Genomic DNA, 65,965 nt, shown 5'->3' with positions numbered 1-65,965 from the left:
CCACCTCACTCATTATCCCCCTGGCTTTCAATGGTGCAGAGACTACAGGCAGACTATCGAGATTCAAAGGCACCTCAAGATCCTCTAAATCTACGCAAAGGAAAAGGGTATCATTCTCTCATGCTACAACTGTTCCTAAGGTCACCTTCCCCAAAAAGGTCCTACCCAATTAAGCTGCCAGTGTAAAGGAAGGCTTTTATACAGCTATGCTTGCCCTCAGCATTATACCATGCTTAAACTATACTTTTCAGCTTTGTACTTCGTCACATACATTTTATTTTCACAACAAGATACATATGGATAAGCACACAGGTTCCAGAATCAGACCTGAGTTCCAATTCTGGTTGGAGATATTAAGCAATCATGAAGTCTCAGAGTCCTTATCTATAAACAAAGTTACTTGTAGCATAAATCCCAGAGGGCTGTTTTGAGTACTAAATGTGATAATACTGTGGGTTCAACACAGTGCAAAGCACACAGAAAGTACTCAATAAACATAGCCATTCTTTTACCAAAGAATATGCTCCTTTCTTCCATGAACCTCAATAATTAGAGCTGAGCCCTCCCTGAGTGTGGTTAACGTTCCCTCTTTAACTCACTCATTTGTTTATGGGGGTCCCTAAGAGCTATCTTTCTTCATACTACACCTATCCCTCAACAGGGCTCCTGACTACTCCCCGAACACACCAGGTATCTCTCATCTTTGTTCACTTTCCAGCCACCCAGAAATCCATACTCATCCACCTGACCCCACCTCCACCCCTATATATCTCCGCATGTCTAAATCAGACCCACCTTTCACCTTTTTCAAGAAGCCTTTCCTGATTTACTTTCACCACCCTCCCTTCCTCTCACCAACAACATACACACACAGCTAAATGTGACTTTTCTTCCTGGTATGTTCTGTTACCCTCCCTTACTTTCTTCATTCTTATTAGAACCATTCTCATCCACCTTGCTATCTAACAGAGGACCTCTTAGTACTAAATAAACATGTAAAATTGACATTGCACAAAACAAAAGCAGTGGAGAGATTTGTGGTTCTTAACATAATAATGTTTTCTGAACAGTTCTTATCCCTTGATGTTCACAAACTGGCTCGGACCAGCAAGATCCTCATGCTAGCTTCAGGGGTTTGGCCAACCTGAGACAACAGTCCTGGTAATTCTGGGACACAGGGGAAACTGCACAGCTGACCTGATCGTCAGAGGGTTTTTTTGTTTCCCTGCCTCCCAGGGGTTCTGGAAAGAAAGCAATTTCAGAGATGAAGCATCTAAAGCTTTTTGGATACAACGTACTATGCACATGAAGTACTTCTATGCAATTAAAAAGCTTGGGAGAAACCCCATCTCTGGGTCTTGGGTTCTTCTTATAGAAAGCTCTGAATTACCTTGAGCTCTACCATCCTAGCTCTATAAATAGTGAATCTGTACTCCTATAATTACTAAAACACAAAATCTCCAAATACACCCAGTAGCATGTCACAATGATGTTAGTAAGTACTTCCTCACACAAACCTAAATTCTTCCCATTGCAAAGCAAATCTGGTAGCTGTTAATATTTGCATTGCATTTCTTTGTTTACGAAACATGTTCACATATATGATATCATTTAATCCTCACACTCACCCCCAAGACGTAGAAATTAGCATTATTCCTATTTACAGATGAAGCAAGTGTAGCTTAGGGACATTCACTGACTTATCCAAGATCACACAGCTAATAAGGCCAGAGTTATAACTTGGGGCAATTATTTCCCTACAGCACATTGGATTTTTATATTTTGACTGACTACAAATTCTCTGACTCTTAACCTCTCCTAGATAATTCAGAAATCCCCCTAGTCCACAAGTGAATTTGCTCAGCCAATATTCCTTTCTCCCTACCGTCTGCCATCAAGACCCCACATAGGGAATCCCCTGGCAGTCCAGTGGTTAGGGCTCCACGCTTCCACTGCAGGGGGCACGGGTTTGATCCCCGGTCAGGGAACTAAGATCCCCCATGCTGCACAGTGCGGCCAAAAAAAAAAAAAAAAACCCCACAACAAATAAATAAATAAAACAAAAACATACGAACGAAACACCCACATAAAGAATGGTGTTCAGATATTAGATAAAGAGCACCCCCCGGAGTCAACTGGCAGTTCTAACTCAGACTCACCACTAGGTGGAGGTAATCTCAACAGTCCAAGAAGTTCATGGGCTAGCTCACTGGGAAAGAGAGAACAGTGGGGCCGGATTTCAAACTAGCTCAATACTGCGCTCTAGAGCCCGCGACCACCACTGCTGAGCCCGCATGCCACAACTACTGAACCCGTGCTCTGCAACAAGAGAAGCCACTGCAATGAGAAGCCCGTGCACAGCAACGAAGAGTAGCCCCTGCTCGCCACAACTTGAGAAAGCCCGTGCATAGCAACGAAGACCCAACGCAGCCAAAAATAAATTATAAAATATAGAAATTTATTTTTTAAAAAAAGTAGCTCAATAAACTGTTTAAAAGAAGAAAGAGATAGCTCGATACAGGCACAAGTTTCCCCACTTTTGTGAGGGTATGCCCCAATACCCAATGGCCCATTATCAGGGAGTTAAGAATTTCCAGTTCAGAGCTTATGGCTCAAAAGCACTGAACATTTGCAAAACCACACAGGTCCTCTGCTCCAGTTCCTGCCTCTGAGAAGACTGGTCACATGACTGCATCAACTACAGCTAAACGACAAACCAAGACACAGAAACTAAGACCCCATCCAATCAAATATTAATGCATCAGTATGAGGCTAATACAACGAAGCAACTCTCTGTTTAGTCAGACTTCAAAAAAAAAAAAATCAATCCACCTGGAACTATACTCACTGACGAGAAAGAGGAGGAAATAAAGCCACGTGACACTGGCTCACACCCTGCCCAAAGGTCTGAAAAATAACCAGGGTGTGTGTGGCGTTGGGGATCTGCAGCAGAGAAACAAAGTGACCTTGTTTTTAACTTAGCAAGAGATTTCATCTCCTAGAAGTCCAATTTAGTCTGTTGGAATAACTTCAATTTCATACTCATTTCTAGCACTAACTTACACTTTGGAATTTGGACCTGTGTACTCTCTGCAGATGAATTAGAATATTCCTGGGACGAGTGAAGAGGATATCCATCTCCAGTGAAATCTGTATAGTACACTTGTCTTGAAGTTATCAGGGAAATACAGCCTTCCTCTACATTCTAGCTTTGACTTAGAAAACCTTAGCTGAACTCAACAACTCAAATACCTGCCCCCTTCTCAAATTGCTGCCTAAGTAATTTAATTACTTAGGTGACTGCCCAAACTATCTCAGTGCCAGTCCAGTAAAACCATATGACTATGAATTTTGTAAACCCTCTTTCTGATTAAGGGTAAGAACTGAATGCTGGTTTGGAAAACCTCCTCCTCAAAGGAAAAATGCTGTAAAGATTTGTAGCCCAAAATTACTCTAAAATTCATGTCAGACATAAATGAAACCTTAAGAGATCATGTAGTGCCACAGTTTTCAAACCTGGGGGTATATTAAAATATCTGATGAGCTTTAAAGAAGTGATGCTCTGGGCTTCCCTGGTGGTGCAGTGGTTGGGAGTCCGCCTGCCGATGCAGGGGACGCGGGTTCGTGCCCCGGTCTGGGAAGATCCCACATGCCGCGGAGCGGCTGGGCCCGTAGGCCATGGCCGCTGAGCCTGTGCACCGCAATGGGAGAGGCCACAACAGTGAGAGGCCCGGGTAACACATACACACACACAAAAAAAAAGAAGTGATGCTCCTACAAAAAAAAATTTGAAAAAAATTGTGATGCCCAGACCCTATCTCCATTATTTTCCTTTTTTTTTTTTTTTTGGCGGTACGCTGGCCTCTCACTGTTGTGGCCTCTCCCGTTGCGGAGCACAGGCTCCGGACTCGCAGGCTCAGCGGCCACGGCTCACGGGCCCAGCCGCTCCACAGCATGTGGGATCTTCCTGGACCGGGGCACGAACCCGCGTCCCCTGCATCGGCAGGCGGACTCTCAACCACTGCGCCACCAGGGAAGCCCTATTTTCCTTTTTTAAAATGAGCTCAAACCTATTTTTGAATTTACTAAATATGAGGGAATGAATATATGAGTGGCAGACTTTGGGCTTGGCTATGTGGAATCCTCTGGGCAATGGAACGTGAGAAATTTCAAATGTGCTTGACCTTGTACCCCCTTTGGCTCACCACATGAAGTCCTCTCAGGAAGGCACTGCTCTCTGGAGCCAGGCTCCAGAATGAGAAACATGAAGCCAACCTGAGCCTAATCTGAAGCCTGGAGGCAAAGCCCAACTGACCCCTCAGCAAGAAAAATAAATGCTTGTTGGAGTAAGCCGCTTGAGTGTTAGGGTGGTTTGTAATGCAACATTACTGTAGCAATAGCTAATAAAATGTTTTTTAAAAAGAGGAGGGGCTCTTCAGAAAAAACTCAAAGTAATACATAAAGTATTGTAACAGCCCTGGAAAGAAAATATTAAGATGAGGTCTTCTGTTGAGCTATGTAGTTAAATCACCATGCTCTGAAGTTCGGGGAACCTGGGTAAGTCTTACAGAAAACAATGAGAGCTAAATTAGGAATGTGATTTAAAGATACTCCCCTCACATATTATTCAGATACACTAACCATGAAGAGCTCAGCCCTTTCTGAAAGATAATGGAGTTGCTACTTCTTGGTGAAATACCGTCCCTTCCCCAGACTGTTATATACCAAATTTGTAGTGTATGTTAGCTGTACCCAGCGGAGGCTAAGTTCCAAACCTCAAGAAGCAGGGTCCTCGTATACCAGTTTCTTAGCACTCAGCACCCCAATAACCACTAACAACATCAAAATGGGAGAAGGAAAAAAAGAAAATAGTCCAAACCTAATAATGAAGAAAAAGTATTATTTTATCCATTCTATGAAGGTATTATGAAGATACCAATAAGACACCAATGATTTAACAACAGTTTTTCGGAACCAAAAAAAAAAAAGCACCACATTAAATGTATACACAAATTTTAAGAGGTATTCTGATCATACTATGAAAATGAGCCCCCCAAGAAAGGAAAAATACACCTCAGAATAAAGGAATATTGCAATCATTTCTTAGATTCCACAATCAATCCTTTCTTCCCCTTAGAATATATTCCCTCTACTGGCATAAAATCCAACTGAAAGGGAATTCCCTGGCAGTCCAGCGGTTAGAACCCGGCTCTTTCACTGTTAGGGGCCTGGGTTTGATCCCTGGTCGGGGAACTAAGATCCCACAATCCACATGGCACAGCCAAAAAGAAAAAAAAAAAAAAAAATCCAGCTCAAAGGATGCCTATTTCTAAGACCTTCAGTAAAACATGGGTATTTTAGAAAAACAGTGATGTACTGGCGTTGTATTAGCCTAGATACTGTAAATTTTGCCATAAGCTAAATCTGCTAAGGCCTGTTTCAAAATAGCGCTTTTCCAATCCCTAGATCACACTCCCTGGGCAGTATCACTCACTAAGCCAAAGATAACAGACAAGTCTGTTAAGTCAAATAGAAAACAATATTTAAACAGAAAACAATGTTAGCTTCATCCATTTGCCACCCATGTTCATCTGATATGTGTAAATCAAATTGAAAATATTTAATTAGAAAACAATGTTAGCTTCAATCAATCCTCTTGTCACCACTGCTCTTCTGACGTGTGGATAATTCATCAACACAACCATGTAACCTGCTTTATTTCATTTATTCATTCTTGAAAACATGTACCCATCCAATGACTATTTTTAGAGTCATTTCTTATGTGTCAAACACTGCTCTAGGCCAGGGCTACAGCAATAATCAGGATGGACCTATATGCCACTGTACTAAGAACTAGGGATACACATACACAGTTTCTGCTCCCCTCAGTCTCATAACATGATCCAGGTGTCTCTCCCTGGTATGGTCAACAAGGAATAAGATACATTCGTTAAAACAGCAAAGCTTAGATTTGCCTCTTCCTAACCCATTCCCGATCAGCCCAGCTTAGTTCTAGCACAGTATGGAATCAAGTCAAACATGACTCCATATAGAAAACTATCAAAATGAGGCTATACATTGTATCAACCTTATTAACTGGATTAACAGTCCTTAGTTTCTAAGACTCTCATACAGATCAGTATAATGCCCTTAAGGGAAATGAATCATTCTTGTCACCTACAGAAAATGTGTCCCATATTCAGATTCAAAGCACAGAATCTGGAATCTTTTAGAAGCAGTTTGAGGTTAACAACCTAGGAGCAGTAGTTCTCAAACTTGGCTGCATAATGTAAATACCTGGAAAGCTTTTAAATAACCCACTGCTCAAGCTCCACTCTACTAAAGCAGCAAAGTTTGAAAACCACTGATACAGAAAACTTGGAGAAAAATGGCTGCTTTCCAACTGATGGATGGATTTGGAAGTATGCTGCCATTTCCTTCCAAAAACATGAGCAGTGAGCTTCCAGAACATTTCTTCACTAAGAACTGTTATGAACCCACTTGGTATTAAAGAGGAGTCTGTAGGCTACCTGCCAAACTTAGGGGAGAAGGCACAAACCTGAATGTGAGGGGAAAAAAAATCTCAAACTGAATTCCACAAAACAAAGTACATTAAACCTTTGTGCTCTAAATCTTTATCTTGAAATCTGTTAGAAATTGATATCAATAAGAGTCAAGTTCCCATTCCTAAATATCTAAAAATTAAGAGGCGGAGGGAAAATAACAACCCCCAGGCTGACTTGTAATGGGTTTTTTTGTTTGTTTGTTTAATACATCTGAAAAGAATGCATATACAAAGAATTCAGACATGAGAAAGCATTGGTTCAACACTAATGAAATCTACAAGAAGTAGGATTTGGGGAAGGTGGGGAAGATTACCTAACATTTTTAAGACTTGGAAACTGCAACCAAAATAAGCTGATAAAATCCCTATTAACACTTATGAAGAGTCTTCATAAGACTCTCCCCAGGATTTTTATTAAACTAGAGAGCCTCACCTGGCTGCTCTAGCGTTCCTCATATGCAAAACAGAAATAAGAGGATTTCCCTGACTGGTCCCCATGTTGTTAAATGTTCTCCCCACCCCCACCCTACCCCACCCCACCCCCAGCTTCTTAATGAAGCAGGTCTCCATCCTCATAACTTGAAAGAGGATGTGAATCATCCCATAGACATCTGTCTTCTAGCACCACCCCTCGGATTTCCTCTATATACCAGGTCTTCAGCTGTGTTCTAGGAACACTGTATCATACACTATTAAGCTGCACATCTATGCTAAGCATATTAAGACAATGACTGACAGGGAAAAAAAATGTTTTTTAATTACGTACTCAATCCATTTGGTGTATTTCAAAAGGTGCAATACTTTTCTTCATTTATCAGTGAAAGAAGTTAGAAATTAACTTCAAAAAAAATCAGCAAATGGCAAACAAATTTCCTTGAGAGTCACAGTCACATATATAGTGCATCCTAGAAAAGAGGAGGGGCAAGACAGGTTCCACCCACTTTCATGAGTTTCATCAAATACTGGACCTACTCAAGGGTGGAGAGAAAAGGCAACTTTCAAAAAGGAGTATATTATTAAATGAGGCGTTTACTATACTCCTTCCTAAGAGCACCAGGTGGGGAACACGTTTTCTAAACTAGATCTAGGAAGTGGAATGTGGAATCAATCTATCCTCCTCCCCTTAAGGGCTGTCCAATGGTTAATGAATTTAAAAAACATGACTAAATAAAAACAAATCCCACACACACTCCCCCGCCCCCCAAAAAAAAGAAAAGAAAAAAGAAAACTAGATATCCCAGATTACTCGCCAGAGTGGAACCCGGAAACAGCTTCAACAACCAAATTAGTCTGTTACAGAGTCATCACAAGCATGCCTTGCTTTTAAACAAAAAAAAATAATAATAATTTTTTTGAAACAACAAAACAAAAACTAGTACTGATCACTTTTCTGACAATACACAATTACTCAAAATTAACTAGTACTGAGAGGGGGAAGGGGGCCATACCTATGGGCCTTGTCTCACACGAGTGCATGTGGGTAGGTGCAGGGCATTTGTCATTATTGCAAAAACGAATTTTAATTTTTAATCTTTAGTTTGATTTAAACATTGCTTTTAGTATGATGCCGACACCAGCTGTGCAGAAAGGGCTCTGGAGAGACGTTCATAGCAGCACACACCTGCGGCTCTTCTTCGGTTCTGGAGGCTCCAGGGCAGCCAATATTGCTTCATCAAATACATTCTTTAGGCCTTTCTGAAAAGGGGTAGAAAGAAAAAAAATGGGCAGTCTGATATTCAGTATAATACAGTTGAGGATCAAATTTAAAACATTCAAACCCCCAGGAGTTGGCAAATAACGAAACATTAAAAACAACCCTGAATCTCAACACAATCATCTCACTTCACCAAGTTTTGTCCAGGCAGGGCACTGGAAGGATCCAGCAATTCAGGAGGAGAGGAGCAGATATTCATGAGTGAGACAGTGGTCCTCTGAGAAAGCTTTCTGCAGACCAATGTATGTCACAAGAAGCGAACAAGCACATGTCATTTGCTCATTCAATATGAGTTTTGTAGTATGCTGCTGGAACATTTTACATAAAAACAAGTAAGCAGCTCTGCATTCGAATGAAACAGCTGGATATGGAACAGGACTGAGAGGCTGGGCACCGGGCAGTGGCATCCTTATCATATGGAAGGCGCAGGCAAAGATGGAGAGAGCGATTACAGTAGCTGCATCAAAAATAGTCACTCTAACCTCCCTTTATCCCACCAATTAGAGCCAAGGGGATTCAAGGAAGCAAAAATGTGGGTACCTGATACATATGTAAAACTAAAGCCAGTCAGTGCAACAGGAATAAAGTTTCATCAGGCATTTATACAAACAATTGTATATTTTTAATTTCAAAATTTGAAGGTAACCATAATTGTATGTTTCCCTCACAACAATAAAATCAGAAGCAGGAAAATATAAAGATGGCAGCTTTACATCTCAACATTAACAAACCTTAAGTCAACTGTTAAAATGGATGCTACTCTTAAAAGATAATGTAACAAATGATCTCATAAAGCAGTAGCAGGTACATCAATTATCTTTCCCACCCAGACTGACAAATACTCCACTACAGCACAGACAGCCAAAGCAATAGCAACACAAAGTTTCACTACACAAAGGAAAACCAGAAAAGAATCCTCCCTTCCCCATTACACTGTACTAGCAGGTCACCCTTTTTCCATAAATTTTGTCATGCAATTACAATTAACAATTGATCGTAAGAGTAAAATGATGTTTGTGTTATTTTCTCCATCTAGAACTAAGATCTAGAAGTGTTAAACTCTTCTTATTTTCTCCAAGAGGACATTCTTAATGCCAGACCAAGTTCCCTTTTGCAATAGTAATCCAAACCAAACAGCTCTGAGCATCAGGCAACTCAAGCAGCAGAAAGTTAAACAAGTCCAACTTGACTACTGATCACAAAAAATATTCTATAAGATATTGCATTCTTGATCAAAAACTAATACAGAGGTTGCTCTAAGGTGGTGAGTAAAAAGACGCAGAGGCTTTCAAACAGGATAGTTTTATTCCTTTGTTTTTAAACGATCTTTCTACAGTAGTGGGACAGGAAGCAGCAGCAAAGAGGGGAAGGAGAAAACAGTTTAGAATATACAGCACTTCCTTTTGGGTTGAGTTTCCGGAGGCTCGAGGGCAGCTAGGATAGCCTCATCAAACACATTCTTCAGACCTCTCTACAAGACAGAGGGGAGGAGAGAGAATAGCAGCCAGGTTAGAGGATTAGAAAGACCAGCAGATACAACAGCAGTCTGGATTAACTGGGCTGAATTCACAGAAGCAATGTGCCTTAAGAAAAATAACTGCCAGAAAGCTAGATCTTAAGCCCATTAGCAAGACAGTAAATAATAGAACAAATTTCTTACCTCAAAAAAGGTTAACTGAGCAAGAAAGCAATTTTTGTGAAAATGCCATATGTTGACTTCTATAACAATCACACTTTGAAATCTAAATTACAACATTTTAATGAAAATAATGCCAGAGGAGAGGAATGGATATGTAAGCACAAGATACATGCAGTGAATAATTAGGCCTTGCAGAATTCCCTAGTACTTCTAATGACAAGAATGGCACACACATTTTGGAACTACACCTACTACAACTTCAGGCTTCTGTGAATTCATCCCCTGAATAACTGAAGGACACAAATAGCAGGCTAACAGGCATGCTACATGTTTCTAGATCCAATGACATATCTGGATGGGATTAATCAGGATTTCAGAGTAAACCAGTTTCCCAGAACAAAAGGTTCAGACACTTAGAAAAAGTGTTAATTGTTCAGCAGTACCAACTGGGAGAAGTTTAAACAACAGACTCTAGAAACAGCATACACCTCAGTTATTCAGTAATGTTATTAGAGCAAGTAACCACCACCCAATAGGAAAACAAAGAACAGGGTCCTAGAATGAATTTTAGCAAGCAGTCCAATGCTTTTAGATGTCCGCATGGTTATCAGAGCATAAAGCATGGAGTGAAAAACAAAGAATATTCTCAGATCTACAGGGATTAAGATGCAGAAATACACTTACACCTCAGCCAGAACTCCAGCGTGACAGTGCGACTCAGTAGTACTGGTACCAGGTCTACAGACTCACCTAAACTCACCTAAATCTGCAGCCACAGGTATACCTCCCAAAGAAGTTCCACATGTTCTTTAGGTCAGTTGGATCCCAAGTAAAACCATTCCCCAAAGCCCCAGAGCACGGCTCCGAAAAGGAGCGCCAGGCCCAGATTACCCCAGCCGCCCCCACCTTGCCCTCCCCCCACCACAGAAGCCTCGAGAACTGGCACTCACACATTCCACTAGGGACAAAATAAATGAGAAATAACAGTAAGCACTTGGAAAGAGGCAAAGAGGTTAAAAAGTTTCCTTCCTTCTGTGTCTTTTACAAAGTAGAAATGATGAAAGTTAAAGTTCCTCTGAAATTCTTTCTACACATCTAGGAGCAAACTCTGGTTGTCAAACATAAAAGGAAGGAGGGAAGATAGAAAGAAAAATAAATTTTATAAGGGAAAAAAGAGGAGGACGACAATCAGAAACCAGGGCATCCCTTAATAAGAAGCAAATACTTTCTTGCTTATTGACAAAGATCAATTAATCCCCTACAAGACAAAACTAACCCCTGCTTTAATCACACTATCTGATTATATTAAAAGCTCAGTTTTAAAGGAACCAACAAACAGAATCTGGAATCCTAAAAAATTATAGCTCCCAAACAGTACCCAGGGACCCCATTTTCTATCTTCTCTTTTGATTTCTCCAAACTTCAAAATCTGGTAAGAAAAATGTAGTTGCTAAGACCTTTTCAAATTTCTGTTCTCTGGAAAGTGACTTACTATATAAACCTGTTCAATACTGTAAAAAACTTTACATGGAAGCATCCAATTCTCTAAAATAAGCTTCACTAGTGACTTAAAATTGGATCCACATGGCCTACTTGCCTCCATTTCCCCCCAAAGCAACCTGTATTTAGAGAATGGGGATATGTAACAGTTATCTGACTCAAATGTTCCACACACATCCTTCTTCAATACACACACACACACACACACACTTTTCTGGGGATGGTATCAAAACACAAAAGCATCAGGCATTTAAAAAAAATCTCAGTTAGTGCTACATGTGAGAAGATGTAAAATCTTCTCAACTTTTACATATCTGCAATAGCAATACAACAGGACTAAACTGCCAAGGAAAACTGGGTTTGGGAGAAGAAATTAGCCCTTGAAGTCATCCTGTGAAATATCCAGCTAAGAAAAAAAATTTTATCTTTGCACATCCAACCCAGGGCTAAACTGGAGATTATTAAATTATGTCTACATGCTACATACTATATACTTAGTACATGTTTTTTTTCAAACTTCATAAAAAAGAAAAATTACCTGAAAAAGTAGCATGAGAAATATGTGAATTTCATGTAATTATAAGAAATCTCCACCCTTCAGTCTTGCCTTATTTTATTTAGGCGTGTTTGCTCATTGTTCAAATGTCAAAGTAGAATAAAAGAGTTCTGTGCTAATTATTTACATAATATTTTCCTTTGGTCCCCAGAACAGTACTCAGAGGGGAGAACTGGTTGGTGATACCATGAAGGTAGAGAAAATGAAATCACACAGGTCACTTATAACTCTCACTCTAAATACCCTAACACTGCTCCCTGTCCTCAGAATCTGAAGTTTCCCATCAAACTATGAGAAGAGTTCCAATTAAATCGTTCAGAAAGAAAAGAGGACTGCATAAAGAAGGAATGCCTCCAAAAACATAAGAATAGTGACACTATATAAAGGCATGCTTGAGAAATGGCCTAGGTAGCTTTCTCTGACATGAAAGTCTCAATGATTACAACCAATTCCCTATCCCAGTTGAATTACCCCAGAAACAGTATACCATCAATTGTCAGTACTGATAAAAAATCAGATTTATTTAGATGAGATTTTAAGTTTGGGGGGGGAGGGAGGGGAATCATTCACAGATTCTTGTAAGTGTGTGCTAATCTGGACCTTTCCGTTAATTTTTGTTTTTAACACAATCCCTGACCACTACAAATGATTCAGTAAAACGTGGGAACTCACCAACACAAGAGCTTTATTTAGAAACTAATAATTTTCTCCATAAAAACAGAGACCTCTAACAAAAGAATATATACTGTGAAGCTGGTCACAGTCTTCCTGGGCAGCTTTCTTGAGCACTGCAGACCGCTGTCAGAAATAAGCCCTGAATCCTACTGCTGCTCGAAACCACTCCACTGTAAATAAACGTGGGGTTCCACAGTCCTCACCTGTGTAAGTGCAGAACACTCCACATACTTGACAGCCTTCAGGTCACGGGCCAGTTTTTCAGCAGTCTCTGGGGTGATAGGCTTCTGTTTATTCTTGGCAAGTTTCTCAATAGTAGAGGGGTCATCTCTGAGATCAATCTGGGTCCCAACAAGCAAGAAAGGAGTCTTTGGACAGTGGTGAGTTATCTCAGGCACCCACTAGAGAAAAGATATTTTAAAAAATACACCTGCATTAATCCACAAGCCTCCAAAGCTATTTACAATCAACAGAAGTTCTATGACAACCTTTTTTTCAGGACAAGAATATCTGACTAACTCACCTTTTCTTTCACATTTTCGAATGAGGATGGAGAGACCACTGAAAAACAGACTAGAAATACATCTGTTTGTGGATAACTCAGCGGTCGTAATCTGTCATAATCCTCTTGCCCTAAGGGGAAAAAAAACTGGAGAAATCAGCAACTGAATCTTGGTGCCCTCATAGCATTAAAATCACAAATCAGTCAACAGACTAAGCATGCAGCTAACAGCACACTTACCATTAATAAGAAGGCAACTTATTTAACAAAATATATGGTTTTGTAATAGAATATTTGAGCAATATTCTCACTCAGCTAATTCTAGTTAAAAGGTACAAACTATCAGTTATAAAATAAATAAGTCACAGGGATGTAATGTACAGCACAGGGAATACAGTCAATAATATTATAATAACTTTGTATGATGTGTAATATATAAAAATATCAAATAACTGTTATACAGCTGAAACTAATATAATATTGTAAGTCAACTACACATCAGTAAAGAAAAGCAAAACCAAAAACCAAAAAAAAATTTCAGGTCCTTAGAACAGCAATGAATTTGTTATGTATTAATTATTTGCTTTGTTACTGATTTGTAGTTTTCAATCTTTGTGTCTACTAGCAACCAAACAATAATGTAACAAAAATAAACTGTTGCTATAGAAATAGTTAAAAATCAAATCTACTCCTATCTGATTAAGAAACAATCACAGTGAAACTATCTAAGGGAAGAAAAATCTCAATGAAACCCAGCTGACAAAATCCACTGCCCATGACTACCAAAGCAGATTCACATGTTTAGTTAATGTGTACATGTAAGACCACTACCTGAAACTGAAAACACACAGAAAAAAATTCAACAAGAATCAATGGATGCTAAATCAATATGGAGGAAACTCTGGTGAAAAGGAGAATATTTGTATGGTCTTAAAGATTATTAATAAACCACAAGGGGAAGAACATAACTACATTGTGAAGAAACAACATCACCTTGACTGAGTGATCTAGATTGCCATCACCAATGAGTGGCAGATGAGTATCATATGCCTCTACATTTATATCCTGAGAAAGACATCACTAAGGTAGTATTCCAACCAAAATAGCATAACTTGTATCTAATCATGAGGAAACAGACCAAACCCAAAATGAAGAACATTTTTGTAAGGGGAAGAGGGAGAGAGGATTCCTGGGCCTGTATTCAATAAAAACATCATGAAAGACCAAAAAAAGGGGGGGGGGGGCAGGAGAGCTGAAGAACTGATCCAAATTATAAGAAACTAAAGAGACATGACAATTAAATGCAATACATGGTCCTATGCTAAAAGCAGAAAAAACTGGACGTGGATCAACTGATAAAACTGGAATATAGATGTTAGATTAGAGTATGGTATCAATGCTAAATTACCTTAAGTTGATTACCATTATACAAAAATGTCTCTGCTCTTAGGAAATACATACTTATTCAAGGCTAAATGGCAACTTACTCTCAAATAGTTCAGGGGGAAAAAATTATGTATGAATATGTTGAAAGAGAAAAATACAGCAAATAGGGTAAAACATTAACAACTGGTAAATTTGGTTAAAGGATGTATGTGGGCTCCTGATACTATTTTTGCAACCGTTCTGTAGGTTTGAAATTATTGCCAGATAAAAAGTGTTTTAAAATATCCATACACATTTCCAGAACTGTGAAGGGAAGGGAAGAGTCACAGAGGAAGGATTTAACAGTCCAATTTCAAAAGTGAGCTACAACAATCCTATGTATTAAAAGAATAGCCCTAAAAAACAAACAAACAAACAAACAGAAACAAAACAAAAAGGGAATTCCCTGGTGGTCCAGTGGTTGGGACTCTGCACTTTCACTGCAGAGGGCACAGGTTCAATCCCTGGTAAGGGAACTAGGATCCCATATGTCACACAGCCCAAAAACAAAAAAAAAAAAACCAAAAAACAAACAAATAAAAGAATAGGTAAGTAATTAATGACACTGAACCGTATGCTAAAAATGGTTAAAATGGTAAATTTTATGTTATATTATTTTACCACAATAAAAAAAAAACTTTAAGGGGAAAAAAGGAAAGTTAAATATTTTGTATGCCAGTGATTTTTTTTGTTTTGTTTTGTTTTTGCCAGCATTGAGAGAGAATACAAGAATTTAGGGTAGCTATCAAAACATGATAATTAACGATGTCATTCTTATTGCCACTTAAATAATACAACATAAGTAGACAATAAAGGTACTGTCAGGATAATACTCTATGGAAAGTAAATAAAGGTTGAAGGAGAAGTCCAAACAGCAGATATTACAAAACAATAAAACCACCATCAGTACCTCTAGCATTTACTGAATACTTACTATAGCAATATGCTAGGGTTAGAATCAAAGGAATTCAAAGGTATGCACTAAGATGTGTAATTCTCACTTCTTAAATTATTAATATAATGTACAACTGTAGACATAGAAGGGATTTGGAAAAGAAAGAATGGGGAAAACAAAATCAGCCAAACTCTTAACAATTGTCTCAAACTGAGCTCTAACGCTAGCTGGAGCTTTGAGGCATCACAACCAAAGCTCCAATAAAACAACAAAACAAAAAGTAAATGTAGAAAATAAGACAACAAAACAGTTAACCAAGCTGTGTAAAAAGTACAGACATTCACATACCTTTTCTTAGCCCTAGACCCTATTCAAATGGAATATATTTCACAAAAATTAAGTCTGGCATACTAGAAAAGGCTTCATTTTTAGTCATTCAGCCCCTGCAACAAAAACAGATCCAAGTCTGTATTCCTGAGCACCACTAGGGGCATCTAAATAAATGCCCAATGTTTTACATGCAACCAACCTTCTATTCAGATGGACTGGTGACAGAAAACAAATACAGTCATTCTTTTTTTTTTTTTTTGCAGTACGCGGGCCTTTCACTGCTGTGGCCTCTCCCATTTCAGAGCACAGGCTCCGGACGCGCAGGCTCAGCGGCCATGGCTCAAGGGCCCAGCCGCTCCGCGGCATGTTGGATCTTCCCGGACCGGGGCACGAACCCGTGGTCCCCTGCATCGGCAGGCGGACTCTCAACCACTGCGCCACCAGGGAAGCCCCAGCCATTCTTTCTTAACACTAGATCCAAAGCTGTACTGGTCTGTCCATTTACTTGCAATGAACAAGCCCTCAAAGCTATAAATCTTTTCCTTTCCCAAGGAGAAAAAAATTAAAATTGTTCGATAAACAAAAAGTAGGCTACCTTACATCTACATTTGCTACAATTGCTACATTTAAGGAAACAGAATGAGTACGGTCCCTTAGATGAGCAAGATTCTTCAATATCCAAGCATAATTTATCCAGCTAAAATCTATCCTCTAAGTATGAGGCAGCACTATCATTTAACATACTTTAAGGTACACAACATGATCAAGAAATTTTCACTCTACTGCGTAAGACAGGTTTTGACTACAAGTCTTAAATTATATCTACTCTAACGGTACACCAGCTCATCACTTAACTTCTAATACTTGACAAAAAGCAAGGATACATCTCATGAGTTGCTGGTTTTTTTCCTTCCTCCATATTCAGAATTTGAATTCAAGAGGAACTAAGTCAGTTTGAACTGAGGGCTCTGGTCCATATGAAAAATCTGAAGTGATCTCATGGTATGAAAAATAAGAATACTGCTAAAAAACAACACTTTCAGAGAATTCCAGTAGGACATTGTAAACCCAAGAAGACAAATTAAAGATTTCACAAAATTTACCGCTACAAATTAAAACCTAAACATTTTTTCTACAAGCAAGTACTCAAAATTTAATGGCCCTTAGTGATCCCTGCTTCCTCTGCGCTATGGAGCTTACTCCTAAATAATTCCGTACCTTTTATATCATAAAAGAAAAAAAATCCAAAAATAAATGAGGACACTCTGGAACCTGAGATTCCTACCATGTTATGTATAACATCTGTAAAAATCTATACTATTGCATGTTAATGCAGAATTTACTGAAGATTCAAATCTTAGTCGTAACGCCTTTGGAAGGTTCTACAGTAGCACTAAACTAGAGACCAAAGCAGCTATAAATATCTCTATGGAGAGCGTTGTCATTCCTGATAATGTAATTGATCAGTAACTGCAGAAGGTTGCCAGATACTAGAAAACACCTCAATGAAAGGAGTTTATTTTTAAAAAACACAACAAACAAAAAACAGAATCAGCTAAACCAGGTCAAAGTGCACCACTATGACTTGTTCTGAATATTCTTCTGCTAAGGAAGAGAATAATATTAGCTGTACACCAAACACATTCCAGTCCCTGTGCTGGGTTTTTTTAATAGTAAAGTGTGTGAATCATAAATACACAGCTCCTGAGTTTTTACATATGTATACACTTTATTAAACTATCACTGAATCTTCACAACACCTCTAAAAGGAAAATATTTTAAACATTTTACATATCAAGGTAATTAAGCCCCACACAGTTAAGCAACTTGTCAACTATCTAGCTAACTGCTCTTTCTAGCATCAAAGTCCAACCTTTCTCTTGTTTATTACCATGGTAAGCCCGGAATGATTGACTGTGATTACAATGATTAAAATTTAAAAATGAAGCTAGCTTTTGAAAATTGAACCTAAGAAAACAATTAAGACTATATATAAATAAATGAGAATGGGGAAAAACAAATTTAATGTAAACATAAATGAACCCAACTGTATTACAAATAATATAGCCACACTTTGGGGGGGGTGGGGATAACAAATCCAAGTAATTTTTGAACAAGGAACTGTGTATGCTATTAGACCAAAGAAAAAAATTACTGCAAACAAATCTTGAACTCTTCTTACATATTTGTTTTTCACAGTGGTATGGTATAGCAATTCTGAAACTATTTTGTGTGTATTGCAGGACTGAAAACAGGTACATCTTTTGGGGAACCTAGCTTCTAACTATAGAAGAAATGGAGATGAAAATATGGAATTGATGAAGGTAAAGAAGACTGCCTGAGTTGGACTAAATTGGAGGTATCAACAAAAACTCATTATCCAGAATAAACGTGTTAATATTTTCTTCCCTAGTTGAATGAATGATATTCAGGACAAGTCACTGTGGTGCAGAACAAGTCGCTAGCATGTTACAGCTGTTTGCTGTCTTATCTCTGTCCAGACCTCTGTAGAAATGAGCATATCTAGCACCTAGATTCCCATTTTGCAACAACTGTAGGAAAAATTGATTCAGGCAAGAATTGTCAATGGTTATTAAATCTAGAGGGGGTGCTATTTAATGACAACAGAATATTTACACCATTTTAATGTATCTCCTCACAATTAATTATTAATTATAAAAGGAAAAATTCTAAACATATAGTAGGAAAACTGGACAACACCTTAATCAAGTGATCAGAATTACTTTTACCAAAAGGTGATACCCTGAGATGGACGTAACATTACTGATCTGGTATTCTAACCAAATATGCAATATCCTGAATCTACTCATGAGGAAATGGACAACCTCAAACTGAGAAACATTCTGTAAAATAAGTGGCCTGTTTGCTTAAAAAAATGCCAATACCATAAAAGGCTGAGGTTCCATACTAAAGGATACTAACCAAAGAGAGCGACAACTACATGCAATGTGCGATCCTAGGTCAGAACCTATACAAGAAAAATTGCTCTAAGGGACAATATTAGGACAATTGACAAAATTAGAGAGTTGACTACAGGTTAAAGTTTAAAATGTTATATATAATGTCAAATTTCCTAAATTTGGTAAGTGCACTATAAGAGAATATCCTTGCTCTTAAGAAATATACAGTGAAGCATTAAGGAACAAAAGGCCATGATGTATGCAACCTAACTCTCAAATGGCGTAGAAATAAAAGCAATATGCATATAGAGCTGGAGAATGTCACAAAGGTTAAGAATTGGTGAATCTGGTAAGGAGTTCTTTGTATTAGCAACTTTTCTGTAAGCCTGAAGTTAAATCAAGACAAAAAGTGACAAAAAAGAATGTGTGTCCAAATACTAAAATGTTTCTGTAGTAAAGATCATAACATGAAAGAAAACTGCAAACAGACCCCTATATTAACAAAAGAAGTTAAACAAATTGTGGTGTGAACTGCCACACAACGGACTACTGTGGAACCATGAAGACTATGACACACAAGTACAACACTGAGAGGTATCACCATGCTTTTCTTTTAAGAGATAAAGTCAGGTACAGAGAGAAGAATATCCTTTTTTTTCCTATGTATAAATACAATGAATGTATAGGAAGAGCTCTGTTTAGGACATACACTAAGATGTGATTGTCTCTGGATATAGATGCTTTTTCATTTTCTCCTTTAGCTTATCTATATTTTGATTTTCCTGTAATAAGCAAAACCTGTAATCTCTATAATAAAGAATAATATTTTTAATTTTGACATAGAAAGGAATTGGTGGTGGAATTGGAATTATTCAATATGAAAAAGAGCCTATGATAAACATATTGTGAAAAAATTTAAGTACAGAACTATATACACAATAGTAAAACATATGAAAAAAATAAATAAATAACTGTGGAAACTCATTAAACAAGAATTTGGGGGACTTCCCTGGTGGTCCAGAGGCTAAGACTCTGTGCTCCCAATGCAGGGGGCCCAGGTTTGATCCCTGGTCAGGGAACTAGATCCCACGTGCTGCAACTAAGAGTTCGCATGCCTCAACTAAAAAGACCCCGCGAGTCACAACTAAGACCCAGCGCAGCCAAATAAATTTAAAAATATTAAAAAAAAACAAAACAGAATTTGGTGTTGTGACCACAGGGGCAGAAATAAAGCTATGAAACAGAGGGAGAGTCCTATCTCTGGTCTTAAGTGATATTATTTTAATATATCTACAAGAGTTTCAGCCAAAGACAGGAATAGTATAAAAAGAATTCAAAACGATTCAATATCTTGTAATAACCTATAATGGAAAAGAATCTGAAAAAGAAAAACATATATATATATATATAAAAAACTGAATCACTTTGCAGTACACCTGATATTAACACAACATTGTAAATTAATTATACTTCAATTTTAAAAAGGTTTTAAAAAAGAATAAATTAAAGAATTCAAAATAAAATAACACAATCAACAGGTTAAAAGTAACCAAACAGTTAAAGGAAGTCAGAGGCTATCTCAGTGGGGATGAAAGCTTTAGCAGAAAGAAAATTGAGTTAATGGCATGACTTGAACCAGGACTCTGAGATTAAGGCCTTTGGAGAAAGACACAGAGTCTCCTTGTAGGTATGTCAAAGATAGGAGACTCAATCTGGATGCCTACAGTCCCAGGTCTCCAGTGCCTGTCAAAAAAGATCTCTGGCTTATAGCGACCTTAACCAGTTGAGGTGAAAACTCCCCAATTTGCCTGGTAGAGTAAAATAATTTCCTTAGTGAATGGCCTTTAACCCCTAGAAAGATTCAGAATCTAATATAGAGATGAAATAAATCAACATTATTATTGTTAATTTTCAGTTACATTTAGGAATAACCTATTCTTATTTAACACTCAGTGTCTATAGTATTTAAAACAATCACCATGGGACTTTGCTGGTGGCACAATGGTTAAGAATCCGCCTGTCAATGCAAGGGACATGGGTTTGAGCCCTGGTCCAGGAAGATTCCACATGTCGCGGAGCAACTAAGGCCATGTGCCACAACTACTGAGCCTGTGCTCTAGAGCCCATGAGCCACAACTACTGAGCCTGCGTGCCACAACTACTGAAGCCTGCTTGCCTAGAGCCCATGCTCCACAATAAGAGAAGCCACTGCAATGAGAAGCCCGCGCACCGCAACGAAGAGTAGCCCCCACTCGCCGCAACTAGAGAGAGCCTGCACGCAGCAACGAAGACCCAACGCAGCCAAAAATAAATAAATAAATTTATTTATTTTTTAAAAAACTATCACCATGTTAAAGAACACAATAGATTAGTTTTCTGATTCCAATTTAAACTGTGTAATTGAGTAACTGATCTTGAGGTTTTTTGTTGAAAATGTTAACAATTTTATGAAAGTTGTAAATAATACTGTTTAAGATAAATTAAAACAAATACAGAAAATCATAAATTATCAGGTTTATTAAAGTTACATATGTAAAAACTTGGAAATGTTTCACTTGTCAGGTCAAGCAAACTGAATTGCTCAAAACAGAAAAGTAAATACATTAAATTTATAAATGCAATCTAAAGTGCTAGAAGAAATTTAACAGTTGTAAATGAGGCTGACTGGGATTAAAGTCTGACCAATCCAAATTAAATAAACCAATATTAATTAAAGGACCCTAGGCCACCTTGAGAACAATCTGTCAAAACCGACTGTTTTAATAAAAGATTTAATAAGTGTGCAACTAAACTTAAAGGCTTACCCACTCCCAAACTAACACTGTACAAAGACCTGCATACAAATGTTCATAGCACCATTATCCATCATAGCTTAAAATTAGAACCCAAACAACCAGCAACTCGTAAATGGATAAAACAAACTGTGCTATATTCATTGACTGGAATACAACTCAACAATAAAAAGAAACAAACTACTGATACACATAACATAGACGAATCTCAAACAAATTTGCTAAGTGAAAGAAGTAAAACACAAAAGGCTACAGACTGTATGGTTCCACTGATATGAAATTCTAGAAAAGCAAAATCATAGTGACAGAAAGCAGATATGTGGTTGCCTAGGGCCAGGTCAAGGGAAGGGACTGACTATAAAGGGCAAAAGGAAACTCTTTAGGATGATGTATATTGATTATGGTGGAGGTTACACAACTATATGGTCAGCAAAAATAAACCGAACACTTAAAATGAGTGAATTCTATTGTATTATACTTCAGTAAAGCTAAAAAATTAAACACTGATTAAACCATAAAGGTTTATAAAAATAAGCTTTGAAATTTGAAAATAAAATTTTAAATTAATTTTCAACCCCATGTAGCCATAAATTGTCTTCTCTCTGTATATAGATTGCCTCCAAGGGCACACAGAAACACAAAAAATCCCTCACCTACCACGAAATGTAGGTCATTATCTCATTTTGTCTATCTTCCAAGTTTCCTCTAATATACCATTACCCCTAATTTTTAATTCATAAAAACTTTAAAGGCCTAAAACACCATTAGAAAGCCACTGATCTCTGGGGCTTCCCTGGTGGCACAGTGGTTAAGAATCCGCCTGCCAATGCAGGGGACATGTGTTCGAGCCCTGGCCCGGGAAGATCCCACATGCCGCGAAGCAACTAAGCCCGTGCGCCGCAACTACTGAGCCTGCATGCCTAGAGCCCATGCTCCACAACAAGAGAAGCCACTGCAATGAGAAGCCTGTGCACTGCAACGAAGAGTAGCCTTTGCTCGCCGCAACTAGAGAAAGCCCGCGCGCAGCAATGAAGATCCAACGCAGCCCAAAATAAAAATAAATAACTTTATCAAAAAAAATAAAGAAAGCCACTGGTCTCTAAACTTAACTGTTTACTATTGTCTCTCCATTTCACCCTCCCAATTGAATCTAGACAGTTCCTTAAAGTGGGCAGTATGATACACTCCATAAGAGCAATATGTCAGCTGACAGACAGTGAGAGGGTAACTCATAAAAAGTGAAAAAGTTAGGATTCCTACATACCAAAAGGATACCTTTCTGAATTTTTCCTTTGCCTAACTGAGCTGATGACAACAGAAACAACAGAGAAAAGTCAGAAATGAAGATGTGCAGCTACTGTTAAAACAAGGAAAAAACACTGAGAAATTGGGAATACTTAAGGAAGAAAGAAATCTGTTCCTTAAATCTGAAAAGTTGACCACAAATGTCAATACTGTGAGCTAGATTATTGGTTTGCCCTCAAAATATTTTCAAATATAGTATACAATAACAAGTTATAGTGTAATATAAGAAGCTATCTGTACATATAATATGCAGACACATATATTAAGTAAGTCTTCAAATATCAGAGTGATAGTACAGCCTGTCTAAGGTACTCTGCTCTCATCCTATTTTATCTCCTTCCACACCATCCATCCAGGGTACCCCAAATGCCTATTTGCTATTCCAGGTCTGGGACTGCTTCTTGGTCAAGCATCGACCATCATAATATTCAATCCTGCTATTAACAAAAGGCAAATGGTTTGCTAATATTCTAGTTTCCCAAATGTCCAAAAAAAGACAACCACCAAGTGTTATAGTTACAGACCAAAACATTGTAAAAGACATCAAGTTTTCACCTGCAGTATCAAAAAGTCCAAGAGTATAAGGCTCTCCACCAATCATAACTGTGACTGCATAGTTGTCAAAAACCTAAAACATAAAAATATGACATTGTTAGTGTGCAAGGGGATGGTCAAAACAGGACAGGACAACTCTTAAGCTAAGACAATGTTTCTTTCCCAAGACTCAACCATCTCTTAGTCCATCTTTCTTATATGACCAACCTTGCCAACTAAGCCCTTCCATGACCTAATAGTTCTAGAAAAAAGTGGCAGGAGATGTATTCTGGGATGTCTGCTCTACCCCAGCAGCTTGGATAAAAATCCACAGAAGGCTTAGAGGTGTCACAGGAGCAGAGTCCCCTGACTATACAAGATGATCCTATTCAAGTCTGAAACTTCTGAGACAGTAGTTTAAAGTTTACCTCAATTTTCAACCTGATTTCTAAGAAATTATTTCTTCATAGACCATTTCCTTTTAATCTAGTATTAAAATCTCCTAGATCCATGATAATCTTTTTCCTTTCAGGGTTGAAGACAGGAGCAGCCTTGTTGCAAACATTCCCATTAGAGAGAAATGTAGGTTCCCTCAAGGTACTCAAGGAAAGTGTCTAAGAAACGGCTGGCAGATTATTTGTTGGGACTTCATGAATAAAACTCATGTTATTGGGTACAAATCACATGACCTAAGATATCTTCTTTGAATTGGGTATACTTAAGGATAGTATATAGGTAGGGGGGTGTGTGTGTTTATGTACACTTAAGGATAGTGAATAGGGTATACTATTTGTAAACAGACTGTAAAACCCATTAACAAACTTAGTATATACGAATATTGGTTGTACTAAGTTATTTGTGAAAATGGGAGCTAACAGTGCTAAATGAAAAAAGACCCAACACTAATTCATGGACTCCTGAATTAATTTACAATTGAAAAGCAAGGCTTTGCAACCAGGAGAAGGATGTTACATTTTAAGATCAGCTCTGTTTAACACTAATTTTCTGGTTCATGTTTTAGTGGGTTGTTGGGAGTTTGTTTAAATGCAAGCAAGAGTGGATTGGAAGCAAGGGCTTTGGGGGAGGTGGTAGTTAAGGGAAAGTCAGTTCCTGACAACAAGAACAAGGAAGTGTAAAGAATGTGGTTAAGCTCTCAAACCATTCAGGTTATTTTCTTAAGTCATACCTAACCCTCTTCCAGAGATCCACATACAAACACATACATAAAACACCCATAAGCCCTCCTTAAATAGAAAGCCTAGACTCAGAAACCATGTTTATAAGAAAACAACTTTAAATGGAGACTGAAACACAAATAATCTGACAGTTGCCCTCACTCAAGACCTACAAAATCGATGTATCTCTAAAAGTCCCCTAAAAGTCCCTTTCAACCTCAGAACTTCTTTCACTTATGAATGTCCCCAAATGGGCCAACTCAAAAATACGATTTCGTATTTAAAAATATGATTTCTCCCCCTCAAAGAAACCTAATTTTTCTTCCAAAAGCCTGGGCCTACCTCAATCACTTTATATGCCCTGGGACATTATAGACTTTCAATTACAATTTAACATAATTACCAAGCCTTTAACCTGTCACCCTCTTAAAAATGCCCTCATCTTTGAAGATTAACCTAAAGTAATGATACATTTTCTTCCTTTTTACTTCCAAACAATACTAGTTCCATATTAATCATACATAGGTGCTTCATAACCCACCCCTAAAAGAGCTCACTTCACAGAGGTGGTTATTGCCAGGCCAGGCCAACCCTAGCTCCTCTCTCACCACAGAATAGACATCTATGTTTAATATAATTACACCACTGGATTGGTCAACCAACCTGGGACAAACACTGGATCCCCAAACACATTCACAATGAGTGTTACTCTGAATAACTGTCTCTCTCACTTCAGTATCTTTGTTATTCCCATTTTCCCTCTACTCTTCCAAGGAGCTGATAAAAAGCATTTGTGGGAGAGAATCCCCAAAGGCTTCTTCTATTGATGTACTCATAAGAAAAACAGGTCTTCTGTGCCTCTAAAAACCAGTCTGGAGCTCCATTACTGCTAGGACAACAGCTCCATAAGCTTTCCTTCTATTCCCTAAGGAGAATAAGTGGAGACACATACTACTTTCCCTGAAGTTACAAGACCCCCAAAATCATCCCAGAAGATCTCCAAGCACTGATTAATCATTGGCCAAGATATCAAAAAAAATCACCTCTTTCCAAAATGTAGGGCATACTTCTCCAGACTGAGACCACCACTCTTTAGAATCTTGTCTATTGGAGTTTTGCCTCCCAGCACTTCTTGCAAACCCTTTTATCACCCCTTCTGACTTTCCACTGATTTTTCAGCTGTTTAATTTTAAAGTGTATATAATTTACCCATGATAAGTCAAGATCTTTAAAAACAGGAAACAAAGGCAGACAACAGAAAAATTTCAGTACATAAAGTTTTCAAAAGGATATCAAATTATAATATATTTCACTAATAGATGGAAGCTTTATACTTACAGTCGGTACATACTCAGAAGGAAATTTGTTTGTTGTGTAGGATATCAGGAGACATGTTTTACCAACGGCACCATCGCCCACAACAACGCACTTAATTGTCTGCATTGCTGAAACAGTTTTGTATCCACTTTAAATATTTCAAATTTGATGATGACCTACAAAAGGATTAAAGATATTTCTGTTAATTATTTGTACTTATACATGTGTTTTTTTCCTTCAATTAGCAACAGGCTCTCTCATTCAGAGCAATAACAGAACCAGCAACCCAACTACTAGGGCTAAAAGAACCTAAAAAGAGAAATAGTGACTTGCAAATAAGAGTCAATTTTCTAAGTTTCTGATCCTTGGCTGTTTTCTTTTTTCTTTTTTTAATTTATTTATTTATTTATTTATTTTTGGCTGTGTTGGGTCTTCGTTTCTGTGTGAGGGCTTTCTCCATTTGGGGCAAGTGAGGGCCACTCTTCATCGCGGTGTGTGGGCCTCTCACTATCACGTTGCGGAGCACAGGCTCCAGACTCACAGGTTCAGTAGTTGTGGCTCACGGGCCTAGATGCTCCACGGCATGTGGGATCTTCCCAGACCAGGGCTTGAACCCGTGTCCCCTGCATTGGCAGGCAGATTCTCAACCACTGCGCCACCAGGGAAGCCCGGTTGTTTTCGACATAAGTGTTTTTTAAAAAATCAAAAGTAGCATAAAGAGCAGCATGTCTTTTTATAATGAAAGAGAAGAGGCTATTTGAAAATGAATCCCACGTAGTGTGTCAGGTTAATTTGTGCAACTTTTCCTTCAGTTGTACATGCCCACACATGTGTGTGTACAGGTATATGTGTACTAGACTGCAATACAAAGACCACTGCTTCAATGAATGGTCCATTTACCCAACCTTAGAGCTATAGTTACTCAGGCTATAACCAATAAGCAGCAGAGCACCACCACCTCCCGTCTGTAATAGATGAGCAACATGAGGGACGGGACAAAGATCAGGGTGATCCCTGGTCTCAGTAGCTCTTTTAGCGCCAAGTTGCCTAGTTACTAATTCAATATTCATGGCATGAAGAGGTCAAAACCTAGATTTTTATAATGAAAAAGTCAGATCACTCTAAAGCATTCTAACTTACAAACAGATACAATTACTTTAGCTTCTCTTACTGTAGTCCTCCATTCTAAGAAGCTATTGATTACAAATGTGCCAAGGATTTACTACATTTCAATTCTGAATGCTTGTTTTTACACTTAAACATTTCTAAAATCAGAACGTATCTTTACCGAAGGTTCCTTACCCTTGTTACCAGCCATTTTCCCCCACATTTTGACATCTACGAAATTGGGATATATGACATCTTAGAGTCAATGAAAAATTATAACAGTTTTTCTGGAAGAATAAAGAAGAAACACCACACCCTCTATACCTATATTTTAAGATAAAATCCTTTTTCAGTTATAATTCTGAGGGATTACAATTTCTTGTTAGCTAAAGCTGCCACCTTATTAAACATAAAAATGTCACAGAACCATCTAACTATGGATTGGATGCCAGACCTATATGATCGTACAGTAACCTTCACAACTCTTAATCATGACTTATAAGTCTGTTAACATCTCTGTATCAGGGCTTCCTTGGTGGAACAGTGGTTAAGAATCTGCCTGTCAATGCAGGGGACACAGGTTCAAGCCCTGGTCCGGGAAGATCCTACATGCAGCGGAGCAACTAAGGCCATGCGCCACAACTACGAAGCCTGCACTCTAGAGCCCACGAGCCACAACTACTGAGCCCATGTGCCACAACTACTGAAGCCCTGCACACCTAGAGCCTGTGCTCCGCAACAAGAGAAGCCACCACAATGAGAAGCCTGCGCACCGCAACGAAGAGTAGCCCCCGCTCGCCACAACTGAGAAAGCCCACGTGCAGCAACAAAGACCCAATGCAGCCAAAAATTAATTAATTTCCAAAAAAAAAGAAAAAAAAATCTCTGTATATACAAGTGAGTAACCTACAGGAAATATACATTCTCCTGTTCCTCATCAAAACCATCTTGACTACATTTTCCCTGTAATGCACTAGAGGAGTACTCATACTAGGTTAAGGATCTTAATCCCTAAACTAAATCAAATTACCTATCAAAATAATCACACTAAACCAAGCACTAAATTAGTTCTAGAGAATTATTCTAGAAGAATGTCTTTTACTTAATAATAAAAGAAGAGAAAACAGGAATAGCTGTCTTCTCATGGTTCCTCAGTCCACCTCTGAAAAACAGGATAATATTCTACTAAGAAACAAGGTCTTCTGTAAAATTTCTTTCCAATTCAGAGTAAAGAAAAGAAAGGTAAGCAGAGAGAGTTCTGATCATCCTACAGAATATTTTCCAGGTGCCTAAAAATCAGTTTCAAGTTCAGTTCCTGTATCTTCTATTTCTCATGACCATTATTATGGGGCAATTTTTTTTTACAGAGTTTAATCATAAGCACTGGACAGAAAGTAAGGTTTGATCACTGTGGCAGACACTGCTAGCGGTCTTCCAATTCTTCCTCTCTTCTTTAGTAACAGAATTTTACTGAAGCATATGGCTCTTAGTAAAAACTACATTTCCTAAATTCTTTTGCAGCTAGATGTGACCAAGTTCTGGCAAATGGGAATGGAAGCGATGGATGCAATTTTCAAGACTAGCCTTAAAAACAAGGGGAATAGTTTCTGCTATCCCGGCCTTTAGGCTGGAATGCAGACATGATAATGGAAGCTGAAGCAGTCACACTGAACCAGAAGACAGAAATTACATGCTAAGGATGAGTAACACAATAGGAAGGGCCAGCCCTGTATTGCCTTCCAAGACTTTTACATGAGAAAGAAACTTCTCTTTCATTAAGCCCCTATTATTTTGGACTTCTCTGTTACAGCAGCAGAACTGAATCCTAATTACTATATTTCACGGATGCTAAGAAGACAACAATTTTTAAAATACATCCTAAATTTAGAGGTGTTAAATGTTATAGACTTGAGGCTTGAATTCAGCCTCTACATCAGCAATTCCAAAACTATCACTTCGGACAACCAGAGTCAGAATTACCTGAAATGAGTCTGTTAACAATTCAGATTCCTGGGCCCTCACCCCAAATCTAATAGATCAGAGCGCAACACTTCCTATGAAATTCTAATGCACAGTGAAGTTTGAGAACCACTGCCCTATATGATAACAAGACAAAAAATACCAGTAACAAAAGAATCTAAACTAAGATAAACACTACTGACATTTAGATCACCCAGAAGTGAGTTTCTTAAAAGTAGAATCCAAATTATCACTGTGAATTATCTGTATCAACCAGGCACTTTACATATTTAGTAATGAAAAACTCATGTTGTATACTGAGAGATCACGAACCAAGATACTTCAGAGGTGCTTTAAAACTGGTTCAGGGCTTCCCTGGTGGCACAGTGGTTGAGAGTCCGCCTGCCGATGCAGGGGACACGGGTTCGTGCCCCGGTCCGGGAAGATCCCACATTCCGCGGAGCTGCTAGGCCCGTGAGCCATGGCCGCTGAGCCTGCGCGTCCAGAGCCTGTGCTCCGCAACGGGAGAGGCCACAACAGTGAGAGGTCCGCGCACCGCAAAAAAAAAAAAAACTGGTTCAACCCAAGTGTTCTCAAATAATAGTGCCAGTGGCAATACTTATATAGCACTTACTATATGCCACATACTGTTCTAAACATATTACACATATTCATACATTTTGTCCTCTCAACTCTGAGATATGTACTATACTGTCCCCATTTCACAGGTAAGAAAAGTAGGGCTCAGCGAAGTTAAGCAAATAGACCAAGATTACTGAGCCCGTAAATGGCAGAACTGGAATTTAAACCCAAACAGTCTGTCAAGGCTCTGCTCCAAAATTCTATACTATACTACTTTCTCCTAAGAAGTGACATTAATCAAAACAAATATGATCACTACAAATGGAGAGGCAAGTATATACCTATGACAGTTGCCAGACTGGGAAGAGGAAGGCAGAGGAAGAAGCAAGAAACAGGGGTTAAGTTCACTTCCTATTTCTTCACCCTGCAGACAACCACTCAATCTTATTGGGGAGAAGGGAAGCGAGAAGAGAGAATTTTTAAGATAGAGTTCACTCTTCCCCTTTCTATCTATATACCCACAAATCTTCCATTTCTTATGCTTCCTCACCCGACAGTTCAGCAATCTATCAGAAACTGGTTGTGGATCCCCAGTTAAGTAAGAGCACTGGTTCAGGAGTCAGACTGGCTCTACCACTCTAGCTATGTGACCTTAGGCAAGCTGTATAACTGCTCAGTTCTCCCTTATCTCAAAAATGAAAATAGTAATACTTTTCTCATAGGGTAAGTTGATTGAATAAGATAATATATGTAAGGAATTCAAAACAGTGCCTGGCCTCTGGTAAATGCTTAGTAAATGTTTGCACCTACTCTTAAATGAGTAAAGGTACTTTTATAGTACTCATTGTCTTTACCACAAATGTAGTCAAATTTAGAGCTATCACTACAAAGGTGGTCATTTCAGAGTCAAGTTCCAATTTAATTAGGATTATTCTGCAAAGCATCTGACATGTATTATTAATAATTTCATGTACTGAAAGGTCACCAGATGACCCACAGATGGGGAGGGAGTAGGGGGGCCAGGGGAGAGACTTTGTTCTTGCAATATATACAATGCCAGCTTCAACAACATGGAGGAAACTAAGCCAGACATATTTGTAATTCCTTATGTTAACTTCCTATTTAAACAACGTCAAATCACTATAACAGCAAAGAGGCTATGTAGTACCAATGTACCATTCTGCTATCCAGAGTGGCTAGAAAAGTTATTCTGCACCAATAACTAAGCACTATTTATTTTAATAATGAAGTTCATTTGTACCAGAACTTGGAATTGGTTGGTGTTGAGCAACTTAAGGCATAAAAAATGATTCTGCCAATCATAAGGAAGATAAACTGTGAAATAAGGTGGATCTTCCACACTCCTTCCCAATACCTATCACTCCTCCTGACAGCCACACCAAAACCATTATCTCCTACATTCTTAAATGCTTTGGAGGTCCAAATTACCCTTTGAGAATCTCAAAACCAAAGCCCCTTTAGTTTTCTGGGGTTCTTGAGCTCTGGATTTAAAGAGGCTATGGAACTCTTAGTATCATTATTATTATTGGCTGGATGCCAACTAAACTCCACCAAACAATGCAATCCCTGAGGAAAAGGATTTGTATGTGGGGAAGGGAAAACGCTCCCAGCTACAGATGCCCTATCTTCCCATGCCCCACAGTTCATTCTAGGCACAAGGCACAAAGAGCATATGAAAAGATTTGGGGGTTAGGTATTTGCTAATAAGCTTGTTTTGCAAAAAATGTACATTCTCAATCAGACTATTATATCCCTTATAAAAAGATGTCAAATATTAACAGTAAACAGTGTGAATAAAAGCCGCATCCAATTTTTGGTATTCACTGTGGTGAAAATAAGTGTTTGGTCTTTGTCCAGGATTCCACAGAGCTCCTAAAACCCTTGCAATTCCCCTAAATGGTAGCAGTACCTTTTGTCATTCATAATGAGCCCCTTCCTAATAATGACTTAGGATGGGGCCTCTGGATAGCCTTGGGATGGGACTGCTCACCAGAAAGACCAAGTGATGAGAGCGTTAGAACTTTCAGCCCTACCTGCCAACCTCAGGAAGAGAGGACGGGGAGGGGAGCACTGGAGATTGAGCTCTGTGAAAACTGGCGAACAAGATTTAGAGAGCTTCCAAGTTAGTCAACACGTCGTGCTGGAGAGTGCCTGCCTGGGGAGGACACGTACTCCATACCCCAAATTTGCCATCAGCCATGCAGAAGGGTGGATAGCCTGGGTACCCCATCTGCAGCTGGTGCCTGCAGTGGAGGCAGTTTTGTGGGGCTGAGCCCTTAAGCTGTGGGGTCTACACTAACTCTGAGAGTTAGTGTTACAATGGAATTGACAGAAGTGATGTCGGAAAAAGACACTACATTCACACTAACACAAAATACACTCAAAGTAATGCTCTTTTCATTTGAAACACATTTCCCCCTGAAGTAATCCATTTTCATACTTAGGATACAGGAAAGAGATATGGAGAATCAAGAGAGTAACAACCCTGAATAACAAGCCTTCCTTACCTATCCAATGAAACAGCTGGTCTGGTTAAAGGATTAAACAGAATAAATAAAATCGACATCACCTGTCTCTCCTATCAAATCCAGTCACTTTAGAGAATATGGTTTATATAACCTTTTGCTGTCATTACACCTCCACCATAGTTACCTTTCTCCCCCAAAACAAGCAATATACTGTAAGAAGAATGTTTTTAAACCTTGAAATAAACATTTAGCTTCAAAAAAATTTATGAGAACCAAAATTTAAGAGTTCACCCAATATTACTTTAAAAAAACAAAATAAAGAATAAGATTTTTTTTCCGAATTGGAATATCCCTTAATGAACTAACTAAATCCCATCATTTTGCAGATATTCTGGTCTAAATGCAAAGGACTTGCCCCTATGCCAGACAGTTAACACTCATGTATCCTGACATTCTTTCCCAACTCTTCAGAATTCAGGCAAATACAGAATAAGCCACATAAAGACAGTTCTTTTTGAACTTCATAATTTGTTTTCAGAGTCCTCAGTAAATAGGAAATAATCTTAGAAAACTTTGGCACTCATTCCGCCTGCCAGTGCACGGGACAAGGGTTTGCTCCCTGGTCTGGGAAGATCCCACATGCCGCGGAGCAACAAAGCCCGTGCACCACAACTACTGAACCTGTGCTCTAGAGTCCTCGAGCCACAACTACTGAAGCCCGCAAACCTAGAGCCCGTGCTCCCCAACAAGAGAAGCCACCGCAATGAGAAGCCCGCACACCGCAACAAAGAGTAGCCCCCGCTCACCACAACTGGAGAAAGCCCGCACGCAGCAATGAAGACCAAACGCAGCCATAAATAAATAAATAAGTTTATTTAAAAAAAAAAAGTCAAAGCAATTCAACTACTGCTCAAACGTATTTGCCCTAATAAAAATCCAAAAGAAGCTTAATATAATCAAGTAGTTTGCCTCCGTTTCGAATAATAAATGTATGCATTCCAATTGGAAAAATAAGTTAAAATTGGAATTCTATAAAATAACTTTCAATTATTAAAAAGTAGACAACCCTGTGTTGGAAGAGACCCCATAGGTCTCTTGTGGTCCTACCCATCTTGCTAGGTATGCTAAGAATGCAAGGCTCTGACCACTCTACCCAGGCCATGTCATAGGGTTGTGTTTGCAGCAAACAACCTTGAAGGATACAGTAATGTCTCCCTCTGGGACAAAGAGCAGGGTTGCCTTCTGCATGCTATTAAATAGTAGGTTCCCCAAGCTCGGTGTTCCTCAGCTATGACACAAACCCACTGCATCTCCCACATGGAAGTCTTAGGGATAAGGGGAAGCAGCACGCAACACACTGATCTCCTGCTGCTGGCTGTGGCTTAATTAAATTCTTTGTCTCTGACCCTAGAGTCTCATGTCTTCTGCCAGCAGCCATAAAACAATATCAGGCTAACATATTAGCTTGTAAGGAGAGTAAAATAAAATCCCCAAACCTGTTTACTTAATTGACTGAGCTTTGTGAGACATAATGATTTTGTTGTGGATTTAAGTTGTATAAGTAAATAATAGAGCAGTTAGATGGTTTCTTAGAATTATTAGAGTAGAGGCTAGGTAAGAACACCAGGTCTCAAATATTTCATTCATTACCCAGAAGTTTTCTTTATAGAAAATCCTCCTGAAATAATTAACATTTTTTTGCGCCTTGTCCTCCTCACTCAAGCCAGCACATGTTCCCTAGGAGCTGATTGGCTGTTTCAATTGTTTATGTTCCATCTTCTAGGTGTCTATTCTAACAGGAAGAAATTAGTGAAGGCCAGAATCCTATCATCAAGAAAGGTGGTAGGGACTTCCCTGGTGGCACAGTGGATCCTCCTGCCAGTGAAGGAGACATGGGTTTGATCCCTGGTCCGGGAAGATCCCACATGCCGAGGAGCAACTAAGCGTGTGTGCCACAGCTACTGAGCCCATGTGCCACAACTACTGAGGCCATGTGCCACAACTACTGAAGCCTGAGCACCTAGAGCCCGTGCTCCGCAACAAGAGAAGCCACCACAGTGAGAAGCTCGCACACTACAACAAAGAGTAGCCCCTGCTCACCACAACTAGAGAAAGCCTGCGCACAGCAACAAAGACCCAACGCAGCCAAAAAAATTAATTTTTTAAAAAAGGTGGTAAAATAAAAATAAGAAATTAAGTATTCACTCGTTTTGCTTTAAATAAGGCTAATAAAATTTTTAACTTTTCAAAAACCAAACCTTATTTTGTTCTTTCCTATCCTTAAATAGCTGTAAGCTTATTTACCCCAAAAATTCCACTTACCTCTAGAATTAAGTCATTATAGAAAGTTAAAGGACAAAGTCTCCATAGTACATGTCCAAGAGCCCTGTTGTTGATTTTTTGTTGATTTTTTAACGTGAGACTGGCAAATATATGCAAAATTGGTAGATATTTCACCAAAATATAGTCAAAGAAATCAGGGAAGTAAACTTGGGCAGAATGTAAGTGATAACACTACTGCAGCCTTTGCTTTTTGGGAAAGATACTGGGTTTTTCTCCCCTCCCCTAAATGTACTTTCCAGATGTTTCATAAAACAAAAGTATCTTTGGGCAAAAACATCTCCAATTCTTCATGTATCTCTCTCCCACAAAATGGTTGCAAAATTCCTAATATCTCCAGCTGCCAATTAAATGCATTAACATATGCAAAGTGATGAAAGGCAAACATTAGGCACTCATTGAAGCAATTATTCAATTCTTCCATTTTCTGTCACTTGTGAAAGAAACTGATAAATACTGTGAAACCACAACCTACATGAAAGAGTAGAGAAGCGGGTGTCAAATTAAGGTTCTATGGGTCCTGGAGAGCACAAAAATGAAGCGACTGTCAGGGAAAAGAGTGCTGACAGTAGCACTTAAAAAATGAAAGATTATGATTCTATGTGGTAAAAGATGTTTTCAGCAGGGCTAGAAGTTTGCTGAGTCAGCTTCATTTCTGAAAATGACTTCATTCCGAAATGTCTGATCCAATAAGAACGTGAGTCCTTATTTTTACTACCATGCTGAGTTTTCCTTCTTCAAATTGGCAAAAACTAAGGGATGCTAGCCAAAGTAATCATTTTATATTGTCTTTGTGACCAAAAAAAATTGGTAGTCCAATTAGTAAATATCTACATAAGCTATATAACTTTTGAATGTAATATTTCAAAACAATTTGGAAGAACTGAAGAGTATACAATAATGTATAAGAGTACTAAGTATCTGATTAGAAGAGAATAGATATTACAATAAGATTTTCCCTCAAAATATTCAAGACTTGTAGATTTATTCATTCAGTCAACAAACCTTTATTAGGCACCTAATAAGTGGCAAGCATTGTCCTATACATAGCCATATCCCCCTCTGCCTGGAACAAAGCTCATGTCCTTTTGGGGCAACAATCCAAAGTGGCATATACAGACAATAACCAAATAAGCATCACCCCCCCCATATTCTTCCTTAATAGTATTACTAATACTGACACCCTTATAGGCAATTTTCCCATTCTGGTCTCTTAATTAAGGGCAACATAATTCTGTTCTCTTACGAAAGGGCAAGGAGATTTTAAAACACACTCAAACCTCCCCTCAGTTTCCCGCAAAAGATCGGATAACAAAAGATAGAGCATTTCACACATCCCAAATCTCAAGCCTCAATCTGCCACAGCTCTGAGGTCTTGACAACCTGGGGAATAGGACTGAAATTGCACAGCTAAGTATGCGTCTTACTTGGCCCACCTAATCAACTGCCAACTGTCTGACACTATTTAAATTATCCAATATGGTTTGGTGCTTATCTCAATGTCTATGCCTTTATCCACATCATATCATCTCTCCAAACCTTGGATGTCTAGCCTTACAACTCATCCTATTTCTATCCTAACTTACCACCCCCAAATCCCACCTTAACTGAAACACCTTCCCTAACTATTCCAGCTATCAAAAACTGCCCAAATGGGGACTTCCCTGGTGGTCCAGGGGATAAGACTACACATTCCCAATGCAGGGGGCCCACGTTCGATCCCTGGTCAGGGAAATAGATCCCACATGCCGCAACTAAAAGCTCCCACGTGCCACAGCTAAGACCCAGTGCAGCCAAATAAATAATATTAAAAAAAAAAACTGCCCAACTTCTCTGAACTTCCATAGCAAGGCCCTTCTTAGATCTTAAATCTCATATTTCATACTCCTATGCCTAACACTCACCATGCTCTAGCCACACAAGTCTCATTATATTCCTCAAACATGCCGAGCCCTGTCCTGCCTGCAGGTCTTTATACATGCCAAATATGCCTTCCCCTGCTCCTAACGCTGTTGACTTCTCATCCTTCAGATCTCAGCTCAAACCATCATCTGCTCAGAAAATTCTTAAAGCACTCTTGTGGTCCTAAGTCTATCAAGGATGAAATCACGTGCCAGTCTGTATCAGAAATCCCACATACAAGCATACGTTTGCAGGAAAAAAAAAAGTTACTATATTACCTAGACAACACACACACAGTAAAATGAGTGACAAACTGAGAACCTTTCTTTGAACAGGTTACCAGGTGAGATGCCAACTACAAAACTAACATGATCATTTAGAGTTTGTTATATCTAATGAGGCAGAGGTACCTACATTCAGATCATCATACAATCTAGTTTACAAACTACAAGCCATTTTTAAACCAGATTACCAAGATTCTGAATCAAAGCAGTCTACCAATTTTGATGTAAAATCTGTTAACGGGGTGAACTTCTACAGAAGCATTCAACTGTGTGCTTGAAGAAATAACTTGACAAAGAATAAGAGATGCTATAACATTTGCACTAAATTCTATGTCAATGCAGTACAGCTGGCATGACTGCAGGCTGCATAGCAGTGAGTAACAATATAGTTCTATTCACTAAAAGAGATCAAGAGAAACAAAAACAACAAAGATAAGAGTTGCGAAGACTGAAAACCAACCAATATGTGTTGGCAACAAATCTGCCTTTTAAAGCACACTTTGCAACCAAAGACAACACCATCAAAGCACAAACTTCTACCTTGATTATCAATTGTTTCTATGGAAATTATATACATACGCCGTATTTCGAGAAGCTAAGTTCCTATAATGATATTCCAGATGTATCATGGAATACGTTTGTTTAATGTCTATTTTTAAAGACTTCATATAAAATTAAGCAAAACAGTACCTGTCACTGATCAAGAGTGACTACAGTAATTCCCTCTATCCATAATGCTCTTCCCTGGATGACTCATTCAGTCACATCCCCTACAGATCTTTGCTCAAATGTCATTCTGCAGTTGAGAACTCCTCTGACTACCTTATTTTAAATTGCAACCCAAGTTCTACAAACCCAGAAGCACTGCACTGTACCCTGCCTCTCCTTCTTCATTTTTAGTCAAACACTTATCTCCAACGCACACATTAGTATGTCGATTTCATGGGGACAGAGATCTGTTTTGGTCTACTGTATTCACTGCTATATCCCCAATACCTAGAACAGTGACTTTGCACACAAAGGGTTGCTGAATTCACAAATTAATAAAATAGTATGGGTTAGAGATGCAGCAAGTCAAAAACACTTGTTCTTTGGACTCAGAATATACCCGTTAGTGGGTCCTCTAATCTCCTAAACCCTCATCTATTACTATCTGGATCAAACAAAACAAAACAAAACAAAATTTAATACCCTCTGAGAGAGAAGGATTCTATTCCTAAAGCTTAAGTCACTTCCACAGTCTGAATTAGCTAAAGTAGTTAACAGCAAGTGTTTAATAGCCACCCAGCATCATTTTTGGGAATAAACACCCTGTATCATCTCTAGCAACTCTATTCTCTATTCTGTTCTAGTAATGCACAATTCTACAGACTTTTTTTTTTTTTTGGCCTCATGGCATGCAGGATCTTACTTCCCTGACCAGGGATTGAACCCTCACCCCTTGCAGTGGAAGCACAGAGTCTTAATCACTTGGCCACAAGGGAAGTCCCTCTACCAATTTTTAAACTAGCAAAAAAACGATACTTTCCTAGAAGCAGCAGGATCCCCACAAAGCATGTGTATCACATTGTGTTTGCAACTATATCAGAGTGACACAGTTAATGTAACCAATCTTACATTGTCATTTTATAATTAAAACATGCTTCTAATTTTGGAACAATTCACTCAGATTTAAATCAATTAAAATAGTGTATAATAGCACAGGCAGATCAGCCCGGTGCTTTGTGACTGCCTGGAGGGGTGGGATAGGGAGGGTGGGAGGGAGGGAGACGCAAGAGGGAAGAGATATGGGAATATATGTATAACTGATTCACTTTGTTATAAAGCAGAAACTAACACACCATTGTAAAGCAATTATACCCCAATAAAGATGTTTAAAAAAAAATAGTGTATAATGAACTTAAGGAATCACATAATTGCCAAAAAGTTATCTCCAGAATCTGCATCTTCAAAAAATCTTTGCCATTGATTAGTTCTATTTTAAAAGCTGCTTCTATGTCTTAGGTTTCTTTTTTTAGAGTGTGTGTTTTAATATTTGTAAAGAATCATCTCATCTTCATATTTAAAAAAAGAGAGGCAGAGTGCGAGACAGATTTTTTTATAAGAGCAGAAATTATACCAATTTCTCCAACTGAAAGTAGCAGAGGTAAAGAACGTGCCAACAGAAAACAAACTTTCGTATTTTCAACATATGTGTCACATCCAAGACATGAATTAATCTTGCTCCTGAAGAAAAATTACTAAATTACCAAAAAACAATAATTTTTTAAAAAGAACTAAGACAGCCCAACCTAAGTCCTTAACCCCAATCATGATACACAAAATGATGTCTTTTCCCCATACCCCCACCTCTCTCAGATAACTATCCAATAATAAGTAAAATGATTTTTCTGTTCCTGGCTCTGATTTAACTAGAACCAAGGACAAGTTTTAAGGCAAATACATCTTCATTTCCATGTAACACATGCAACCAGGAAAAAAAAATTAATGTAAAAGATGGGATCTGGGGTGAGTTTTTATTCTTGTGAGGGAGAACTGGATTGGGCAGTATATATGACAAGAAAAGGAAATATGTCAAATTATAAAATACAAAAAACTTACAGATTACTACCACAAACTCCTAAAAAACTTCTCGTGTACATTAACAATTATTTTTTTTAACATAGAAATTCTTTGGATCGCAAATAAAACAGTTAAAAATTATATGACTTTCAGAGCTTTAAAAAAATGGCTTTGAAATTACTGCAAGCTTTTCAGAATACTGGAAAACAATAAATACCTAAACTAGGATCACTGATCCAAGAACAAAGGAAACTGGAGACAGTGACTCCATTTCAGAAATTTCCTTTGCAGCCACTGGACAATCACTTCCCCAGTCCCTAATAATGGTCTGCTTTTCCCTTCCAATACCTTCCCCATTTTTAAGTTGAGATGGAGTTAATCCCCCACAGACACCCCAAAGATGGGTTTTATATGTAAAATGCTAAATTCCATCCCAAGGAACTATATATTAGCAATTTCTTTACAATAGCTCTTGAGTGGGGTTTAGGCCACAGGAAGAATAGATAATCTATGGCCTCTGCTGAAGTCTTTACCTTTCACGTGCCTCAGTAACTTGAGAAAAATTATCCCATTTTTCTACCCATAGCAAAGCCACACCAACAGCCCCTGAACCTAACAGAGATTAACAAGCCACGAGACACCAGCATCTCCCAGTTCACTTTCTCAAAGCTTTACAGGGTGTTCCATGGGTGGGGGAGGCAGGGCCGTCATCAAACAAGTTTAAGAAACACTGAATTAGGACTTCCCTGGCGGTCCAGTGGGTTAAGACTCCGCACTCCCAATGAAGGGGGTGCAGATTCCATCCCTGGTCACGGAAGATCTCATACGCCGCATGGTGCAGCCAAAAAAAAAAAACAAAAAAAAACACTGAATTAAACAGATTCTCTGACGATCTAACTTCTATGAACCTTTAATAAACTTACACACATCATGAATTTCCAAGATGGGGATATAATATGTAGGGTTTCCAATTTATTTGATACCTACCCCCATGGAAATCTCTTCCAGGTATTCTGAAACACACCAGAGAAACAATACCGGCATTACTCTTAAAATTTAAATTATCCCTTATCCCCATCTCCACTGATTATTATAAACTCTTAGGATGAACTAACATTCCCTTTGGCCTTATGAACAAATAAATCATATGACCTAAAATAATTCAAACATTTTCATAGCTTATATTTTGTAGTATGTATACTATATGTACACTTTCTGAAACAAATGAGGGTATTAGATATTGATTTAAACCCCAGCACTCTAATATTCACAGGAACTATCCATTCGTTCCTAATTATCTGATAAATGAAAATTTGCATTTTAAAATCTAAGTTTATTTTTAAATCTTACTGTTAATCTTAAACTTCACAATAAAAATATAGTTCTCTGGCAAAGTAACAAGTGATATAGACGGTTTAATTCCACTTCAGAAGATTCTAAAATTGAGCTCCTCTCAAATACCATTCAGCTGGTGAAACAAATACTAGTAACTATAGTGAAGTTGTATTAGGAATGAAAATCCTTGAAACCACACATAACAATGATTCTTTGTTAAGAAACTTTATTCTTTCACTTCCTACTCCTCTTCATCTGCTTTTAAACAGATTTAAAAGCAAACCAAAAAAAAAAAAATTACAAATATCCTTAAATTGCCTACCAACAAAGCAAATGGATTGTAGCTGAAATCTTGCTTATGATTTCTTCTACAAAATTTATCATCTCATCCTCTTTAACACTAATTAACATGGTATTCTTTCACTCCACCTCCATTTCTCCCTCTGGTTTCATTTGATCTGTTATTCTCAATCTCTTCTGTTTACACAAGGAGTAACAAAAAGTGATCACCTTTTTAGCTGAAAACAATGGCTGTGGCTTAATATCCAACAGTAGACAGCTTCATATTGCCATTTGGGACACAGAGAATGGACACAGGTGTTCTCTGAGACATTGATCCCCCAGCTCTCCTGGGGCTGCAGCACCTCTAGCAAGCCAAGAATAGTCTTATCCATTTACTCCAGTGTAGCATACAATATTTTTCCGTCTGCCTTGATTTGAAAAGGGTTATGAAACATTGCTCTAGAGCATACACTGCTACATCAAATAGTGTAAGAAAAAAGAAAAATTCAATCAAGTCCTTTAAAAGTAGCAATAATTTTTTCAGGATGGTAGCTATATTAAGACTAGATTTTAGTTATTAGCATTTTCCCTTGGGACTTCCCTGGTAGTACAGTGGTTAAGAATCCGCCTGCCAGTGCAGGTGACATGGGTTCGAGTCCTGGTCCAGGAAGACCCCACATGCCACGGAGCAACTAAGCCCATGCGCCACAACTACTGAGCCTGCCTTCTAGAGCCCACAAGCCACAACGACTGAGCCCTTGTGCTGCAACTACTGAAGCCCACGGGCCTAGAGCCCATGCTCCACAACAAGAGAAGCAACCACAGTGAGAAGCCGGTGCACCGCAATGAAGAGTAGCCCCCTCTTGCTGCAACTAGAGAAAGGCCACGCACAGCAACGAAGACCCAACACAGCCAAAAATAAATAAATAAATAATTTTTTTTAAACATTTTCCCTTGAGATTGGAGATATGGTTTATTTTAGTAAAAAAAAAAGCTGAAAACATTTTTTACATTTGATCAGCTAAATGCCAACTTTGAATTTCACCTGTTTTCATAACCAACAATCATGTGAACGATCCTAATCATATGCTCTTCGTAACAGTTTTCCATAAAAAGTCACTGCGTTCAAACATGTAACTGAACTCAAGTTCAAGCAGTTCTAAAACTAGAATTTAGGATTATTTAGTTATTATTAAGTGGGTAATGACTCTTTAGTAACTAAACAACACATTAGTTCCTGATAATGAACAGACATGAGGCGATTCTACACAACAGGCAAGAAACTATAATTCATTCCTCTAAAAGCCAAATAGGTTTCACATTCACTTCCTGATTACAATCCTTGCAATAAATTCTGATACGCTGCCTGAAAGAGACCAGGTTATACTTAAGTGGGGGAAAAACAAAAATAAAGCACTCAACGCTTTTTGTGAAATCCAGCAGTCTTAAAGAGGGTGCTTCAAACATCAATGTGCATAAAAATCACTTGAGGATTTTGTTAAAATTCAGATTCTGATTCAGTAGGACTGGGATGGAGCCTGGTATTTCTAAGGAGCTCCAAGCTGATGCTTACGCTCCTGGTCCACAGACTACATACTGCATACTTGACACCCCTACTTCCATGACACTGGTTAAGATAATGGATAAGAATTTAGAGCAGGGGCTTCCCTGGTGGCGCAGTGGTTGAGAGTCCGCCTGCCGATGCAGGGGACAAGGGTTCGTGCCCCGGAAGATCCCACATGCCGCGGAGCGGCTGGGCCCGTGAGCCATGGCCGCTGAGCCTGCGCGTCTGGAGCCTGTGCTCTGCAACTGGAGAGGCCATAACAATGAGAGGCCCGCGTACCGCAAAAAAAAAATAAAAAAATTTAGAGCAGACACCAATCCTCACCTCATTTAATTTTTATGGTTTCATGAGATTAATCTGCGGGGGGGATGGTTATTAAACTGTTGATGTTTGAGAGCAACGCAGATAACTTCTGAAAGGTGGGGGCATTGAGAGGCTGTAATAATAACAAGGGCAAACACCTACAGAGCACTTACTATGTGCCAGTGAAATGTCTTAAGTACTTCACTTAGGTTAACTGATTCTCCTAACACTGTGTGGTAGAAACTATTGCCAGCCCTGTTCTACAGAAGGTAAACTGAGTGACAAAGACTTTACTCAGATTGCATGTAACTAATAAATGCCAGAGCCAGGATTTAAATCCAAGCAGTCTAGTTCCAGAGTGTACACTTTTAATCCCTATTCTAACAGTGTCTCTCCCAAGAACATACAACAACAGAATTAAAACAGCAAATCCAAATGGCTTACTCTTAGAGAAAATGATGCAAGTGTTAAAAGTGTAAAGTGTTAAAGAACAGAGTGAGCAACAGAGGTTCTCTTCAGGTGACTGACCACTGAGGCTTGGTGAACACCATGACTTAACAATATGTAGTATTTTGCTATATTAGGAATTGTTCTGGACTTCAGCATAATAGCTAAATAGTTGAAAAACACTTTTTTTTAATTTTTTTTTAATGGGAGACCACTTCAGTGGCAAAAATGGGGTTTCACTTCATGGAATAAGCAGTTTGAGACCAATGTCCCAGGGGCGATTAGTAACGAAGAGTTCTGACACCCAGGACTTATAATAGCAGCAGTGGCAGACATACCTGAAATGACAAGTAATGAAAATTGCTTTAGCAAAAATATTTTGGACTGAAGGGATGAGTAACTAAAAGTAGAAACGTAAGGGACAAAGCATAACATGACCAGGAATTTGATACTGTTGAGTTGAGGGGAAGAAATGGAAAAATTAAACTGCTATTTCAAACAAAGAAATACAGGAAGGAAACAAACATTAAAGTCTGAATAATTTTTAGGAGAATAAGAACTGGTCATCAGAAAAGATTTTCTAAGCAATGGTTAACTGTTCAGACAGTACAGCTGCAGAAGATATAGGACTAAACAGATGGATATGGTCAAACAAAAGTAGATGAGTAATCATCACTTCAATGAGCCCAAATATGAATATGGCTGACCAAGCACAAAAGAGGTCCCAGGAAACACAGTACACAGGCCTACAGAATATGCAGAAAGTGAAAATATTAACCTTCAGACATCACATTCATTCATTTGACAAACATTTCTTGAGACACGTCATAAGTCTGGCACTATTCTAGGTGCCAGGGATACAGGGGTGACCATACCAGGTCAAAAGCCCTGCCTTCATAGACTTACATTCTAGTGGGAGAAACTAATAGACTTGGAAGAGAATACTGAATATTGAAAGCCTAGAATGAAGCCCTTTAATATAGGAGAATATACAGATCTATTTATGGGACATAAGTTAACAAAATATTAACCCCTCCTTCCCCAGCAGAGGAAGCTCTGTAGCCTGAAGTGTTCCTCATTAAGCATTCTTTGTCCTCTCAAAAAAGACCCTAAAATGATACATGCATTTAAAATATATCTACAAATAAAGTACAATATGACTTTTACTTCCAAGAATGGCTATAAGTACTACTCCCAGACAGGCAATACAATAAATTGTACTTCAAAGTTTTCCAAATGCAACACTTCTTGGATCAAAACATTTTATTAGTGTAACCATTTTTAAAATAACTGGAAATGCTTCTATAATATACCACAAAATTATAAGTGGAAAAAGTATCCAAATAAAAGAAAACAAATCTTGAAGTTACAAAAAAGTCAAGATTTGGGCTTGGTGGACTTTAAAAGAATCTCACCAATATTTGATTTTAGCCCCTGACTACCCTAGGCTGTAACACCTGCCTCAGACTGCCAAAAAATTAAGTTCAACTGAGTACAGGTGTCAGTTATTACGTGCAAAAATTTTAAGAGGCTGTGACACCTTCTGGGTCTTGTCTACCAACACCTACGCACTACAGAAAGCTGATTTAAACCTACCACTTCTTTTAAGTGTTTCTTAACGAGCAATCTGTTCTCTCTATACAAATAAGGAGAAACAATAAGAAAATATTTGTTTCAACATGAACTTTCCTTATAACAATGCATTACACAGTTGGATCTCTTTGGCTTTACAATGCTAACATTTTTCTGTGCTACAGTACCCTGGATGTACCTAACATTCTGGAGAACAAATACTGTGATCCCCAAAGTCTGAAAATGTTACTCAAGTTTTTTTGGTTAAAAAAACCAAAACCCGTTTTTAATTACAAAATTAAAGTGACTAGCAAGCAAAGATTAGGTGTAAAATGAACTGATTCTCTTTTCACCATACCCTTGCCACAATACTGCACGAGTGTAGACTTCGGTACATACTCTGAATCAGTAAGTCATATGGGAGAAGTGAAACAATCTGGACCAAAGAAATGCTTCCACAAATAAATTAACTTCATTCCAGTACTCAAAGGGATCTTTAAAGTTACTGCCTACGCAAGTGTTGTCTTACGCTTTATTTCCTGGCACAAGCTCATCTTGAGATTTTAAACCTTCCTGGCTTTTAGATGCATATGAGATGGCCAGGCTTTCAAAAGATTATCTCTGAATACGATGAGTTGGGAAACAGGCAGGATCTGATACTGGGTGACCCAACCGAGCCAACAAAATGCTGTCTTAATTTAGTGAGTCCCTGACTTGTAGGAGTTAAAAACTCTCACCCCTTATATTGCGATGACGTAATCTTCCCCACTGCATTTCTCTTGGACTTAAAGGGGAGGACAAAAAAAAAAAAAAAAACGAACAAAGAAAATTTCCCCCTAAAGAGAGGAATTAGGCAAACGGCAGAACGACAGTTTCGGGAGGTGGTTAGGTAACTCCCTGAAAGGGAAGCTTCAGCTGAATGGGCAGGGCGAGTTGGAGAAGGAAATGTAAATGGTATTAGGAACTCGACCTAAGGCAGGAATAAAGGAGACCGGAGAAGCGGTGACCAGGCCCACCCCGCGGGACAAGGCGTCGGGCTGCGGGACCGCTGAGGAAGGCGCGCGGCAAGCAAAGCCCCGGGCCGTCAGCGAACCGCGCGCCGCCCGGCCGCCACTTCCCCGCCGCGCTCGCAGTCCGCTCCCCTCCCCCCGCTCGCCGCAAAATGTCCGCGGCGGCGCCCGGCGAAGCAGGAAGTCGAAGCCGGGGCGCGGGAGGCAGACCCGGCCAGGGAGTCCGGGTCACCGCCACACCGCGCACCCCAGGCGCCCGCCAGCCGCTCCGCGGTCCAAGGCGCCCCGGACCGCCGCCCGCCCTAGGGGTCCGCGGCGCCGGGGGGAGGGGAGCAGGGCGGTCGGGATGGGTGTGACCCTTTCCTTCCGCTGCTGCCAGGTGACAGCCCGGCCCCGGCCGCGCCCTCGGCCCTGCCCCGGCGTCCCGGCCGCACACCTCTTGCCTGACCTGTGCCCCCCCAAGCCTTGCCCTCCGCGACCCCCTCCGCTCCGTCCCCCGACAGAACCCGGACCCGCGCGAGCCCGGACGGCGCCGCGCGAGCCCGGCACCCCACCCCCACCGCGCGCGCCCCACGATCCCAGGCTTCCAGGGATCCCAGAGATGGGGTGTCCCCCCCCGGACGGGGAAAGGCCAGGGGCAGCGCGGCGGGGACCGGACCGCGGGGAGGCCGCTCCCGCGGGGGAGCCTCGGGCCCCGCACTCACCTCAGCTCCTCCGCCGGGGCGTTGGCAGCAGTGCGCGGGGTCTCCTCAGCTGCCGGACAGGGGCACGCGCCTGACGTCAGCACGCAGGACACGCACGGTTGGGTGCCCGCGGAAAAGGGAGGGACCAGGAGGCGAAAAGAGGCAGAGCGGTTCCGGGCGGGGCCTGAACTCATCCCCTGCCCGGGTTCTGGCCGCCTAACGCGCACGCGCCAGCCAGCGCCGCTTGCTAGTTGGTGGCTGGTGTCGGTAACTCTCCACTGGTTCCGCGGAATTTGTAATAATGCTATAAACGGTCGTTTGCGAAGCGCTTCCACTAACATGTCTTTTGATACTTGCAACCTTACAAAGTTTTATCATCCCGATTTTGCAGAGAAGACAGTGGCTACTCAAACAGGGGCAGTGACTTGCCCGAGATCACACTACAAGTGGACGGCCTCCTGACTCCCCAGGCCTGTATTCACTCCGCCTTGGCGTGAGAGCTGAGGGCTCGCTTCTCATCTCTGCCAACAACCCACTATCCCTCGCTCCAACCACATAGGTCGTCTTTTGGTTTAGAGACTTCCTCCCCACCGAAAGGCCTTGCACTCACCCGTTCTCCTGGCTTCCTCCTCTTCAGCCCTTCCTTTGGCTTTCAGCCTTCAAATGTCACTGCCTTCCTGATCATCCTATCCACACAGCACCTGTTTATCATGTGTCTTTCCGGCTAGTGTGCAAACTTCGGGAGAATAGGAACCTTCTCTGTCTTTTCTCAGATGTTTCCCAGTGTTAGAGGGAAATAGCTTATCTTAATAATAGTTCGTTTATTGATAACTACCACAGTTATTTGGCCAAGAAAAACACCTATTTCCAATATACTTAATAGTCATATTTTCTTTTGGACTTTTTAATTACACAAGAAGAATAACTACATTTTTTGAGTGTTTACTATAGGTATGGTGCTAACAGGTTTGCACGTAATAGTAGGTAATGTAAAATTCATAACCACCCTATAAGTTAAGAACTATTACCCCCACTCATTGATGCATGAAGGTGTTAAGGGACTTACCCAACGTCACCGAGCCAGGCAGTAGCAGAGCTGGGACTTGAACCCAAGAGGCTGGCTCTAGTTCACCTACATACTACCTAGCAGGTTTATTGCAAAGAAATCAGAAGATAAGCTTCAACTGTAGTCCTACCCCTAGTGATGCCAACTATTAATATTTTGGTGTACACCTTTCCAGATATTCATAGATATAGATACATGTATGCACATTTGTTGCACAAAGATTGTACTCTGCATTTCTCTCTCAAAACTACATTGTGAGCATCTTTCCATGTCAAATAAAGCATCATTTTTAAAGGCTGCATTCTACTATATGGGCAATCAATCTCCTACTGTTGGAATTTAGGTTATCTTTGGCTACTGGAATTTAGGTTATCTTTGGCTACTGTAATTTTTTTTTTTTTTGTGGTACGTAGGCCTCTCACTGTTGTGGCCTCTCCCGTTGCGGAGCACAGGCTCTGGACGCGCAGGCCCAGCAGCCGTGGCCCACGGGCCCAGCCGCTCCGCGGCATGTGGGATCTTCCCGGACTGGGGCACGAACCTGTGTCCCCTGCATCGGCAGGCGGACTCTCAACCACTGCGCCACCAGGGAAGCCCTCTACTGTAAATTTTTGACTCTTGTAAAAATGCATGAGCTTAATTTCTTAAACTTGAGGGAAAACTGGTTGATTTCTCCCCCTGCAAGACCAGTTGGCAGTGACCTTTCCTCCATCCCATCTCACAATTCCATCAGTGTCCCCAGACAGTGTCTGCCCTTTCCCTCAGCAGCAATATCTCATGAGGTGTCACCCAACCCACTTGGCTTTTCCTGCCTTTATTCTGAAGACAAGGACTCACTTAGCACTTTGTCTATCGTGTTGTCAGGTTTTTGTCAGAAGGACCCTCCCCAACATTTTCACAGCCCCCAAGGCAATAGCGTTACTATTTGACCCCAGTCTACACCTTCCCCTGCTGCCAGCCCAGACCCCCACCTCCTAGTGCCCCTTCCCCACAACACCACTGGCTGCAGCTGCTTCATATTGGCAGAAGGCGCAGCCTGTGGGTCTCCAGGCCTCCTTCCCCTGTGGTTACCAACCCAGGGTCTGTTCCTTCTTCCTTTGGTAACAGCACTTCCACTTCTCCTGGGGCAACACTTCCCCCAGTTCTCAATCCCTTTGGCTCTAGAGGAGATGTCTACCCCTAGTTGCAGGGATAGACATGTGACCCATGCTTGGCCAATCAGCATTTTAGAGAGCCCTCTTGCCACAGCATCTCAGCAATGGGCGTATGACACAATGAGAACCACTGAGTCTTAGGTCAATTCTGAGCCTTTGGTCAGCACTGTCCAGTTGAATGAATCTATCTTTTGAGGGCAGGATGTACGCATGACACTGCTGGCGGCCATCTTCCCACTGTAAGGCAAGAGACTACCTGAGAATGAGTCCAAGACAGAGGGCAAAACAGAGCTGAGAGATGGGACAGTGAAACCAAGTCCTAGAAGCATTGTTTGAGCCCTTGGATCCAGTCTTGCTTCAATTTTCAGTCATATTAGCCAATAAATTCCCTCTTCTCCCTGCAGTGGAAGCCCAAAGTCCTAACCACCAGACTACCAGGGAATTCCCTGGATCTCAATTCTTATTAGGCCACTTCCCAGTTCAGGAAACCGTGTTTTCTCCTTTGCCTTCAAAATAAAATTCAAAGTCCTTTAGCCAGGTATTCTATGTCCTCCATGATCTGGTACCAACTTGCCTTTTCAAAGTTATTTCCCTTTCCCTTCTGTATTAGTCAGAGTTCTCCAGAGAAACAGAACCAATAGGAGATTAGATAGATAGATAAATAGATAGACAGAGATCTACATCTACCTATATCTATAGTATTTATCTATATTTCCTATTAGATATCTATCTATCTACCTGAAGAGATTTATTATACACAATTTATCACACAGTTATGGAGGCTGATAAGTCCCAAGATCTGCAGGGTGAGTTGGCAAGCTGGAGACCCAGGAACTGGTATAGTTCCAGTCCAAGTCCGACAGCCTAAGAACCAGAAGAGCCAATGTTTCAGTTGCAGTCCAGTGGCCAGCAGGCTTAAGACCCAGGAAAAGTCAATGTTTCAGTTTGAGTCCAAAGCCAGGAAAAAGTCTTCCTTACTCAAGGGTGGGTCAGCTTTTTGTTCTATTTAGGCCTTCAACTGATTGGACAAGGCCCACAACATTAGGGAGTGCAATCTTCTCTACTCAGATATTAATATCATCCAGACACATCCAAAATAATGTATGACCAAATATCTCAGCACCCCATGGCCCAGTCAAGTTGACATACAAAATTAACCATCACGGGACTTCCCTGGTAGAACAGTGGTGAAAGAATCCGCCTGCCAATGCAAGGGACACACGTTCGATCCCTGGTCCGGGAAGATCCCACGTGCTGTGGAGCAACTAAGCCTGTGTGCCGCAGCTACTGAGCCTGTGCTCCAGAGCCTGTGCTCCAGAGCCTGTGGGCCACAACTACTCAGCCCGTGCGCCACAACTACTGAAGCCCACACGCCCTAGAGCATGCGTGCCACAACTACTGAGCCTGCGTGCTGCAACTACTGAAGCCCGCACACCTAGGGCCCGTGCTCCGCAACGAGAGAAGCCACTGCAATGAGCAGCCTGCGCATGGCAGCAAAGAGTAGCCCCCGCTCGCCACAACTAGAGAAAGCCTGGGCGCAGCAACAAAGACACACGCAGCCAAAACTTTTTTTAAAAAGAAAATACTTTAAAAATAATAATAAAATAAAATAAATAATCACAACTTCTGTCACACACCTTATGCTGAAGCTAGACTAAATTACGTAGTATTGTGCATGCAGGTACCATGATTTCTGGTCTCTGTGACCCTGCTCAGGCTGTTCCCCTTGCCTAGAACAGCTTTCCTGATCATCCAACCTACCTGTCAAGTCCCACTCTCCTTTCCACCACGAACTGTACCTTTTGCCAACACTGTCCTTATGTCCCTTCCCACCTCTGTGACTCTGCAGATTCAGTGGTTCCCTTCTCTGTTTGCCAAACTCCTTTTCTTCAAGGACTAGCCTAGATCTCGGCGCTGAAAGCTTCGCTGACAACCCCAGGCACCAATTATTCCCGTTACACTTGGTATTTAAAGCATACATATTGGAATCATCTGTACCTGTGCTAACTACACCATTAGGCCGCGAGCAGGCAGGGGCCTTATCTTATTCACTGTTGTCTCCTTGTACCTAATTTCCTGGCACTCTGCCAGCCCTCAAAAATGTTTGGTAAATAATGAATGAATGAGAGTCATCCACCTCTTCCACAAAGCCTGCTCTGCTTCTTGTCGCCAAAAGTGATCTCTGCCTCTTCTAAACTCCCATAGCACTTATCTGAGGATTTCTTTGGGCCTCACCCTCTTCTGTGATGTTTACCCATGCTTTCTCTGCCTGACTGTAAGCTCCCAGGGGCAGGCTCAGTTTGGGGTGCATCTTCATGCCCCTAAAAGTGCTCTTCAGGTGCCTTAAATGTAGTGAGCACTTAAACACCAGCTGAATGAGAGAAGCCTCAACACTGCATTCTCTGCCAAATGCCAAAGAACGCAAATCCTCTACCTCCTCCCCAGAGCCTGCCAAGATTACTACAGGAGACTCCATATTAAAGAGGCTCTCCTTTGTGGCCTTCAGTCTTAGGATTTACATGAGAAAATCCTAATTTAAGACTTTCTATGCGGGGACTTCCCTGGTGGCGCGGTGGTTAAGAATCCACCTGCCAATGCAGGGGACAGGGGTTCAAGCCCTGGTCCAGGAAGATCCCACATGCCGCATGCGCCACCACGACTGAGCCTGCGCTCTAGAGCCCGTGTGCCACAACCAGTGAGCCCGCGAGTCACAACTAGTGAGCCCGTGTACCACAACTACTGAAGCCCGTGCGCCTCGAACCTGTGCTCCACAACAAGAGAAGCCACCGCGATGAGAAGCACGTCCACCGCGACGAAGAGTAGCCCCCATTCGCCACAACTAGAGAAAGCCCGCATGCAGCAATGCAGCCAAAAATATTTAAATAAATAAATAAGGAAATTTATTTTTTAAAAAAAGACTTTCTGTGCGATTCATAGGCGATAAAATTATCAAGAAAATCGAGGAAGTGATTATTGTAAAAATCCGGCTACTGGCTGCCTCTAAAGGAGGTTGTAACCTGGAATGGATGGGGGAGTGCAGGGTTGGGGGGATGGTGTTGACAATGTTCTATTTCGTGACCTGGGTGACGATTACATGGATGTTTGCTTTATAAGCATCATTGTACTGTACGTGTGTTTTACGTGCTTTTTGCTCATGTGTAACATTTCATAAAAATTAAGGTTAGAAATAATTAAATAAAACAAAAATAAAGTCTCGCTGGTGTTACTAGAAGGCTGATGTTGTTGTGTAAATTTCTATCACTCAGACGCAAGCCTTCCCTTCCATTCTGATTTACTGGCTGCTCTTTCCCTCCTCTGACTGGTCACGGCCCAGGCCTTGCCAGCAGCTCCATTTTGCTGCTAGGACTCCAGATGGGCTCCTGCTTTGGCCTGCCACACCTTAGGGGGCTAGAGCTGCTGCAGCTGCAGCCTACTCCAAAGGCTTCGACCTCACCTCCTGCCCTTTCTGCAGCCCCTCCTGCCACTCAGCCTTCCTCCTCCACTTTGTGCCGCATCATTATGCTTGTCCAGGGACCTGGACCCTTCTTGGAGTCAGAGAAAGGAGAGGAACTGACCGAACCTGTTTCCTACTTGCCTTTTCTCTAACCGGCCCAGGCTTGCCTCCTTCCCTTCATCTGTTACACATCTCTGGTGGAGATAATCTGGGTCACTGAAGAAGGGTGGATGAGACGAGATAGGGAAGAGAAAAATCTAGAAACAACTGAGCGACTTCTTCCCCATCCGGTAGGGTTTGGTAAGAATCCAGAGGCACATGGCACAATGATGAAGTTTTAACTTGAAAATGACCTGAGAATCACTCATGTGGGCTAACTGGTCATGGGCACGTTGTCACCAATATTCAACAGTCAGTAGGTGTCTATTATGTACTAGGCACCTTGGAGGCAAAGGTGAACAATAGCCCCCTGCTTAACCCCTTCAGTGGCTTCTGGCTCCTGCCCATCTCTCCAACCTCCTCTGGACCACCCACTCACTCACTCACTGGGCTCCAGCTACGTTGCCCTCTTTGTTATTGCTCAGACACATCTGAGCTTCCTGTGCCTACCCCAGAGCCTTGCGCTCGCTGTTCTCTCTCCTGTTCCGCACGTGCCTGCTCCTTTCCACCCACTGGTCTTTGCTCAAATATCACGTCTTCAAGACCTCCTCCCCACCCAGCTTCAGTGGCACCTCCAACCCACTCTCACACCACACGGCTTTACTTCCTTCCTAGAGCTTATCACTATCCAAAATGATCTCACCTCTTTATTTTTCTTATTATCTGTCTCTTCCCATTAAAAAGTAAATTCAAGGCTTCCATCACCACTGTACCCTCAGTGCTAGAATATAGTGCACACTCATAAATGACTGTTGAAAAAAATACAATGAATGAAGAAGGTACAATCCCTGCTCAGAGAATTAAGATCACATAGTGGGACAAACAATAATCAAAATAAGTGCTGCTAGGAGGTAGGTACAAGGATCTGGGGGAGTAAGAAGAGTATTCACAGTAGTTATATGTAATATTTATTAAGTACTTCCTAAGTTCCAGGTATTGTGCTAAGTATTTAATATGTATTATCTCATTTGAAATTCACAAGAACTCTGGTATATAGAAACCCTGATCTCCAACAAAAACGAGGAATGGAGAGGTTAGTAACACGTGGCCAAAGTCATACAGCTGGTAGGTGGATTCAAACCCAGAGGTGATCAAGAAAGATTTCCCAAAGGAACGAGGTTTAATCTGAGTCTAGAGGACTTGCACAGGCTGGTCAGGCCAGGGTGGGGCGTGCTGACAGAACAGAAAGATTCCTGGTAGAAAGAACAGGCATGTCAGGTTCACAGGCATGGAAAAGCAGGATGCTCAGGGGACAGATGAATTGCACAGACATAATGTTGAACATAAGAAGCCAGACACAAAAGCGTATATACTGTATTACTCCACTCGGTTCAGAAACAGGCAACACCACTCTAGAGCAATAGAAATCATAACAGAGTTACTTTTGGGGGGGTTGATGACCAGGAAAGGGCATGAGGGAGACTTCTAGGGAGCTGTTTAAATTCTGTATCTTCATCTGGAAGGTGGTTAGATGAGTATGCCCACTTTGGATAAATTCATCGAGTCATACAAAAGATTTGTGCACTTTACAGGATGTGTGCTATATTTAAACCTTAAAAATTAAAGGTCACTACATCAGTAGTATTGGCCTAAAAACTAAAACACCTGGGTTTTTTTAAAGAAGTGTGGAATTTTTTCAATGATGAGGTTTAATGTCTGTGGATAAGGTAAGCAATAAGGAGAGAGATGGGGAGGAGTGGGAAGATAAAAACAGGATTTTATGTGGAGCAATGAGAAGACAGAGCTGTTTGAGAGAGGGGCTCAGAAGGAAAGAACAAGATCGAAGGGACAGCTGAGAAGGAGTCACTCACTGAATCTTCCCTTAGCCAAGCAGATTCAGATACAATAACATTTATTGAATATTTCTGTGCTTTCGGTGCTGTGCTAGGGTGACCCTAGCTGGGAATGAGACAGAAGCAAGACAGGTGTGGGAACTGGAGCTCAGAGAGGTGACATGACTTGTCTGAGATCACGCACCTCATAAGTGCTGGAGTTACCCTTGCTAGAAACATCCCATTTGTGCTGGATCCTAAGACAGGGCTCCAAAACACTAAGTACTGGCCCCAATTGAAGGTGGAGTTTTAGCTCAGAGGAAGTGAAGGGGAGGCCCTGGCTGCTTTGGTGGTGTTGGTGGCTTCCTGCGCAGAAGACACACCCAGCTTCAAAATCACTATTCTGGGCAGTCAGGTTGTTGCTAGGCACCAAGGGGGCCCTGGAGCTTTCAAGCAGAGCCAGCCAAAGGCAGTTAACCTCACCTCACTGCAATGTCAGGTACAGAACAGAGAAGAAAGCCAGCCACCCCAGTGAAGCCTGAGTGAAGCCTTCTTCTTTTGGGGGGTCTTATTTTCATCATCATCTCCAACTTTAAACAGGAATTAATAATCTCCCTCCCCCGCCCCCAATGAAATGCTTGTTTCCCATCAATTCTAGTTGTGTTCAATAGAAGGAAGCCCCTTAAGTCAGGCAGCAACCATGTGTCTCCTACAAAAATTAAGCTATTCCTAGAAGATCAGTCACATGCAGGTCCTGTGTTGGAGGCCAAGAGCAGAGATTCCCTCTACGTGGGGTTCACAATCTGCTTGGGGACACAAACTAGGCACCGCATTCCAGGGTGAGACTTAAAACAGGGCATGGCACATTGGGTACACAATGCATATTCGCTGAATGAACAGGGACTTAGAACTAAAGGGAAGGTGTTATAGGAGCTCACAAGAGGGATTCAAATGCTGATTCAAGGCAGAAATCAAAGGCAGCTTCACGAAGGTGACCATGGCTATCTGCGTCACAAAGAATGAATAGAAGTAGGCTGGCAAAGATCAGGGGAGGCGTAGAGATGGGGCATTTTGGGCCAAGGGAAAATGGCCAATAAATGCATGGTGGTGGGTGGAAAATGCTTAGCAAAATAGTCAACTCATTGTCAAGGGCATTCTACTGTGCTGCCTGTGGAAACTGACCACACGTGGTGCTCCTAGGAAGGCCAGTTACACTTGAATTCTCCAGCAGCCACCACCGTTTTCGTGCACTCCTCGTGGCCCCCACACCCCCCAGAGTTGGCTTCCTTTCCAGCAGCCAGGGCCTGGCACCCACTCACCGCTCAGGGAGTAGCTGCCCAACAGATGACATATTTTTCCATGGCTCTAGCCAGTTGCTAGAAATCTCATATTACCTTGTGGTCAGAACACTGGTTTTCACCAGTAGCCATCTGGCAGGAGCATGTTTCAATAACTAGATGCAATTATTCTCTTATGGAACTGGAGTCAATATAATCACAAAGGGAAAATTAGACACACGAGACATTTTAGAAATGCTTCCTGCTAGCTCCTCTACATTGTCCTCCTCTTGCCCTGTCACTCACAGAATTTAAAGTGTTTAGGGTTCTTTAGAATTGGGGTCTACATTGACTCAGAAATGACAATGACTGCTTTGGTGATAACGAGTCGACTGGGTGGAGAAGACCAGGAATCATCTTGGGTAGCGGCGACAGAGAGCGGGAATGACTGTACTCCAAACCCCCACAGGGCTCCTGAAACACTTAAAGTTGGTTTACTCTTTAGTATCCAGGCAGTGTGACCTCATGGCAAGGGCCTGGGACTAGAGCCAGACGAAATGGAGATGAACTCAAGCTTCTCCTCTTACTGGGTTGGTTTGGGGTGAGGATTTGCATCTGTAAGTTCACTTCCATGAGAAAGCGTTGGTACCACAGGGTTGCTGGGAGACAGCGCTGGGCATTGTGCCAGTTCTGGTTTGAGGTTCTGGTTCTGTAACTTACCTCTCTAAACCTCACTTATGCTTTGGAGATTTGACTCCATACCTGACTCCTCTACCTTGCTTTTTTTTTTTTTAATATTTTATTTTTGGCTGAGGTGGGTCTTCGTTACTGCACACAGGCTTTCTCTGGTTGCAGTGAGTGGGGGCTGCTCATCGTCGTGGTGCGCGGGCCTCTCATTGTAGTGGCTTCTCTTGTTGCGGAGCACCAGCTGTAGGTACACGGGCTCAGTAGCTGCAGGCTCAGTAGTTGTGGCGCACGGGCTGAGTTGCTCTGAGGCATGTGGGATCTTCCTGGACCAGGGATCAAACCTGTGTCCCCTGCATTGGCAGGCAGTAAACCTCTGTATGTTGACAGCAAAAGACAGCTAAGGGTTACTGGACATGAAAAATATACATACTAAACATGCATAACATATTTTGTGTAAATAAAAAGGGATATACAGGGATGTCGGTCCAGTGGTTAAGACTCTGGACTTCCACTGCAGGGGGCATGGGTCTGATCCCTGGTTGGGGAGCTAAGACCCCACATGCTACACGGCATGGCCAAAAAAAAAAAAAGTGCGGAGGGGATATACATATTTGTGTGCACATGCATGTATATCTGCTTACATAATTTATATTTTCTGGAAGGATGCATAAGAAACTTAATGGGAAGAGAGCCTTTAAATTTTCCATTTATACCCTTCTATACTATTGGACTTTTCTATACACATGCAAATGTATTTTATAACCTTAAAAAATGTCAACAGGAGGGCTTCCCTGGTGGCACAGTGGTTGAGGGTCCGCCTGCCAATGCAGGCGACACGAGTTTGAGCCCCGGTCTGGGAAGATCCCACATGCCGCAGAGCGGCTGGGCCCGTGAGCCATGCCTGCTGGGCCTGCGCGTCCGGAGCCTGTGCTCCGCAACGGGAGAGGCCACAACAGTGAGAGGCCCGTGTACCGCAAAAAAAATAAATGTCAACAGGAGTTACCATTTGGACCCTTTTTGGTTTTTTCGTACTTTTTGTGTGAAATGAATCTAAGAAATGTTATTTTAAATGGTAACATAAAGATGAGAAAAGCCAAAGAAACATCTTGCACACAGGAGATTGCAGACATGATGGAAAAAGCCCAAGGCTAAGGGGACAGAAATCCAAGGCTCAGATTCTAGCTCTACCACTTATGAGCCAAGATACTTAACTGCCGGTTCTCAGTTTTCTCATCTGTAAAGCAGGTGTATTTACCTGAATAGGTAACCTCACATGAGTTAGGATTAAATGAATCAAGAAGGCATCTAGTCTAGATCCTGGCACACAGTCAACCATCCCAATAAAACATTCTCAAAGTTGGAGGCATAGTATTAATCTTCCTACCAAAACGCTTCTTAAGATTTGCCAGAGTAAGTGGCATTACCCAAACCCATAAAGGAAACATATTGTACAACAGGGGGAATATAGCCAATATTTTGTAATAACTGTAAGTGTAAAATAACCTTTAAACATTGAATAAGAATTTTTTAATTAAAAAAGAAAAAAGGAACCATAAAGCCCAATTCATACAACTTTTCCAATAGCTTTCTCAATTCAACATTAACCTTAAGAGACCATGGACCTGAGGGTAATCTGTGGCATGTCTGGATGAACTCTCCTCCTTAAAACCAGTGGTTTTCAACCAGCGGCAAACTTGCCCCCAAGGAACATTTGGCAATGTTTGAAGACATTTTGGTTGTCACATCTAGGGGGTGTTACTTTTAACTAGTGAGCAGAGGATAGAGATGCTGCTGAATATCCTATAATCCATAGGATAAGTCCCCACAAAAGGGAATTACCTGGTCCCAAAGTGCCAAGGTTGAGAAAAACCAGTGCTAAGTGCACTCAATCCAGGAAACCTCAGCTGTTTTGTAATAAAACCCACAAAGTGAAAACTTTTTGGTCCACCTGTAAACTCTGGTCCTTTACTTGCATGCTAAATTCTAGGCCATTGAAGCAGCTGAGAAACTGGAGCAGGTCAGGAAATTCCTTAACACCAGGAGTTCCTAATGCCTGCAGACTAAAGGAAATACCTTCAGAATGTTTGGAACAAACTGAAGTACTGAAGATACAACACTTAGAGTTCCTCCTTTGCCAATGTTAAATTTTACTCTTTGCAAAAGGTGCACCCTCTGTCCAGTGATCTCCTACTCCTAAAGTTCAATTAAAACGCCACTTCCCTTAGCTATTTCCTCTTTGCTTTTAACATTTTTTTTCAATAGATCTTTATTGGAGTATAACTGCTTCACAATACCGTGTTAGTTTCTGTTGTACAACAAAGCAAATCAGCCATATGCATACACATGTCCCCATATCCTCTCCCTCCGGAGCCTCTCTCCCATCCTCCCTATCCCACCCCTCTAGGTCATCATGTTTCTTAGTGCTCTCTCAAAACCAGATGCCAAAAGGAAAACTAGCTTTACTCTAGCATGTCTAATGATATATTTGGATAGCTTCTTCCTCTCCTCAAAAACTATACATTTCCTTCAAACTTGGTTTTATAGTATTTATATGCTAGCATCTAGAAGAGTCCCAAAGGCACATGAAGTACTAAACAAACATCAGCAGAATCAACATGAGTTCCAGCATGGAGTTAAGCAGCCCCTATCCCAAAAGATTAGTTTCCAAATTGGTACCAAGTGTGTTACAGGAACGGATCTACAAATCCCAAAGCCAGGCCGCAGAGACAGAAAGGTTCCTCAAGACTGAGTCATGCTGGGGAAGCAGCTGCTGTTCCCTCTCTGCCTGTCACAACCAGAGATACTGCTCTGTCTCAGCTGTCAACCAAAGTACAGGCCTACACACACACAAAGCCAGGATGGCCTCTGTTTCGGGAAGAGCAGAATTGTCAGATGGTTGAGTGAGTCCTCTTACAGGAAGAGGAGCTGTAGAACAAAGGTGATGAAAATGGAGAAAGAGCAAATCAAACAGCCCTGCCTGAGAGTTACCTCTTATGACCCTGTTTTACCCCTCTCAGCTTTGTCCAATTTAAATTCTGACTTTGAAAACAAAGGCCAGGCCTGTTCCTATTTCCCAGCTCAGCAAATGCCACACAGTTCTTATCTCGAGCTCACATCTACTCCTGATAATTATCTCACCTTTCTCAAATGCTGACTACTAAGAGCTAAACTGGTGAATCATCAAAGGACATTTTACTAAAAACAGAGCTTTAATATTTCAAGGACATCCCAAATGAGAAGCTTCCATTCATGCCACCACAACAAGAATCAAGAATATTAAAGTTGAAGCAATCACCTCTTTGGATACATAAAAACATGCTTTAATATATTAAAGCATGTCACAAAGTGCAAAAAAGGAGGCATTCAGCAGAGCAGAAACAAGCAGCGGGCTGACTGTCCTTACAAGAGGGCCGGGAAACTCATTCTGGAGTTCACAGTCCCAGGAAATAGAGCTGCTTCAGCCAAAAAAAGGTTTTGGTTAATTCTTATTACAGCTAGTCAAATGCAAGCTCAAAGAAAACCGAAGTTCAGATTTCCCATGACTGCAGTTGGATCCTGTAACAAAGAGAGCCTTTGGTTACTTCTCACATGTAGGCTGGGCAAGAAGCAAGCAGTAGGATTTAGCCAGTGACTCTGACCCCAGGCTGACATCTCTGTGCCCGAGCTCTGAGTTCCTCAGGGAGGACAGCCTGGAATTGCTCCTGCACCAGTATTTCAACAATCTGCTCCTTTGTGTAAATATCAGGTCTCAGCCACTGTCCAGCAAGCTCCTGGAGATGTCTGAGGACATCCCTGGGGCCAGCTGCATCCTCATAGCGGAACTGCCGGAACCTCTGCCTGGAGGCTGCAGGGTTGAGAGGACTCCCTCGGGGCACAGTCTTCTTCAGAGTCTTCATCGAGGCTCTCTGGTGGAACCTGGACCTGGGGAAGTGCTATCAGGACAACTTCTGGCTCCTCAGCCATCCTCTCATTTGGTGATGACCTTATTTCATCATTCTGGATTTCTCTATTTCTTTGTATCTCTGGGTACCCTTCAGTCTCCATTCTAGAACCCTGGAAAAGGATTTCTCAGACTCCTAGGCACAAAGAGAAAAGTCAGGGTCAGCAAAAACAAAGGATGTTAAAACCTCTTTGATCACATGGATCTGGTCCAGACCTAGGTTCCACCAACTTTTCAAACTTAACGGGGTTTCTTAATAAAGCTACTAGAGGGACTTCCCTGGTGGTCCAGTGGTAAAGAATACGCCTTCCAATTCAGGGGACACAGGTTCGATCCCTGGTCAGGAAACTAAGATCCCTCATGCCAAGGGGCAACTAAGCCCACGCACACCACAACTACAGAGCCCACATGCTCTGGAACCTGCACGCCACAACTGCAGAGCCCATGCATCCTGGAGCCCGCGCACCACAACTAGAGAGAGAAAACCCACATGCCACAACTAGAGAAGCCCGCATTCCTCAGCAAAGATCCCATGTGCTGCAACCAGGACCCGATGCAGCCAAAACAATAATAATAATAATAATAAATAAACTGTTAAAAAAAAAAAGCTACTAGAAATTCTGTTTTTGTTTCCTCTTGCTGGATCAACTGACACAATTGAGAAAATGTATCAATAGTTTGCCAAAATGTAAGATGTAGATTCTCAAAGAAGAAAGAATGAAGAATGCTGGCCTTGCTAGCTGGAAAATCTTTCATCCATTTTTTCCCCCAATACAAACATATACGCATATGATTTGTAGGGGAGATCTTTAAAATCATGGGTGTTTGCTTCCTCCAGCCACTTTTATGGAGCATTTGCTATGTCCAAAAGCAAATTATGAAGAAGTGCTAAAATACAGGAGAAAAAGGTCTGTTCATTTACATCCAACTCTACTGTCTTTTCCATGTCCCTCCCTCTCTTTCATGAGAATGAAAGAATAGCAAGTGTTTAAAATACTTTAGGGGACTTCCCTGGTGGTGCAGGGGTTAAGATTCCATGCTCCCAAGGCAGGGGGCCCAGGTTCAATCCCTGGTCCGGGAACTATATCCCGCATGTATGCCCCAACTAAGAGTTCACATGTTGCAACTAAGGAGCCAGCGACCCACAACTAAGGAGCCCGCCTGCTGCAACTAAGACCCGATGCAACCAAATAAATAAATAAGTTTTTTTTTAAAAGGTACTTTAGGAGCTACCATCAGGATGGAGTCTAAGGCAATTTAAAAAAAAAAAAAAGGAAAAAAGCCTTTATGTTAAGATCAAGATCCTAAGCTCCCACCGTGTATGGGAAATTGAACTTGTCAGAAGCCTAGCAGCATACATTTCTGACTCATCGGATGCTTGACGGCTCCAGGATTAGCAAACCAGCTGTAGTGGGAGGAAGGAGGATGGGGGTCAGGTGGGCAAATCAAATACCTGTGAAATGTTGGGAAAAAAGGTTTTGCTTCATTTGGGCTAGAGCCCCAGTCCAAAGAGGGATTATTTACAGGAAAACCACATCCTATGTTAATTTATTTAAAAGAAAAAAAAGAGAGAGACTTCAGATGACAGTATAGAAATGACTATATTAATTTTCACACAAGGAATGTCCAATCATAAATCATAATCCCTGTGATGAAGCCACTTTACAAGGATCATCTTTTTTAAATTAACACCACCTCCCCCAAGGATTAGTCCTTTCCTACTCTATATTGCAGAATTGTTGATGTTTAAAATCTCTCCTGCGTCAAAGATTCTCAAATCTGTTTCCTGCGCAACAACTGACAGAAGCCAACAATCACAACACTGACCAGCTGACGTGAATTAAATGGTTCTCTGCTCCTAATCACCTGTTCTCTAAACATTCACTGACCCATTTTCTAGGAGCCTTGAACTGATTCTAGACCCCATCACGGAGATATTCTTGGAGTGCCTTCAATTAAAAGGAAATATTTAGTCAAGGAAAGGTTGGATGAAACACTGTAGGAAAGCAAAATCTTGGGAACAACTTAAGCCATCAACAGGGAGATGATTCAATAAAGTACTGTCACCCACTCAGTGGACTACTATGCAGCCTCGTAAGGAATGAAGGAGGCCTATGAGAGCGGATATGTAAAGCTGTCCATAACACAGCACCCCGTGACCAAGGTGCAGATCAGTATATGTAGTATGATCCCATCTGGGGAAATTAAAAGTTAGCATAAGCATATATGACCTGATATATCGCCAAACAGTACCTGGAAAGTTATCAAAGAAATTCCTTTTACTTCTGAGGAGCAGCAACAGTGAGAGGGAAACATTTTTCTTATATCTTTCTGTATTGTTTTCTTTTTAACTACACCTATATTACTTTCGCGACAACTCAAGAGGAAGAAACTTTTCAGGTTTTCCCCTCCTGCTCAAACCCTTTCTGTGTGAAAACCCCTAATCCACTTAGAAAAACACCCTTTTACTAATTCGTCTAGTTCCTAGCACCAGAAGTTTTTACAAGCTTGACTTTTAGGAACAGTCTCAATTGTCAGTAGGCCAGTTTTCAAGGTTGGCTCTGAAAGATGGACCAGCTCCACGATTTACCCAGCTTCTAAATCCTATCCGTTTTAGAAGCCCCGCTGCCAGACAGAATGCTTACCCTCGCCAGTTAATAACTCCAGTTTACGGAACCCTTATTTCCTACCTGACACTCTGCTAAGCGTTTCACATTCTCTACGTGATCCTCTTAGCCACTCAGGTTAAATTCTCGATAGGACTCTCTACCGCCCCGGTTATCTCCATTAACGGCAGCCTCCGCCCCTACATTTGTTGAACTTTATAAGCCAGATACTGCGCGACAGCTTTCCCTCATCCAATGCTCCCGATAACCCAGTATGACAGTTACTGTCATTTCCACTGACAATCTTAGGCTCGGAGAAAGGGGACTTGCCCAAGGTCACAAGGCTAGGAGGTGGCGGGACCACTCAGCCCAGTACAAAAATCCCCGGCGTCTCCGCAGGGATCTGAGCCCGACTCCTCCCACCACCTGGGCGCGGCTCAGAGGGCCGAGGTCCGGCCGGAAAAGGCGCGTCTGTGGCTCCAGAGCTGGGAAGTCATACTCCTCCAGGGCTGAAGCGGGGCCCAAGGCCACGGCAGGGCGAGCAGCCGGCACACCCCGCGGGCAGGGGCTCCCTGCTCCTAGGGCCGCCCGCTCCCACCCGACGATGCGCGGGGGAGGGGAGTTCACCTGCGCAGGTGCCCCTCCGAGGGCGGGGGGACGGGGCGGCTGCCGATGACACGCAAAACCCCCGCCGCCGGCTGTAGGAACGGGAAACCAGCTTCCCGGCGCCAAGCTTTGTAGCCCGCCGCCGGAACCGGAAGTCGCGCCCCGCCCGGAAGCTGGGAGCGGAGGGGGAACCGGGTTCGAGGCGCCCGGTCTCTCTAGGCCTTGGCGGTGCTCCGCAGCTTCATGATCTTAACCCGTTCTGGTCTCTTGGCCTCCCTCAGTCCCCAGTTCTCCCGACCGTGCGGAGCTTTGGGCACGGCCTAGGAGGTTTTCCGCTGCGGCGAAGGCCTTTGTCTTTCTGAGCCGCAGTTTGCCCAACAAAATGGAAAGAGGATGAAGCAGGAATCGAGACACTCCTGGAGACTGCCGGCAGCTGAGTCAGCGCCCCACCCTGAGGTTACACCCGTAAGCCTTTGCACCACCCAGAGGAAAGAAACCAAAATAAGAGGGCTGGCTGGCTGGCTGCTGTTGGCTGTCAGTGGTCTGTATGGCTTCCCGTGGAGTCACTCCAGATGGACAGAGGGCGCAGGTCCGTTAGGTGTCTCCGTGTACCCAAAGAGACCCCCCACCCCCCAGATAGTGAGCATGTGCCCGTGGAGCTTTGACAGTCTGTCCAAGGGGAGACCCCGTGTGCGTAGGAGGCGGAATCTTAGCCCTGTGTGTCTCTTCCAGACTTTCCAGTTGCCATGGTTAAGAACTGAAATTTAGAATTCCTACTAAGCTGGTTTGAGTCAAGGCACACAGGTTAAATAGCACAGCCTGTAAGAGAAGGTGCAGAGATGCGAACCAAGGCAGACTTCCCAATTCACTTTTATTTCTGAAGGGAAGGGACTTGGCCGTCCCGTTCTCCTTCCAACTGGCCTATCCAAAATGGAATGGGCTACGAAATTAAGAGGGGCACCTCAGTGCCTCCTGCTGGGTTATCACCCCAGAGCCAATGTCCCTGGGGAAGGGAAAATGTGCCATTTGTCTTCACAGCCACCACTGGTCAGTAAACTCCTAGATGGCCAGGTACTCGAGTTGGTGGTTGGAGAACCAGAGCTCCTTGCCATGGCCCTACCCCCACCTCCCCTAGCGACTGTGGGCCCTTCTCCCACTCACTCCTACAGTGCAGTCACCACCTTTGCCTCCTCTTAGCCTTGGTTTCCCCATCTGTAAAATGAGGGGCATTGAACTTGAGTAAGGACTTCCAATTGTCATTCCTCCCCTTCAGTTCTTTTTTTTTTAATCACATATCTATCCAGTCTTTTATTTAATCCATCTTATTTTTTATTCTTTTTTTGTTTTGGCCACACCTCGACACGTGGGATCTCAGTTCCCCGACCAAGGATTGAACCCATGCCCCCTGCCGTGGAAGCACGGAGTCCTAACCACTGGACTGCCAGGGAAGTCCCTGCCCTGCCCTTCTAAAGGCACCCATCCCATTCCTTTATAGCCTGTTACCCTGTTTTTATTGACTGTTCATTATTCTATCTCATCCACTAGAAGCAAGGTCCACAAGGCCAAGGACCTTGCCTGTCCTCTCACCATGCTTCCAACACATACAATTGAGCATGGGCTGGGGAAAAGTTCACTGAATGAATAAATGGGTAAGTGAATGAACAGAGAAGGCTTGGATTTTATGATAAAGCTAAACTGATAAAGACCAGCAGGGACATAGATATAGTTTAACAAAGTTAGGTTGGTTTATTAACTTGCTGCAGCCAGGGAGACAACACCCAGAGGAGCCAAACAAAGGAAGAAACAGGGTTATCATAGGGTTAGGGGGCAGGGTGGAATTTAGGTGGAAATGAAATGAAGCAGTCTTGATAGGCTCAAAGCAAACCTAACTGTGTGGAGAGGGGTTAACATTTGACTTGGGCTGAGAAGCGAACTCATGGTCTTGTTTCCTTGGACACCACAAAGTTAAGATCAATATAGAACTACTGTGTCCAGAAACCCCTTATCTGAAGCTCTGCACCTGGGCTGGTAATCCAGGCTGCTTCTCTGTGTCAAATCTGGCTCCAACCCACCAGACAAGAGGGGAATGTTCTGTTCTCCCTGACATGATTTCAAAAAGTTTCTGACAGTCTCTGGTTTTAGGGAATGAGGTTTCTCAGCACTGTCTTTGGTGTTAATTGACAAAAGAAGGTTTGACAGCTTCATGTTTCACAGGAGTCCCTTGATGCCTCAATCACTTGGATGTGAGGGCCATCGAGTACTCCAGGGTTCCCATGGCAGTATGACCCCAGCTCCCTGGGCCCCATACTACTCTGGGCCTTCATTAGAACAATGAACCAAGTCTCCACCCATGCTTCCCGTCCAGACTAGAATCTCGAGGGTCCGGCCCAAGTCAAGGTCATTCTCCGCTGCCCATGCCTGGCACAGAATACCAGTAGCTGCTCAGTCCATGTCCATTGAATCTAACTGTTGATAAGTTTTCTTTCTTTTTAAAAAAATTTTTAAAATTGTGGTATAGTTGATTTACAATATCGTGTTAATTTCAGGTGTACAGCACAGCGATTCATTTATACGTATATATGTATATATCTATTCTTTTTCATATTCTTTTCCCTTATAGGTTATTACAAAATATTGAGTATAGTTCCCTGTGCTATACAGTAGGTCCTTGCTGACTATTTTATGTATAGTAGTGGGTATATGTTCATCCCAACCTCCTAATTTATCCTTCCCCCCACCTCCCTTTCCCCTTTGGTAACCATAAGTTTGTTTTCTATGTCTGTGTGATAGATTTTCTAAATGGAAAGAAAAAGAAGTAGATGGAAAAAAAAAGTGGATGGAAGCATATCAAAATGATAGAAGCAGCTGTGTAAGAGAGGAGGGAAAGTGGGTGATTTTTACAAATCTTTCCCAAAGTGGAAGTTTCTAAAACATAACCAGTGTGAATGTTCTGAAAAAAGAAAATATAATAGAATTGTTGA

The 65,965-nt window shown here is 41.3% G+C and overlaps 1 protein-coding gene across 4 annotated transcripts; it reads right to left on the bottom strand.

Annotated features, from left to right (window-relative positions):
• Positions 1 to 6,746: 6,746 nt before the first annotated feature.
• Positions 6,747 to 46,362, bottom strand: CDC42 (cell division cycle 42). Of its 4 annotated transcripts, XM_060015723.1 has the most exons (7): positions 43,317 to 43,342; positions 40,058 to 40,083; positions 25,867 to 26,021; positions 23,375 to 23,447; positions 13,173 to 13,282; positions 12,853 to 13,050; positions 6,747 to 8,260 (listed from the first exon to the last, which is right to left on the bottom strand). In XM_060015723.1, the coding sequence occupies exons 3-7, from the start codon at positions 25,969 to 25,971 to the stop codon at positions 8,171 to 8,173; spliced, it is 576 nt and encodes a 191-aa protein (XP_059871706.1). In that variant the 5' UTR covers positions 25,972 to 26,021; positions 40,058 to 40,083; positions 43,317 to 43,342; the 3' UTR covers positions 6,747 to 8,170. The 4 variants fall into 4 exon arrangements, with proteins under 4 accessions (XP_059871706.1, XP_059871714.1, XP_059871721.1 ...); XM_060015731.1 differs by lacking the exons at positions 40,058 to 40,083; positions 43,317 to 43,342 and adding an exon at positions 46,288 to 46,362; XM_060015738.1 differs by lacking the exons at positions 40,058 to 40,083; positions 43,317 to 43,342 and adding an exon at positions 45,311 to 45,401.
• Between the last annotated feature and the right edge of the window lie 19,603 nt (positions 46,363 to 65,965).

The sequence above is a fragment of the Delphinus delphis genome, chromosome 1, assembly GCF_949987515.2.
Source record: "Delphinus delphis chromosome 1, mDelDel1.2, whole genome shotgun sequence".
Classification (NCBI taxonomy): Eukaryota; Metazoa; Chordata; class Mammalia; order Artiodactyla; family Delphinidae; genus Delphinus; species Delphinus delphis.
This window is presented reverse-complemented; position numbering and strand designations above follow the sequence as displayed.

Coding starts and splice junctions, on each gene's coding strand:
- CDC42 (XM_060015731.1), bottom strand. CDS start 25,971: ATGCAGACAATTAAGTGCGTTGTTGTGGGCGATGGTGCCGTTGGTAAA. Junction 13,051..13,172: donor TCGAAAATGTGAAAGAAAAG/GTGAGTTAGTCA, acceptor TCTTTTCTCTAG/TGGGTGCCTGAGATAACTCA. Junction 8,261..12,852: donor AGTGTTCTGCACTTACACAG/GTGAGGACTGTG, acceptor ACCCCTTTTCAG/AAAGGCCTAAAGAATGTATT.